Below are 72,089 nucleotides of genomic sequence, written 5' to 3' on the forward strand. Positions count from 1 at the left end.
CTTTAATTAGTGGTTGCACGTCCCAGCAGTGTGGGAAGGCCACTGCAAGTGCCATCAAGAACTCCAGGCTGAGCTTTGTTAAGATGAGAGGGAGACGAGGATTTGGAACTGACCAAAAATGTGTGCACAAAGGCATCTGCTGTGCCACCAGTTCGTGCACCACCCGCGCTGAGCAGAGCATTCAGTGAACATAACCCACGCTGTCAGACCACTGCAGATACTCTGTATGTTGATCCAAATCCCTTTTCCACTTTGGATACCACAGATGCTTCCACCTTCATCAGCATGGGACAATGCCAATGAGCCAAGAGCTGACAGTGCTGCTGGCTGCAGCGGTCTCCCAGCCCCTGGCTTGCCCAACAGGTCTGTCTTGGAAGATGGAGAAGGATCTACTGTTCTTCTTCTTTGAAAGTTAAGAATGCTCAGGTGATCATATATGGCATTACATGGTCATGTCATAAATACAGAGAACCAAAGAAGGCCCAAGGAGTTTAAATTTGTGTATGCTATATACAATGTGCAGAAATTGAGGTTTTACACTGATAAATAGCATTTCCCCTAATGTATGTCACAGTACTAAAGGTAGGAAAGAGTAAGAAGTAAAAAAAAAAACCAAAAAAACATTTGTTGTGAGGCAAATGAGTGGGTTTTTTCTTGTTAAAGTAATCTCCAGTTAATATAATTGTTGATTGCTGGATAGCTAATACAAACAAAACTAGACAAATGTTTTATTTAAACAAATTATGTATCTTGGTAGAATAGCAGAGAAAGAAACAGATGTTTTATATATTGCAGAGGATCTAGCATCTTCCATTCACCAGCAATAATAAGTGTAGCTCGTACTCTATGAGTAAGAGATCCCCTTTCCAGTGTCACCATCTGTTTCATATTTCCACTTTTCCCCTGGGACACCCCATTTTGTCCTAGCAGCTGGACAAAACAGAGCCCCAAAAGACAGCAGTCAGTGCTCTGCTGTGCCTGGCTCTGCAGTGTGTGTGCATTTATTTACAATCTGCTCAGTGTCTACTTACTGGTAGACCAAACTGTACCAAGAACAGCTAACTTCATTAGATGCCTTGTGTCTCTGCAGAGATGCTCATTCGGGTCACTTTCCACCTCCCTATGACTGATCTTCATGGAATATTTGGAAATTTCATATCCTTGAGACTGCTAATTTTACATCCAACCTGCCTGGAGGTTCAGAGATTACTAATGGGAGACAGAGAGTGTGGTCACACACACTAACTTTCTCAGCAAACCAGCCTACAAATAAACCATCTCAATGGAAATCCAAGGTTGCCCATCTTCTGTTGAGTGCTTTTGAAATTCTGTTTGGCTTGTTATTTTCAGATCCTAAACAGAAGCGTGATAAATGTCTCTCTTTATCTAACATGGATATTTACATATTTAGGTAGTAGTATCTCTCCTATCATCAGTCCCTTTCAGGCTGTCATTTACATTTGCCTCTGTTCTTGGATAGCACCTTGTATGTCATTTGTTTCTTCATCACTTCCAAAGTGTATCACTGAAGTCTTCTCCGGCTGGAGTTGAGTATAAAGGGCATCCCTCTGAGGTCCAGACCTGTGTGGGATAGAGCAGCCTATCTTTTTTGGGTCATCCCATAACGTATACCACCACAAATACAAATGAAACATGGAATCAGTAGCCAAATCCTATACAGTCAAATCTAGTTTTGAAATAAGGAAACTTTCTGGCCCCAAAGTTTTATTTCTTTTTTTAATTGTTGATTAATGGACCCAGAACAGACATCTACATAAACACTTTCTGTTGACTTAGAGAAGTATTTTGATCACAAAGTAAAATTGCACCTACATTTATCTGACCTATTCTTCAGCTAATCTGGCAAATTACACAGTCTTATTCCACCTCTAAAATAGTTGTTATCTTGTATCCAGTGACCTGAAAATTTTAGTAGAAAATGTGCATGTTTATACACAATTTACATATACTACTCCCCCTGACCCAGAAGGCCACCAGTGTTCATAAGCCAACTGGAACTGAAGATAATATTTCCCATTAGATCATCTAGTCCTCTTTTTCTGAGCAACCTGCACTCAGACGTTCCTTTGCTTGCTGTGCTCTTAGTTGTCTGCAGCCCTTCAGACTGTTTCTGCCCTGCCTGAGGTGGCCACCTAAGCTCAGCACCAGGTTTATCATTTGTAAGGCACAGGCATCCCTTGTGCTGCCCTAATGCTGCACTTACAAAGCCTTGGCTGAAGCAGTATCCAATGCTGCCACATCTCTGGGACTAAGAGGTAAGATATGGAGACAGGTGAGGAGGAAGCAGGAGAGCATGGCAGAGAGGTCCCACAAACACTCCCAGACAGGAAAGACTGTGAGAAAGACACTTGCTTTGCATAGAGAAAAAGCAGAAGAGGAAGAAAATCCACCATCAGGCAAATGATACAACAAAGACAGCACTGGTCAAGTGCCTTCTTTTTTACCAAAAAAGGACAAAACGAAGTCAACTAAACTTGCAAGAAACAGACTGAACCTAGACTTGAGAGCAAACTTCCCTAGTGAAAATGGGCAACCACAGAGGAAAGACTGGCCAGAGAGAATATTAAATTCCTACCTTTGGAATAGGGATGTTCTGGATGATTTTAGGAATGGGAGAGACAAATATTTACTACGGCTAGCTGAGGCATGATTGACCCTTAGGCATTGCAGAGGATTCAATAGGAGAATCTTTGCCGAGATCCATCCCTTTATTCCCTCGGTTTGTGTTCCTTCATCTTTTCTATTCTGGGGAAGAAACAAATACAGACAGTTGTATGTGCCATAATTTGTGTACAAGTATAGCGTAGTCCTTTCATGCTGAATTTCTAAAGACTGAAAATAAAAGGAAAAGATGGTAATGCAGAGAACAAGAAGAGGCCTGAGAAACGGTGATAAAATCTTTAAGATATGGAATGACAATACAGTCAAAGAATTAAGAGTAAATTGAAAAAAAAAAAAAATGTATGTGAGAACCTTGTTCTTCTGACACTAGATGGCTCTGCAACCCCGCGGAAAGCTTGCCTTGCTGGATAGCCCTCCTTTTACTTCGGAAAAGAAAGGCAGCAAAGGGAAGCGATGGTGGTGACAATGCTCCCTGTATGTCTTTAATAAAGAGGAGCAACATGGCAACTGCAGATCTTCTAGATTAAGGAGTACAATTATGCCAGTCGATTTTGATTGTATATGCTTTGTGCTTCGTAACAGCCTTTAAAACACTTCATTTATGCTTATCGGATGCTGTGTGTGAAAGTGTGTGAAAAGAAACACTGCATTGCTACATAAGCAAAATAAACTTGGATTACTTAAAATATGTGAGAAAATAGGGTTTAACTACTTGGGCTCCTAACATAAAGATATGGACGTGCGGGAGCAATCCCAGAGGAGACCACAAAGATGAACAGAGAACTGAAGCACCTCTCTATTAAGGCAGGCTGAGAGAGTTGGGTTTACTCATCCTGGAGAAGAGACAAAAAGACCCTGTAGCAGCCTTCCAGCACTGAAAGGGAGCCTACAAGAAAAAATGGAAAGGGATATTTGAGAGGAACATGTAGGAATAAGATAAGGGGTAATGGTTTCAGACAGAAAGAGAGTAAGCTTAGATTTGATATTAGAAAGAAATTCACTGTGAGGGTGGTGATTCACTGGCATAGGTTGCCCAGAGAGGATGTGGATGCCCCATCAATGGAAGTGTTCAAGGGCAGGGCAGCCTGATGGAGTGGAAAATGTCCCTTCTCATGGCAAAGGGGTTAGAATCAGATGATTTTTAGTCTCTTCTAATCCAAACCATTCTGTGATTCTATGATGTTATGACCATGTGAATCTTATAGCATGGTTCATTATAGTACTGGCACATTGAAACATTTTAGTAAGAATCAGCAATTTAATATCAGGTATGGGGAGTTTTACAGAAGGACAGTGAGCAAGCAGTGAGGATTACAAGAACACCAGGAGGTCTGAATGCAGTTTGGGTTTAGGGAACTTAATAACCTGTCTTTACAGGTTACAGATACAAAATTTTTAAACAACAAACAATGGAAAAGAACATGTTAATTACAAAAAAATATATGCTTTTTCTTAGTAAGATTTTTACTTATATCAGAGTTGTAGAAGAAGATCCACTAAAGTCAGAGTTTTCTATAATATGTTATAAAGCGTCAGTACCCATGAAAAGCATTAGCAGGAAGGTAATTTAGTTTATGAGGATTTGGTTTCACTTGGCACAGAGTCTGTTCTTCTTATTTTAGCGTGCTATATTAAGCTACTAAAAAAAATCCTTAGATTTTTGTCACTTTGCCCTTATCTTTCTGTATTTTTGTTGGTCTCCTAGTAATGACATCTTTTTCAATCCATCCAAACCACTGTTGCTAGGGAAGGTCACCTTCTTTTTATTCTATTCTTCCTTTATCACTTCACTCTGAAAGCTGTCTCTAGCTTCCTGTCAATTGGTACATCATAAAAATTCTTTATTTCCTAATTTTTAGGGGCTTATCTACTGTTTTCTCTATGCATCCAAGTTATGAAGAGAAATGACGCAACCTTGCATAAATGGCTTATTTTTTAGAAGCTTATTAAAGATCATAATGCAAATATTTGATAATAACATGAATTACATGCATGAGTGGCACCTGAATTTGTTTTTTTACATTGTGATTTACAAATCAAAGTTGTTTCATTGCACTCCTTAGACATCTGGTTGAGAGAGAAACATTTCCTCAGGCTGTGAGGTTTGAAATTTCTATGATAATCATATCCAAGTAGAGTTTTAGTTTTATTCCCATTATCTGTCACATTCTGCAATATCTATTAGTGATGACTTAATTTAAAAAGACTTTTGATGCTGTGCATCAGAGTGAAGAAATGTGAAATAAAAGTCCAGGAGGAATATCTGTGAAGAAGGTGTTTCTGAGAGGGCAGAGGCACTGTAGGCAAGGCAGGAGATTAGTGTTTGCAATGGTATGAGACTGCTCTGACTTCTCCAGAGTATCCTTCGCACAGCTGAATATGTACATTTGAGTACACAAACTCAAAGACTGAAGCCAGTGCCTCTTTTCCATGGGCTGGACACAACCTAACAGACAAGATGAAGGAAAGGCCCTACTTTACTGCCTTGAGTTCAGATGGTTCAGTATCCTGGAATTCCATAGTAATTATTGTGCATGAAAAATAATTCTGATCTGTAGCAACCTCAGAGGTTTAGTGCAATGTCTGGAGGCACATGTGAGGGAGAAGCAGCAGAGACCATTTTTTCCTGTGCAAGGCAGAGATAAGGGTAATGTACAGGTCTGTGTTCACATTTTATGAGACATTGCAGTTCATGAGAAAAGTGCAGAAGAGGGAAGAAGTAAAGGAGGGAGAATGGAAAAATGAAAGATAGTTTGATTATGCTGAATTTACTTTGACAAGGAAAAAAAATTAGGGTCCAGAGACAGAGCAAGAGCTGGCAGCTGGAAGCCAAAGCCACACGTATCTGATCTCAGTGCTTGATCAAGGGCAATTCTCAGGTGAAGTCTCCACCTCTTGTTGACATCATATGAGTGCTGGACCTCTTCCAGAAACTGCTGAGGCAGGAGCACTCTCAGGAGAAGAAATAGTTTTGCAGAAAGAATGGAGGTGGACATGCTCCATGACAGATCTTTGTTTTGTCTGGGCTGTGCGAAGGGATGCTATGGGTGAGAGGGAGAACCCCAGCAGCCCCCAGAGGCAGATGGCACGTCATATTCCACCTGCATGGGTTCATAAGTCCTCACATTGGTTATCCCCTGACTCCACACAAACATCGCTCAGTAAAACCTGAGGTTCTCATACATGTATCAAATCATTATAAAGACCAACCCTCTCTGGCTGGATCGTATAGCCAGGCTGTTTACAAAAGAGCTGTGGAAGGTCCTTGAGGCATTGTAGCCACTGCCTCCCACACTGCAGGCTGGAGAGCCAGCTGGAGGGAGGTGACTTGTCTGACCAAGAACCTGAGCTGGTTTGTGTGGTAGTGGGTTGGCCATCTCCATGCTGGCACATGTGGGAAAGAGCCTGCAGCCTAACGGGAAAGGAGCCTCCCCCATAGTCTGGACCAGCCAGTTTAAATTTTCTTTTGAGTACGTAGCAGCTGTTACTAACTGGGTTTTTTTTTTCCTGTTGGGCTTTTTTTGAATAAAAACTCTCCAGCAACTCTGCATGTGAGAACTGAGCTTGCTGCAGGTCCAGCTGAAGGCCAAACAGCTGGGACAAACCTCATTCTGTGCTGGGAGTTGAGGGAAAAGAAATGCAACAGGTTTGTTCCAAGTCAGCCTGTTCAAATAAAGCTGCATGAACTTTCACACTTTATACTATTTGTTATGATGTTTTTCGAAATGAACCACAGATGTTTTACTTTGTTGGTTTTTTTTTTTTAATCCCTGGTTGAGTCACCTATTATCCAGGCCACATCTGGGCAGCTCAAACACGAGTCTCAACTAAGAAGTCTCAGAAAGAAAGTCAATATTTTATTTGATTTTTAGATAATCCTCTGCACATACCTAAAAACATAATGAAATAAACGTAATTTTTACTAATGACATGGTGTAAAATGTTGGGAAGCAATGGATCCTATTCAAACTGCTGGTGTTTCCCATCACTTAAATTGAATCAACAAGGATGAGTTAGGATTAAATTTTGTCTATAGCTTGCAGCTTTTCTTTAAATTTTCTGCTCTGATCACAACATAAGAGTAGAGGACATTGAAAAGTTTCTGAGAAACCTTTAATCTTAACTGTTTATCTCCAGCTCTCTTGAGCAAATGGGATCTAGTGAAGCAAATCAAACTGGAAATATGTAAAATGTTAATATGTTGGCAAATGACCAAGGACATCTTCTGAAAAATGCCAAGTGTCACTGCAGGGTATGGAAAAAACTCTTACTTCTCCTTTTGAAAAAAAACCCCATATATTCTCTAACAAAATATGTCAACAGGTTATGGCAATATCATTTGGGGTTGATACTGATGTGCAGGAAAAAAAGACAAATTATCTGGCAAGAATTAATGTAATTCTCAGTCAGTAGTCTGCTGAGTCCTTCATAGAAAGGAGAACAGAAACCTGGCTATAGAGAACAGTTTGAGAATAGTAGATGTCAGTCCATTTGAAACAAATGTTCCCATCCAAACGCATCCCCATGATCTTTTACTGAGCACTTCATTTGGTTCATTGTTTTCAAAGAGTTGTGTAATTATACATTCATATCCTCAGAATACATGTTATAGTTTTAACAGAACATTGTCCTTGGAAAGTTTTCAAAGTGGTTCTGATATTTGCAATATCTGTAGTTAGCACACTCAAGTCAGAGTGATTCATTTCCTGCCCAGTGGCCACTTGTTGTTTCATGCTTCTGTTTTGGGTTTGTTGTTTTGTTGGTTTTTTTTTTTTTTTTGGCTGTGTCTTTACAAATATAATAGAAAAATCACTACTTGCAGATAATGAAAGTGAAGGAATTAAAAATTAAGACATACAGCAGAGAATGTCAGCCACAGAAACTCATTTGCAAATGCCAGTGCAGACCAGTATTTTGTATTAAATAGCTGTGGTAAGTGCCTACGTGTTTGCAGTTGGAGAGTCAGTAGTTTGAAATCTGCTAGAGCCTCGGGTTACTTCTACAGTGAAAGTTCCTGAATGGTAAAAAGAAAAAACACAAGTCCATTTTATTGCTTAATAATTTACATTTCAGTGTATTTTTGTTTGGAGTGAATCTGTGTTAATCACGACCCTGAGAGCAACTCAGCTGGTCAGAGCATGGTGCTAATAACACTGAGGTCATAGGTTTGATCTCGGTGCAGGCCATTCACTTAGGAGTTGGACTTGATGTTCCCTGTGGGTCCCTTCCAACTCAGAATATTCTGTGATTCTGTGATTCATGCTTTGCATCTCTAGTCATCAGTAGTTTTTCTTTGAAGGTGCAGTGTCAGAATCAGAATCAGAATCATTAGGTTGGAAGAGACCTCCAGAATCATCAAGTCCAACCCAACCCTCAACTAAACCATGGCACCAAGTGCCACATCTAATCTTTTCTTAAACAGATCCAGAGATGGTGAATCCACCACCTTGCCAGGTAGACCATTCCAGTACTTTATTACCCATTCTCTAAAATACTTTTTCCTGATATCCAGCCCATATTTCCCTTGGCACAGCTTGAGACTGTGTCCTCTCGTTCTGTCAGTTGCTGCCTGAAGGGAGAGAGCACCCCCCACCTGACTACAGCCACCTTTCAGGAAGCTGTAGCTGTATTATTCAAGTAGGTGAGGACTGAGGAGTAGAGCTTTATTTGTAACATCTTTCTTGGATCACCAATCCAGAGTTTCCAAAAACCAGGTCCTTAATAATGAAGTAGATCTTATTATATTGTTAGATTACCTCCCTAAATTTGGTCTATTTTTACTGAAGGAAAACATGAATAAGCCATTCACCTCCTCTAGTTAGTTGGGTCAAAGCAGCTGCTGGCAAAACAGGACTCCAGAGAAGGCTTTAAACAAAGCATTCATGTATTTTTATGGCTCACATCCTATGTTTGTCCTAGAAAGTGACCTGCCAATGCCAAGGGCCATTGGGAGAAAAGGAGCAGAAAGGCAAGAGGTACTAATTAACACTAAAGATACACTAGCAGTAGACAGTGAAGTGTCATTGCCCTCAGAAGGAACTAAGTTGACTGAAAGGGTCATATACTTGCAGAAGGAGTTCTGAGTACAAAGTCTGATCTCTTTTCTATTTGAATTCAGGAAAATCCAGAAAAAAAAGAGGCTATGTATCTCTGAGAGAATCCAAGATCATATCTGATCCCTGATTTTATCCCCTGATTTTATCCTCTTGGGAAGAGCTGATCTGATAACATGAGCTGGTGTCAAGAATTGTGATTGGTTTAATGTGGAAAGAGAACTTTGTGGTCCACCTGAAACATGAACTAACAGAGAGCAGAGGTTCTCGCATCCCTTAAGTTGGTCCATGATGTATGAATTTAAAGAATCTTTTTAGCACAGATTCAAACAGAATTTTAAGGCTTCACAAAATTAACATAACATGAAATGTATTTTGCCTGGGATGCATTTTTTATAAGCATGAATAAAAAGAACCAACACCTAGAGAAATGGGAAGTCCACCTTGCAACACTCAAAGCTTGGAGAAACAAGGACAGCAGCCTGCCTGACATGGAATAGAAGTATGAAAGCACTAGGAAGCCTCTGCCCAGCTTGGCTCTTGCTAGCAGAAAGGAGCTCCTACAAGGACTCAAGAAACAAATACAAATATTTCCCAAAAGAAACCAGACACATTGCAGGATATTGTAGAAGTCATCCACAACAATAAAGGGTCAGATCAGTTTTTCATCATTATTACTGGTTCTTAGTCTATTTCTGACCATGGAAAGGGGAGAGACTGAATCATCCAGCTTCAGATACTGCAAAGATCCAAGAATCACAGGATGGGGAAGGCTGGCCAGAACCTCTGGAGATCACCCAGTCTAACTCTTCTGCTCAGGTTATTTTGTTCACAGCCATGCCCAGTCAGGTTTTGAATATCTCCAAAGATGGAGAGTCCACATTTTCTGTGGGCCACCTGTGCAAGTGCACAGTCACCCTCACAATAAAAAAGTGTTTCCATTGTTACAGTTTGTGTTCTCTCCCCACAGGGTACCGCTGAGAAATGCCTGACTCCCTCTTTTTTACTCCTTCCCCTCAGGTATGTACACACATAGCTAAGATCCCCCCAAGACTTCTCTTCTCCGAGCTGAATGAAGAGTCTCAGCTCCCTCAGCCTTTCTTCATTTGAGAGATGTTCCAGTTCCTTAGTAGTCTTTCCAACCCTGTGGTAGGCTCATTCCAGTATGTCCATGTGCTTTTTGAACTGATGAGCCCAGAACTGGACCTAGCACTCCAGATCTGTCTCACCAGTGATGAATCGAGGGGTAAGATTCCCTCTTCAACCTGCTGGAGATAGTCTTCCTAGTACAGTCCAGGAGGCTGTTGAACATCTAGACTGCAAGAGCTCATATCTATCTCATGTTCAACTTAGTGTCCACTGGGACCCTCAAGGCCACTTCTGCCTGATTTCCAGACCTTAAGTCTCCAGCCTATACTGGTGCCTGGGGTTACTCTTCACAAAGAGAAGGGCTCTGCCTTTCCCCTTGTTCAACTTTATGAAGATCCTGCCAGTCCATTCATCTGGCCTGTCCAGGTCCCGCAGCATGGCAGCACAATGATCTGGTATATCAACCACTCCTCCTGATTAGTACTGCCTTCAAATTTTCTGAGTGTGTGCTCTGTCCTATTATCTAGGTCATTACTGAAGTTGTTAAACTTGCTCTTCTCTAGTCATTGTTGGTTTTGGGAGATTAACAGAAGCAGGGGTGCCTGTTAATGCCCTTGAATGAATGGTGCTTCCCTCACAGTGTCACAGAACAGTCTGAGCCACCTGGATTGTGGAGAGACCATCAGTGAGTGGTTTGGAGACGGCCAGCAGCATGAACAGCCCAGGGAAACAGCTGACAGTGAAGACAAAGGCATGGGGGCTTAGGGCTGGGAGGGAAATGGATGACTCCACCTGAGCTGGAGGACCACCAAAGTCACGTATTCAAAGTGGATAAGAAAGCTACCAAGGATTTCCAGGATAAACTGGCAATGAACCAACTCACAGGTCTTTCAGCTGGTCTTCAGTTTGTGGACCAAGGTCAGTGGAGGGATGCCAGATGACTGTGAATGGCTCTGGAATTTGCCATATTACTTACATTTTTTGTTGTTGTAGTGCATCAGAAAAGGAAGCAGGTGCTAGCAAGGAAGATGGCTGCGGATCATTATGAGCCTAATGACTCCAGCTCTGTGTCTTGCTGAAAGTCAGCAGTTCTGGTGTGACTCATGACAAAGCATGAAGGACCAGAAAACAATTTAACTCAGTTTACAATGGCAACAATTCTGTTTCAAACCTAATGAGATGGTCAGACAGAAGATGGTGCAGCAACACAGATACAGATCACTCTCTGAATTAGACACTGAGGAAGCATCTGAGTATATGAATATCAGATTTATGGTTAAGTCTGGATGCATAAATAACAATTGTAGGCTTTTCAATATTGAGTACACATTGCATAAGATCAACGAGCAGTGTAGTCACAAGACAAAACTTCAATGATTTTCTGGAGACCGAGGGATTCTGACTGGAGCTGAAAACCAGACATACCATTCCTGAGTGAAGAGGTCAGCTCAAAAATCCATTTGGACATCATTACAGCTTCTGAATTTGCAGTGAAGAGCTGTAGTAGTATAACATACAGACAAATCCAAACATGATTATTTTTAAAAGGGGTTTGCACAAAGTTTGGGCATTTTTCAGCAAAAGCAGTTAACAGCTTTCAGAAAGTTATAGGATCCTCTCACTGAGAAAGGTACTTGGCAGAGAAAAATCAGGGAACTATCAAGCTGCATCCTGACACCAGCATCTTGACTGGCTTTACTGACTGAAGTTCTTGTCAAATTAAAACAAGAAATGTGATTTTCTCATAGATACTTACTATCCGGCAAAGGCAGTCAGGTCCATCACTGGATTTTCCTCTTAATTTGCAGGACCTCATATGTTGTCTGACCATCTCTGTGGGTAGCTGCTGTACATGCAGCTGTATATATACATACTTCTCTTTGCTCCCTTGGCACCTCCAGACTGTACTGCAGGTGCCACAGAGACTGTGTAAAATCTGCAGAAGTCTCTCTAACACACCTCACTCTCTGCCTGTTGCAGCAGTCTGGACAAGAATTTGTAAAGGATGTTCTTGCTGTATTAACAAGTTTCACCACCAGAGCAAACCTGGCCTGTGTTTACTCTGCTTTTTGCTGTGTGAAAAAAACATTGTTTATCACTGATCTCAGTTGGAGCCATTTGATGGTTTCTTTTTGAGCTCACTTTGCTTCCAATTCAATAAGAACTAAAAATAATAACATGGATAATCTAATTGCAGATCAGTAGATATCCTGGCTGCTCTCAGTCTCAGAACATGTATCCCACGTACACTGGATGCACACACATTGCACAAGCTTTCTAGCAGCAGTAGCTTTTCACCTAGAACAAGGGTGACATTTGTGAACCATGAAGCCTATCAATGTTACCCTGCCCAGTTGATGTAGTGCAGCAGGTTTCTTAAAATAAATAACAAATGTTGATATCTCTCTGTGATTGCATACCATAGCCAAAGGGAAAAAAATAAGTTTAAACCCTTGAATTTCATACGCTCTGAAGAGATCTTGGACAAAAGAAAACAGGAAATCATTTGTAATATTAAAAATAGATTGCTTCCTGGAAGTAACAACCATGATGTTCTTGTTGACTTTTTTTTCATGTTAAATGCCACATACAGAAGCAGAGCCAGTAAGCTACTGCTTTCATTTCAGATTTGCCTGAAATACAAAATCTGTGTGGTAAACTTTAAACTTTGTTTTGATTTATTTATATTTATTTTTATGCAATACTTTTTTCTTTAAATTATGTTATTATAGGCCGTGACGTGAAAGACTGGCTACAGAGCCCCCAGAGAAGCATCTTAACCTTAAATGTCGTAAGTAAGTAGGATAAATATTCTGGACTGTTACCTCAGTTTTGGTAGGTTTTGTTGTGGGTAAAAACTAAATATCAGAGCAGAAAAATTGTTACAAAGACAAATATTCTGAATAACATTAAAAATTCTACTAAAACTCTTGTCATAGGCATTCTGAGTTTCAGTGGCAACTTGAGGCACATTGTACCTTGCTGCCCTGTTGATCCCTGAAATACAGACTAATCCCCCATGAAATTAATTGTTTATACACAGTTAAGTTGTGTCCCCCTGTTTTGCCTTGGGTAAACAATGGCCAAAGTGGTTTATATGCTATGGTTGTTTTCCTTCTGAAAGGTGATTCCTAAAACAACTTCAATCAAAGATGTGCAAAGATGAATGATGATTTTCTTCTTCCAAGGCTCTTTCAACCCTTGTTTAAGGTGCCTTTCTTCAGTCAGGCTCAGGTTTACTGTGAATGAATCCCTGGTTTCTTACCATTAATTGCAATTTTTATTTGTCAAGGATCCTTACTTTTACTGTGTAAATACTACACCTCAAGATTAGGTCATTGCCAGTCATCTTGTTAACCAGATAAACACAATGCCTTATTTTCAAAGCACGCAGCTTAATTCCAGAGCAGATGAGTGCTGATGACATCAAAACAATGATAGTAAAATTAGTTTATCCATGTGTGACACTTGCCTATAAGTGCTTGGACATGGCTTTCTTTTAGAACCTTGTCCCTCCAAGCACATCTCACTTCACCTCTGTTGTCCCCTGGGGCTTGTCCCTGGGTTAGGATGTAAAGCCCTGGCCAGCCAGAGTGAGCTCCATCCTGGTCACATTTCTCAGGTAATTTGCTACAAGTGCTGTTTGGAAATAGATAATAAAGGCAAAAGCAATCGAGGCTTCTAACTACCCAAACTCACTAGACAACGGAGAGTGCGAAGACTCCCTCTTATACTGTATCTTTTCCCAAGCCTGATCTCTTCCCAAGATATGGCTATAAAATGCAGATTGGCCAAATCAACAAGTCATCCTTCACACCACTTATTTTTCACTTCTTTTTACTGCACTCCTCCAGTGTCTCTGGGTAGCAGGGCCAGTTGGGCAGAAACATATCTGCTACCCTGCCTAGTCATCTTTACCTGTTTTCACTTCATTCAGGAGGTGAAGGGCATCATTTTCCCAGGCCAGTTGTCGTCATCCCTGAGCCCACCACTAATGACTTTTCACCTTACAAGGGAGAGAAAAGGGAATGTTCAAGCATGAATTCAAACTCCATTATACACCTACAAATGTGAGTTGGGGTATTGCAAAATTTCTCTCCTCTTACTCTCCCTTTTAAAGTCTTGAAACCTTTATCAAAATAAATCAGAATTACCCCTAAGAGTAAAAACACCACAGGAACTTGACTTAGAAAAATGGAAACAAAACCAGATGGTCAGATAAATGCAAGCTAATAGGAGCAGAAGGTGAAGAAATTATGTTTTACTTAGTGAGTAGTGCAGTGTTTGGAGATACCTTAAACTGCTTGCAAAGCACATTATCCCCTTCAGGATGGATTCATGGAAAATCAACGGCTGATGCAAAAAAGATCTTATTTCTTTAGAGAAACTCACCAAATGATTTAAAAAGGGGCTGTAGCATAGCCTCTAAACCATGAAGCAGAAAAAGATGCAGGACACCTCATTTCTTCGTAGGTCTTTGTGGAAAGTTCCTGACAGCTCTTTCCTCCACCATCTCAGTATCTTGCTTGAGATGGCCTGAAATGGTATGACCTTCCCCAGCACTTCTGTCCAACACATCCCTCTATGATATATCAAATTCCCTGTGGCACAAGTGCATTTGAATGAAATTGTGAATGATGTGCCCTGTGATTATTTTCAGGCATCCAGAAACTAGGATGTCTTCCCAAAGTCAAAACAGAGAAAAATGCTTATCATTAGAACAGAGGCCATCATTGTTCAAGGTGATGGTGCTGACAGGTGCCCCCCTCTCTCTTATTCCTGCTTGGAATGTTAGCTTTTAATTTTTTTAGCAGATTTAAGTGCATAATCCTAACTTTTCCTTTCCTTTTTTTTTTTTTTTTTTTAAGAAGGAAAATGCTACAATATGTCTTTCAGCACACTTAGTTTGAAATTAAGCTGGTGAAATGACAACACTTCCATTAATTTCAAGGAGCAGAAGCTGACTTCCTGATTGTCCTCACTTGGTATTCATTATGATGGGAAGAAACCTGCTTAACTGATATACTACCTAATGGATGAGCAGGAGGTTATAGAAAAGTAAGCAATAGGAATAATGGTTGTAATGGTAGCAATCAGAAGCCAATAAAACACATCTGATGCTGACCTCAATTAACACCAACATGCTCTCTCATTTTAGCAGCAATATCAAGTGACTGCTACAACATAGTTAAAACCCAGAGCTCTGTTTTCAAGGGAGGCTGGTGACAGTTCTGTTTTCAAAATAAACAATTAGAGGCCACAAATCAGGATACCAAGTTGAAACGTGGTCTCCTGAGGATCTCATGATCCTGAGCTTGAGCTGTCAGATAAACACAGTACTGCTACAGAGAGAGTCACATCACTTCTCTCATTCCAGATGATAAACAGGTGTAACCTGCAATTTTAAAATCCTGCCAGGAGTGGAGCAAATATCTACAGCTGGGATGACACAGGCATTCTTCCAGTTTATAAAGGCAGATAATATGAGATACTCTCTGAGCAGCAGGCTTAACCTTTGAGGTTAGAAAGTTCAAACCAATTTGTTGAGAAAAGCTAAAGGCTTATATTAACAAGTCATAGGAAAGGTCTGGATAAGGAGAGGAACCTGGACTAACAGTGATATGGAAATTCCTACAATCAAGACCAGTATTCAGAGTATACTGACCTTAGCATTTTGTGCCTTTTTGAAGGAACGTATTGGAAGCAAATCTTCCACTCCTGCTCATGGCTGAATTCTTTGATACCATTATAGCATGTGTGAACCGGGATCCCCAAATCTTCCACTCCTGCTCATGGCTGAATTCTTTGATACCATTATAGCATGTGTGAAGCAGGATCCCTTCAGATGATGCCAGGCAAAGGAGTGAGATGGAGAAACACAGCTGACATGCCTCAGCCACTTAAGGGCATTCAGTCTCTGAGTCAGATTAGAAACAGTTCAAAGCAATCTCCTCTCCCCATATACAGTTTGGTCACTGAGTCCTTGGCATCACCTCATGACTCATGCCACAGAGTTACATTGATAATGCTGACATTGTTTTGCTGACAATTCCTGTTGGTCAACAGATCCAAGACTACTTACTTACAAGAAATTACCCAGGTATAATGGCAAAAAAACAAGAGGTATATTCTCCAGGATGGCAAAAGACTTCCCCACCTTCCAATAGATTAAATTTGAGCCTGCACCTTTTTTTATGCTTCACCAGCATTTGCAAGGCAGAATATTCCCCACACAGCAGAATTTTTTCTAACATGCCTCTCCTTCCTAGGATAATATCTCACATGACTGGAAAAGGCTCTCAGAAAAATCTTGAACCAAATAAAACCGAGCATGACTTTTCTATGGATCATAACTGCATGTGGAAGCCCTAGCACTTCTGAAGGTCCAGGCACTTTTTTTGAGCTTTCCAAGGAGCTACATATGAAATGACATGTACTGATCTCCTCCCAGTATCTGAAAGGCAATAGAGTCTCTGTAATGGGATAATGAATGTAAGGATGTAACTGTGTCTCTGGCTGGGCCGGCTGCTGCTTTCTACATTGACTGCAGCAGAAAACTCATAAAGGTCAGTGCAGAGTCCAAACTTTCCAGGCAGAAAATCCAAGAATGAAGCACCCTTAGTACGAGTGAGTGATGAATAATCCAGCATTAATTGCTAAAATGTTACAGTCATCTATAGATGAAAAGAGCAGTTTACCCCCAGGCACATGGTGTGACTCTTTGGGATGGTCCTGCACGTGGCCAGAATTTGGACTCAATGATCCTTGTGGGTCCCTTCCAACTCGGCATAATCTGTGATTCTGTGATAGAGATATTTTACACTTGGGCTGTGAATAGATATATAGCTTCTTCCTTAGGACATCCCAATTGTTTCCCAGTTATTCCTGCTCTAGATATTTAGGCATATGTAAGCATATTTCCTGTTGTGTGGATTGAGGCCTCTAGCTCTTTTTTAGGTTTCAGTATTGAATCCTCTCTTAAAGAAAGGATCATCTCCTTTGAGTCAACATATCACCTGGACAGGAGCAACAGAAACCTAAGAGTCAGGTGTCATCTACAGTTCTATCCTTTAAGCTTGCTGCTTGACATCTATTAATCATCATAGCTAGAGCCTTTATTTCTCACCTAGTATCATATAGACATATTGAATAGAAAATGTAAGAGATTAGACCCCTGTGGTAGCCCCCAGAAGACTTCACAGCACTGACGACCAACTGCCTCAAAATAGTTTCTTAGCTTTCTGGGGTTAAAGGATTGAAGTGGCTCTGGTCCCTCGAGAAGTTGTAGCTACAGTCCACTGAGGTGCAAGGTCCCCTCTGTATGATCTTTGGAAAGTCAGTGAAACTGGTAGAAGCCTCTCTCAAGTGACTGGACAAAAGCAAATGCTATACACACGTGGTCAAAAAAGACCAAAAAGAACAGTTCAGTCTTGCTTTGATCCCTGGGAAAATTTTGGAAAAAGTACTCTTGGAAGGTATTTTTTGGCATATAAAGGAATTAAGGTGATTGGTATCAGTTTGCATGGTCTTAAGACTGGTAAGTCATGCCTGATCAACCTGAATTGTCTCCTGTGATAAAATAACTGGCTTTGCAGGTGCCTTTATTGAGGCTATTGAGGCTGTCACTCACAATGGTCTTGTATCCCACATTAGAGCTCTACAGTCTGGATGAGTGGGGAACTAGAGGGCTGAAAAATTGGTTGGATAATCAGGCTTTGAGGGTTAATGGGTCATCCTCCACCAAGAAGCTGGTAACAAGTGGGGTACCACAGGTGTCCTTCTTGTAAACTCTTGTCTTTAACATCTTTATCAATGTTTAAAAGACGGTAGTGAAGTCCACTTTCATCTAATCTCAGAGCTGGCCATGCTTCTGCAGGAGGCTAGAGGAGAGACCTTATGTAGTCCCTTCCAGCCTCAGTTATCCCAAGATCCTGTGAGAAGACATTAAATGCAATCCCTGCTGTTCTTTCAGAGAACATTAACATTTGAAATGTAGCATACATCAGCATTATTTGCACTTCATTGCTGAAGGCAATTTCCCTTTCTGTTTTTCCTTGTCATGGGTATGTCCATCACAGAAGACCATGATGGGTCAAATGGCTTTGTTGCTTACAGTTCACATGCTGAAGCTGTGACTTGGTTTTCTCTCTGTTTTTACTCACGAAATCAATTTCAGCACTCAGCGCTCACTTCATATATTCTAGCTGTCACTATGGTTTCAAATCAATACAAGGTTTTCCACTTAAAGAGTTAAAAAGAGAAGCAAAATTCCAGCACTAGTGAGTCAAATACTCTAGCTGAAAAAGGGCTGGGTGTCCTGAAATAGATTGGAGAGGATCAGTGCTGTAACCAGGTTTCCGTGTGAACCTCTGACTTTTATAAATACCAGAGACTCTTTCCTTTCAGATCCCAAGTTTGCCTTCCTCATCTGGCTTGTTGCTTCCTTTAGCTGCATTGGGAGGGGATTGCTGTTTTGTAGGGAGAAGCCTGGGTTATTGTTACCTAATTGGCCTTGTTTTTTTCCACAGATACTGTCCCATGGGCTCCAAAAACTGTGAGGCCAGTGAAAAGTGATTTTTCTATGCACAGTTCTTGCCGAGAAAGCAACACTAAAAATATTGTCTGGTTTAAAATCCAAGGTGAAACATTCTTGAGTTTCAATGAGGACAAAGTTTCACACAGTTCTTTCTGCAGGATGATGTTCCTCGCAGGGAGGAGGTTTATGTGAGGGCAAAAATCCTGTGAACTTCAGAGAAAACTGGTTCCCTGGACTCTCTAAAAATTGTATTTGGTCATTGTGTTAAAATATATATGGCATTTAACTTTTTGCGTAACATCACTCTGAAAGTTCTTGCAGACCCTGGGCAGGAAATCGCTTCATTATGATCACACTCTCTGCCTGTCCTCCCTTCCTGCCCCCTGCAGTAACTTCTTAGTCAATAAGTTTGATTCAAACAGTTACTTGAATCTATTCATTTTCCATTTTGTTATTTTATACATAGTCTAGCACTGTGGAAAGAATTCAGATGGAGTTTGTGACTGAATAGGCACTACAAAATCTGACTGCAGGAGCAGGAGTGACAGCTAGTTCAGCTTCACTGATTCTAGGCTTAGAGGGCATATCTGTCTGCTTTCCCCTCTTATTTCGGTCTCAGGTAATATTAGCATATTCTTCCTCAAATGAGTTTTATTTTAACATGCCCTTGTCTGCAAAGAGCTGAGTTGGGAGAAAACTTGAGTAACTTGGGTTTTCCCTGCTACTTCACTAGCAGAACAGCAAATATTTGTTCCCAGCAGCTGATTAGTTCCTGCTTGGACAATGCAAATCACAGCCTTGCTTGCATCTCCATCTATTCCCAGAAATAACTAAGGAAAGCTATATCAGGTTTCTAGAGTCTTGCTCTAAAGGTAGCTGGGAGGATGCCTGAAATGTTAAGGTTCCAGTGTATGTGTGAAATAAGGCAATAAGGAAGAAAAAAACCTATTTGATTAGTTAACACCTAGGGTCTAATCTTAACATTTTAAGGTAGAGTATTTTTAAGAGAGAGTAAAATAAGTTGTGTCTGAAATTTCCTGTGGCCCCACCCCAGATTTACAGTGATATTTGCGGAAGAAACTTATTTACAAGCTCATATCATACCTCTCATGTGGTAGAAAACTTTAAGTGAGCCTGTGACTTGCTGGAAAAGGACACAGATGGTAGTAAGGTGTCAGCTGAAACAGGGAACTGGGTTTCCCAGAGGGCAGCTTTATCAGGCTGTCTGCTCTGTTTCTTCAGCCTTACGGGAAAGGCTTGAGAGAAGTCAGACAGGTTAACTGCTGTGTTGCAGTCTTGTGAAGGCCTCTTACCTGTACTGCATCACATATGGTTTGGACAACCCTCGGATCCACATCTCTCACATACCTGCTGTGCATGGGCCGACAGAGCTGTAGCAGCACTGCCAGGGACTCGGTGCTTTTCTGCACCAAATACCAAGTTGCAAATCTGACAGGGTGTTTCTGCCCAGGGTCATATTCAGGGCAGTTATTCATTTGTTTGCAGAGCAGCTGTGGATGCACGAGTCCCACCAGCTGTTGGACTGAGCTGTGTATCTAGCTATGTTTTGTCACTGGGGATTTTCCCAGAATATTGACTATCTCTTACAAACTGATGCCACAGGGCAACATCCAAAGACACCAAAGTAAACAGCCTTTACCTGTCATGAGTTTTCAGCAGTTGTTTGGAATTTCCATGCTTTAGCCTCGAGGAATTTTTTTTCCTTGTAAAATTACTAGCTAGACAGGCATCCCAATGGTGTCAATGAGCTTTCCCTCTCCGTGCATTGATGAGCGTGATTTCGTGTTGTGTTCAGTGAACTTTGGGCTGGAAGCATGGAGTGATAAGAAAAATGTGATTTAGTTTTTAGTTTTTACTTTATGAATTTCCTTTATGGATTCCTGTATGAATTTACATTCACCTTTTGTTTTTTTCCATCTTAAAATAATTGTAAACAGGTTGACTTCTTCACCAAGATTGTGTGGAAATACAGGATATATATATTTAGCACCAGTCAATCTGTTGAGAATGAGTAGGAAACCCATCAGTTCCTGAGGCTGTAATAGATTTCCTCTGCACAACATGTCAGCAGCCTGATGGAGCTGAGGGTATTCTGCCTGTGTACTTGAAATGTCAGGAATGCAGTGTTTATTTGCAGCAAAAAGGCTGAAAATCAGGGCCTAAAGTCTCTCACCCAGAGGTTACATGACTCTTCAATAAGCTGCTGAGAGAGATACAAGCTGGGCAGCTGATACTTGGTGGCAATGAGGCATCACTGAAATCAAACTGCAGGCTGCAGCCGCCCGTGTGAAGTGTCTGTGACAGTGTCTGGTCCACTGCCCTTCACCCTCTCTTTGGAATCACACTCATTTTCCAAGGGCTTAGAACCACTTAGAGCAATTTTGGCAGAATTTGTTTTATCAATGTACACAGTGCTCTTTGCAGAGCACCTTAAGCGTGTGTTGGAAAACACACATTTATCATCTTTTACGTTCAGCCCAAAAACTGTAACTCTTGCAGAGAATTAGTGTCAAGATAATGTTTTAGTTAACAATAAGGGCTTACAAGTTCACTTATAAAAGCTTCAGGGGGATGCAGTACACCAAAGCACCCTTCTAGGAGCTTTAGCAGTCAATAGTGGAAGCCGAAGTAACAGTAAATCAGCAGGATAAGCACATAGAAAACTTCTCCCAAACACCCTGTCTCAGTTTCCCATGATTTGCTGCTCAGAGATTTCCTGAACTTGTGATGTGTTTTATATATTTAGTACCTCTGAATGCTTTTTTCTTCCATTAATTTGCTCAACAGTTTGCTCAACTGATGTAAATTTTATGACCTGTGGAAAAGAATTTCACAAGTTTACTGAGCATAGATGAAAGCTATATTAATGTATTTGCAGCTGATGCTCACTAGTTCTTATGCTGGAAGCAACAGAAAAACAGCTTTTCTCTACAACTCTGTTTCTGTAAAACACAACCTAAGTGAGCAGTGAGCAAAGTATTATCTATTCTCTGTATTATCTTATTCTCTGTAACACAAGTAAAAGGAATGCAGAGAACTCTTTTGATGAAGACTTTTACACATCTGAAGGAATATCCCCAAGTTTACTTGAAGTTCCTTCAGCTACTGAAGACAAAACAAGAACATAGTGGAGAGAGGAAAATGTCTTTCTTACCGTTTCAGAAAATGCCCCAGATGGGAGCAGTGGGTGACTCTCCCCCATTTGCAGCTCACAGCCACATAAACACATTGTGCTATATCTGAAAAAGGTTGCAGTGGTTTTAGTTTCACAAGCAGTGTTACCTGGACTCTCCACTCCTGCTAGCATCCACAGCTTTCCCTCCCTGTAGCTGCCATGTCCTTTTGTATAGCTGTGATGCTCAGTAAACCATGTCCTGGGAGATGAGTTCAAAATAACCTGAGCAAACCAATCAATCAACCAAATAACTCCACCCCCATTTGTTTTCAGTCAGCTCTGTCCTTTGCTGGCGCATAAAACCCCACAGAAGATGGGTAAGGGTTAAGCCCAAGAGTCCTAAGCCAAGAAACTGCCCAACTCTAATACTGAATGTCAGAGTAAGTGTCAGAGAAATGCTGGGCTGAGCTATACTGAAAGTATATATACTGTAAGTACAGCTTGTGAAATAAGAGCTGCCTGAGATGTACCTTACGTTTTTTACCACTATATTCAAGCTCTGATGAATTGTAATATGCCCAAACCCAGGAATATGTTCTTAAAAAAGAAAAAGCATCATATAATGAAAAATAAAAAGCACTTCATCAATTCAGAGAAGAAATCTGTCATAGACACTTCTGTGGCAAAGAATTCTTCACCTTAGGCTAGTGAATTTTTGGAGTAACTGACAAACATGTTTATGGCATGGTGATTTGAACATACATATTTATATGAATATATTGATTTGCTTTAAAGCTATGTAGTGGTCAGGAATTTTAATGATGCCTAGGAGTCAGAAGGGGGGAGAAAATTTTAAATATACAGCAATGATTTTCTAACAGTCTACTTGTAAAACTGTTAATTGAATGCAAAGATTTAAGACTGTGGACAGATTTTACCAACTTTTCTTCAATGTCTAAAACATTTATCTCATCATGCAAAGCCCAGTTTCAGCAGAATTATAAAGATTCCTCCTTATTTGATTTCAAAGCTGGCCCCATAACAGACTCAAACAACTATAGCTATTAAGGGACTCTACATGATAAAATATTGATTTCTCTAATAGCTATATAATTATACTGAGAAGCAAATTGCTAATAAAACTCAATAATCCCCCTGAAAAATTAGCAACATTAGCCTGGGAGCAGGCTTGAAATTACTAAAGCCATTGTTCTGATAGCATTACCAAACATACACTAATAATTGTATTGCTTTAGCTGCACACTCCCTGCTGTTTTAGTACTTAACTATACTGAAATGCTAAATAGTTGTTGCCAGTTTAAGAAGTTTATCAGACAATACAAAGATGTCTTTGTGATTGTAATACAAAATTGCACATAAGTGCACCAAAAAAGTTCTGCTGGTGAAGTTATCTCCTAAGAGCTCCGTTTATGGGTATTACCCAGAGTTTAAAGAGAGCTTTTATGCCCCGAGTCTTAACTCAGAAAGTAACTGATAAGATAGGCCTGGCTTTCCCTCTGTTCGGCCGGTTCGTGGTGGTAATGGTGCTCCTGTTTGTGCTGCATTTCAGTCACCCAGCCCCTGCCTTCTGCCTCTTATCCCTCCCTGCAGCCAGCCAGGAGCCAGCACGAACAGCCTGGGAGCAGGGTGACGCTGCACACAGGAGACAAGCCCAGCCCAGCCCCTGGAAACCTTTCACCAGCCAAAAATAGCAGCGCTGAGAAGATGCCGGCAAAGTCGAATCTTGACATTGACTGATGCTGGCCAATGCCGCGGGACATCCGTCACGCCAACCCTTGACAAAACACGGCCCTCTGCAAGTGTCCCACACCCTCCTTCCTCCCGACGGAAGCCGGGTATCTCATGGAGACCTGCTTGGGAATCAGGCCAGACAGATGTCACCTTCTCACCAAGGGGCCCTATTTACAGGTTTGGGGAGAGGCAAACAGAATGTACAGGAATACTCTGACTTGAAAGGGAAAGACTGGGGGGATAACTGTCCATAAAATCCTGAATAACACAATGAAAGTGAGTAGAGAAAACTTGATCACTGTACTGGAAAATAGCTTGGGCCATCAAGTGAAAATCTGCATGCAAACAGCTCCTGCTGCGGGGTGTTGCAAATGTTAAGGGTTACACACAAGTTCAAAAAGTGGAAAATCCATCAAAGGATATTGAACATAAGGGTCCATTGCTGGTTCAGATGCCTTGCCCAACTGATCAGCTCTTAAACCAGAGCCTGAACATGGCGAACAGAGAAATAAATGGATCGATTCTACAAGTGAAACCCTAGAAAACTTCAGGAATTATCCTTACCAGGAACAAAGGGGCCCTACTTCTGCATGAAATATGCACTATAAAGTGGCCTCTACACAACTAGCAGCAAGCAGTGCTGGTCTTCCAATAAGACAGTGCAACCTGAAGGTCTGTAACAAGCAAAACCCCTTTGTTCTTCCTCAGTGCTAAAGCACAACTCTCCAGGACCCATGCATATTTGAAAAGGATGTACAAAATTATTAAAACTTACTTTCAGGCTTTGGGTCCTCTCCCCTGGTCCATGCAATGCAGCACTGCCAAGCCTAGGCAGAGTGTCAGTCCCAAAACCAAGGCCACTGCTGCCTGCTGGCACCCATCAGCTGCAGGGTTAACCAGGGTCTGGTACCCTGGGAATAAGTGGGGGAAAACAATCTGCCATCTTCAGCCTCAAATGGATCTGATAGAGGTGAAACACGGCTGATAACCTTTGCTGCTGCAGTACCTGACACAATGGAGGAGTGGAATACACCGACAAGTGCAAGAAACTCCAGCAACAAGACAAGACTTGCATTCCTCTGGTTATTCCCAAATGGGGAGATGCTGCAGCTGAAGGTGTGACCTCAGCACATACAGAGGTTACCCTGTGGCTGGCTTCCTGCTAGTGAGCTTGGTGCCAGCAGCACAGACTTTCCTGAGTACCCCACTATCACGGGGCCATCACTATAATGGGTGGTGCTGGGCCAAGCAGAAGTCCAGGCTGCCAAAAGCCTCACTGGTACTGCTGCTTAGCTGGGCAGGATGAAAACTACCTTATGTCTCATTACAGTGAGTGACAATCATGCTTCTGACTGTAGTGTGAAAACAAACCAAGAGAAATAAAACTGAAAACTCTTTGTGAAACCATTGCTAGTCACACCACTTAGCATGACTATACTGAAAGAGTGTGGAGCCCAGGGAAACAGCTTTGCAGGATGGTGAACAGATTGAGCTCTCCTTGGAAAAGATAATTTAATTTAATTTCATATGTTCCACCTTTTGAGAAAGTCTTTTTTTTTTTTTTGATCAGGACTTAGGAAAACCCATAGCACTGGAGTTTTACCTGGCACCAGAGGCTGTGTCTGACATTACAGATGGGTCTGGAAATTGAATTAATTTCCCCCCCACTCTATCCCAAAACTTACAGAGCAGTAATCATTCACCATAACAAGTCATCCTAACAAGCTGCAGGGCAGAGATACTTCACATTTGTACCAACCAGTGGCAGCCAGTGAACAATGTCTAGGTAACCAGAACACCCTTCATCATGAATCTGATATGTTTAACAGCTAATTAAACCTGTGTAGGGATTAGGCTTTACATTGTACAGTTTTATGGCAACAAAACCTGAGCTTCCTAAGATTACACTGAGCAGCTCCTTATCTCTGATGCCGAGATGTTTATCAGCACCATATGTTACAAGCTCCTGCTATGTTTCTCAATGACCTTCTGGGACTTAATCAGCCTGAATGTCAGGGGTTGAGGAGCTGAGGACATATATTACAACACAGAATGCAACACTCAGCCAGGCAGAATAAAAATGCAGGGCTGAAGTCCAAAGGAAAGGTCTTTGTTGGTTAACTTCTGTCCCTAATAAATTTGTCAATTAGAAAGAACAAACGTTAACTTTGTTTTCCTTGCCCTTGCTGTTGCTTTGAGAGGTCCCATACTGCAAGGTAACACGGTGTGTACTCAAGTATCAGTAATGAGGGGAAACCTCAGATGATTCATGGTTTGGGAATGTTTTGCATAAAAATAGCAAATTCCAGCTATCTGGAGGCTGTCCACACTGCCTAGTTATGTTTTCCAGCCTTGGAACCAGAAAAAGAGATGCCATGAAGAGGAAATTTTTGTCCCTAATGTCAGCAGCTCTGTGATTGTAGCGATTTTAGTCACATACTGCTTTTAAAATTAATTAGCAGTCTGTCCCAAAAGACTCCAGGCATGGTCTTTCAGGACAACCCACATCAGAAAACATGGAGTATCATGCTGACACTTTTATTCTCATGTGAAATGCACTTGCTTGCAATTGGAGATGCATTAATAAGAAAAGCTTAGGCAAGGACTGGATTTGCCAAGACATTTCCATGCAAATGATGAGATACATTTTACAGTATCTTTTGCAGGGAGAAGGACCTACCTACCATGCTTGAACACCCCTGCATACTTCAGGTGAGCTGTGTTTACAATGATAAGAGCTGACATGAGCCACCTCCAAACCCTGAAACTGCCTGTTTCTGCCATGGCTGTGCAGATGGCACGTCCTAACCCACCAGCAAATACAGTTCACTGTGGCAGTTCCTCTGAACAAGTCAATCCCATCACTTGGTCTCCTCACTCCAACCCAGGTGCTCACAGTGATATGTTTGGATACATAATTTCCTATGTGTCCCTTCTATTTATTGTAGCTCACTGGGCTCAGATCCAGGATGAATTTCATGGATAAGGATGCTGATCCAAATGTTGACACTTTGCAGCATGGCTGCAGGATGGAGATAAAGCTGGGACTGGTTTGCAAGGCATTTGCAAATCTGTGCATTATTTGTCTGTTGTTTCATTGAAAATACCCTTTTTGGAATTTAAAGCATCTCAAAGACAGATGTGGCATGACTAGCATTTAGCTGAATGTACTGTATACAGAATACAACAAAAAGTCCAGGTGTTTTAAAGGATGTAATGGCCATGGTTTAAAAAAAGAATTGTGTTACAGCATGCCAAATATATGAACACATTGATAGAACTTATTCTTGCTTCTGACAGTGAATATGTAGTTTGGGTTGATTTTTTTTTTTAGAAACTAATTTCCTTTCCTAAAGCGGGTGTGTGCTAGTTGCCACATTTCCCAGGTATATTTAAAACTGTTTGGACCCAGAAGAGAGTTTAATTGGCTGACAAGGATTTTAAGTGTGAACTTAGTAACTGACATGGCTATGTCTTGAAACTTCATTAGTTTGCATTGTGGTGGGAGGCTGTTGTAGAGGTACCGTGAAGACACAGGGAAGCATCTGTGTGTATGTGGCACATACAGTGTGTTACACCAAGCTGGAGAGGAAAAAAAACCCTTCAAAATGAGATGTCTAAATTGAACATCCCAAAGCTTGAGGAATGCAGGTCTAGGGCAGATGGATATCAATGTCACATCTCCATCTTCACCTCAGTGTCAGGACTCTCCAACACACGGCCTATCAAGGTCCTGCCACTGTTAATATTTTATGTCCATTGTGTAAAAATACATAGAAGAGTGCTTTCATTAAAGATATTGAAAAACATTGCAGAGAAGGGATGTTAAAGGATGTAGCATTGTCTGTTGAGCATACTCTGCTGGCTGGACTCTTGCCTGGGAAGCAAGACAAATGTTCAAATACATATGTGAAAATACAAGTACATCCTAGAAGCCCTTGTGCATGATCTAGGAAGCCTCTCCCTTTTTTTCTGTCTGACCTCCCTGCTCCTGATTTCCTGGCTATAAAATGCTTTAGATTTAAGATGACCAATGGAGAAACATTTCCAGCTTGACATCCCATAGCCTTGCATATGGGTAATGTAAGTAATGTGCAGAAGGCATGAGTACCATGTTCCGCTTGAGAAGAATTTAGCAGTGAGAGCTCACACTTCCTAGACAAATGTTCTCACTATGCAGTAACCTGTCTCATTTCAAAATGCAATAAAGAGAAGCTGAATCAAAGTCTGCCATTTGTGGCTTAACGTCCCTTGCTCTGTTTTTTAACATAAGCTGTTGTGACCCTAGCAGTGGACAGCCTTGCCCTGAGAATGAAGGCCTATGCAGTGCAGAAGAGAAAGTCAAAAATTGAACAAAGGGAAAAAGTAGGAACTTTAAGTACAGATTTAAAATAAAGGAAGACTTCATTGCACAAGAGCAAGGACAACATTAAGTCTGTGAGAAGTGAGCTAGGAGAAACAAAAGTGGGAAAAGATTAACAAGGCTTTAAAGGAAAATGCCACTCCCCAGGCAAAAGCCACAATACAATTAGATCAACCACCCGCAAATGAACATAAACTCTTTCAGAGCAGATTCAGTTTGTACAAGCAGTCTTTTCCTCTGGCCATTTCTCTAAAGGTATTTATTGCCAACTGCTAAAAATCACTGAAGTTTCTTACTACAAATGCCTACTACACGTTTGTAGACCTGAAAAAAGTAGTACTTTAGAATCTTCCCTGCCAACAGAAAGAATATAACAAAAGAAAACAAACCTACTTGTAGCCCCCAGCTCTAAATTTCCAGTCCCTTCTAAAGAAGTGAAAAGTTTTAGCTATTAAAAAATTCTGTGACCAGTGCAATGCTACAGAACACTGATACAAAATGTGAATAGTACAATACCTGTTATATAATATATATTTATATTTTAATATATTACATTTATTTCTACATAAAGAGGCTATAAATACTGTATATGCCTTATATTTATGGCTCCCAGCATTTGACATTATAGTAAGTACAAACAAAAAAATACTTATAAAAATACAAAAAGAACTCCGTAGAAATAGCTTTACATTTTAAAATCTTGTAGTCCTCATTGTGTCTATCAATAGAGTTCTGAGACTACAAGAGCACAGGTAAGAAGTTGTCCAACAATTAGGCACAATTTCATCACTCGGAGATCAGAGCTGCCATGAAACCAGACACGGATTCCCAAGGCTACATAAACTGAGATCTCTGCCACTGCAAACAGACTTTGAGTTTTCAAAATGAAAGAGTCAGGCCTAAATCTGAGGGAGGGGGAATGAGATGAGAATGTAGGGTGCCCTTAGGATGCCCCACCAGAACCACAGTGCTTCCTGTGGTCCTAGGGTAAATGACATTGCCTTTTCTACCTGTTGCAGAGGCTGCCCAAGTGGTGATCTGAGGGGAGGGGAGTATTTTCTGCAGCAGCTTCAGGCAGCTCGGAGGCAGGTAGGCATCTGGCCTGAGGGAGGGTGCTGGGCAGAAAAGTGGAGCAGAGCAATCCTCAGGCATGGCCCTGCTATTCGAGTCCCATCACTTGGGTCAATGTCTGCCTTCTCCCTACTAACCAACTTCACTGAGAAAAAGCAACTCACGAAGACTTGTACAGCAGCTTTTTTCCTCTGCCAAGGACAGAGACCATCACCCCCACCTATATTTAGCCCAGCCTATGTTTAGTCTCAGGCCGTCAGAGTGCCAGAGCCTTGAGCTGGAGGTTCCTTTTTTTGTTTGTGAAGGTACAAGCAAGGAATAACTCTGAGAAACAAGAAGCCAGTGCTGTGCTGTTTCCTTCCTGGAGTCCAGCCACAAGGGGAAAAACAAACAAGTAGAAAAAAACCACAAAAGCAGGGATGTGCCATTTTTTCGTACAAGTAGAAACAGTAAGTCGAATGCCATGATGCTGCCTGCATCAGGCAGATGCTCGACATCACCAGGCTCAGCCTCTGCCATGGGGCTGGCACAGCCCGCACACCACAGCCAGGGCTGTGCACCCTCAGCCACTAGCGTCTCTTGAGGAAAGAACTCCAGCCTGGTACGGCGCACTTCTGCTGCCAGATGCTTCTGCATCATCTTCAGGAAAAATAAATGTCTTTCCTTAGTCCCACGGATGCCATCTTTCAATACATCAAACCTGAATACCACCAGCCCAGGCAATGAAGGCACATCCCAGGGGGAGCTGGAGCTGCCAGCTTTCCCCTAGAGCGGCGCGGGGCTCTCGTAGGGGAGCCCATGAGCGCGGCAGAGCGGGGGCGAAGCCTCCTGGGCACACAAGAGTTCAGTTTCCTCACTGGAGTAGACAGTGGTGTCCATGTCATCCGAGTGGTATCCTGACTGGTACCCACTTGTCTGGTTGGAGGCTTCGGACATGACAGATTCGTTACTCTTGCTGGGCACCAGGGTGCTGCAAAAAACAATCAGAAACAGGGCTGAGAGCTGTGGAGACTGTCTTCTGGAGGGCAGGTGGACGTTCTGGATAGCAGCTGCTTTCCATCACAGCAACAACCAAAGCAAAAGGCTGTGCTCAAACCTGGCTACAAGCCTTTTTAAACATGCATTTGATTACAAGGAGAGAGCTTTTCTCTACTTGCCCCAACTTCACTAATGCACGAAAAAGATGTTTAATTTTATGACGATACAAGGAGTCAGATTGCGCCCGCAGATGAAACAGAGAGAAAGCTTTTAGAGGCTTAACTTCAGCTGTGGTGCAATTATAACTGCAGTATACCTTCATCTGCACTGAAGTTGTCCTGCAAAAAAAAATTCCTGAGAAGCTCTCAGAGAGCATACGTGAGGTTTCAGCTCCATGAATGCCACTGTGCTTCCTGTGAACTGCACAATGAAACCCCTGTACAATGCTCTGAAAATACACCCAGGGACATCCTGAAAACTTGAGTGTCAGTCATTAAAAAAAATAAAAAAGGCAAGGAAAAACCCCAAAGCTGTTCACTGGTTCAGACAGGTCCCCATGTGCTCAATTTTGTGCACCAGCTCAGTACCTTTGGGAGGTGGTTGATGCTATTGCAGCTGATAAATACAAGTCCTTTCTGGGTGCTGACTGAGGGTTCCAAAAGCTGCATTACCTCCCTTTTCCTAATAACAAATGCAGATGACCAGGCACACGGGGCACAATTTTGCTTTCTGCTTTTGAAAATACTTTAAGAAAAGATTTTGTCTTCCAAACAATTTCACAAACCAATCACTCTTCTGACATACTGCAGTAAAAGGTGATATTCAATCCTATGTGTAGCCTAAGCCTTACCTAAAGGGTATTTTCACTTGTTTTTCACTTTCTTCCAATGCCTTCAGCTCTTCAGATGCAAGAACCATCCCACTATCTGTCTGGTTTTCCTGCAAAGGTGTTGGAAATGCATTAAATGGAAAATGATTAAAAACACACACAAAAAAGTATCAACAGAAGGAAAGTATGCATAAATAGACAAACTCACCTCCTGAACAACTTTTACAGTGGTTACCAATGGGACATCTTCAAATGTTTTCACACTCGCGGGGCGGCTTTTTCTCTTGCTACCTTGTCGGTACTGACTGCAAAGAAAACAAAACAATTTTGTTTCCACTATCCACAACTTGGCTGCAAACAGCACAATGATATCAGAATCCTTTTATCTCTCTTCAGAGAAGTTAATCCTTTTGTCAAAACATATTATGCAAACTCCAAAATATCTATTTATTGAAAGGGATGAACAGCCTAGAAAGTGGCATATTTCTGACCTTTTGCTCCTGACAATATTGATCTCTGAGCAAATTCTAAGAAATGGCTTTGAGAAAACAGCTTCTTTCCTCAGTTACACTGGAGGGCTTCACTTCCTGCAAGCCTTGCTTAGAACTATAATAAACAGAGAAGCCTGGAGCACGGACATGTGTCGCTTCCTTTGAACTGCACTTCTGAGACCCCTGGCTGGACCTAGGACAACAACAGCAGAGTCAGCACACTGCTGCCCTTAAGCTGTGAGGATCAGGTCAGGGAGTGCTAAATCTCTCTTGAAGGCTCTTCTCCAAAAGAAGCCCTCTGGTTCAGGATGACATCCACAAAAAATATTGGACAAAAAAATAAAATTGACTTTCATGAAGATACTAATACAGCAAACAAAACAGCACCCTCAGCTTTCTGCCTAAGTGAATATGGAATGAAATGGATGGTGTCCCAGTTAAACACCAAATTTATGTTCTTAACAGCTAATGAAGGAAAAACCATGGAGTTAGAAGAGTAACTTGCATCCACTTGAAGTGCAAAGCTGGAGACTATTGAGAGCATCATTCACGCCTTTTACCAGCTTTGAGTCTAGCTATGCTGAATCCTGCTTATCTCCAACAGACATTTATTTAAATTGGTGGGGATTTTACAAGTTCCTTGAGTAGCCTGCTCAGGTGCTCAATCACACTTCAGAATGTTTTTCAAATAGTAAACCTACGTATTTGCTCAAATAAAATTTTTCCTAATGGTGGGGACACAGAACAATTATTTAACATTCTCTTTGGAGCAAATTTTCATATTCTGAAAACTCTTACTATGTTCCCTCTCCATCTTCTCTTTGTAAACTTAACAAAACCAGTTCTTTCAAGCTCTCTGCACTGGCCATGTCTTCTGCTCCTCTGCAGTGGTATCTAATTTATTTCCCATCCCACACTTCCAGGACCAAAACCGTCAAATGGACAATCTAGTCCATGCACCCTCCTGGACAACCTGATCTTGTACAACTAGAAGTTCATTCCACAGCTTGCCTTCTAAGTTTGGAAGCCCCCTGTGTGGCTGCATTAAATGTACACATAGGCATAGAACTGCATGGCCAGGACTACAGTTTTCTAGGGTGGTGAGGGCTAAGAAGCTCAGCCTCTTGATCTGAATGACCTCACAAGTATAGGAGACCTGCCTCTGCTGAGCCCAGACAAGAGCAAGCCTACAGGGGTTGTTGTAGATGCATCAAAATACATCTTCTCTGCTATCATCCAGGTCAACTATTCAGCCTAAAAATGAAACTTAGATCATTTTGACTTGATCTGTTATTGACAAATCCATGCTGGCTGTTTGTAGTTACCATTTAGGCATTTACCATTATTTATCTGAATGTTTATTCCAGGACTGGTCCTGGAATTCAAATTAAACTGATTGCAGGATTACACTTTTTCTGTTCTATCTAAGAGTAGGTATTATCTTTACACTTTACGCTAACTCTTCTGTACCTCACCTGTCTGTTTTTAATGACAATCTTTCAAGGTTCAGGAATTGCATATCTATTTCCTTAGCCAAATATGGCAGATGTTAGGAGGTCCCGCTGATTTTAGTTTATATCAGCAATCTAAACATTCTTTAATATTCTCCATGTTTTTCCTGTGCTTTCTATCCTCCTCCAGCTTTGATTTAGAGATTCTACTTTTTTCATAGTACATTTGTGAAGATTGAAAAAGACAGCTTTGAACAGATCAATCTTTTCCACTACCTCTATAGCAAGATCCACGCCTTGGATCATTTTCAGCTACCAGAATAAAAGAATAAAGCCCCTAAGCATGACTTTACCTCCTCACTTTGCCTCTCCTAGCATGGTTGCCACAAGTGTTTTCACAATCCTGCCACAATATAAGGCAAGAGAAAAGAGATTCAAAGTCTCCTTAAAATGTCAGCTGAGTGCTTCTGTCATAACAGGAAATGGGGACAAAGAAAAGCCATATAGGAAGTATTAAAAGTGGAAAAATAAGTGTTAAATCATGCTTTTTTGTCTTTTAAACATTTATCATTTGAACTGCCCCACTACTAAAACATGGGGTTGAAAGCTGAACTGCAGGATCATAAGCTCAACTGGAGTGTAAAATGCATTCTGCCTATGTAGTCTTTTCTAGGACCACATAAAAATGTTGTCCTGCTGTTCCCCAAATCATTGGGAGCTCTGTCTGTGGTGGATATGATACAAGCAGTGAGGCAGAGGACTCTTTCCTTCATGGAAACCACATGAAATCTGCCAACAGAGTCCGTCTCCACCCTGATGGTCACATCCATCTCTTTTTACCCTCCTTCTTCTGAGACTGCATTGAACAATCCAGGGCTCCCAGCATCTCAGTGGCTGCACTGGATGAGAAAATGCCTTTCTCCCTTACATCCCATGCCAGAGGTCCTCAAAGGGTCCAACATAAGCCCCTGAAGTGCATTGGTACAAACTCCTTCCTGGAAAGTCACTCTTGCCATGATACCAAACAGCATCTACCTTTGTGAATGCCCTAGGAGTCCACCAGAAGCAAGCAGTGGACAAAAAACAGTGACAAAACTATTTATGTCATGTTCCTCTTGGCTATCAATTCATGAGCTACTTTCCAATGTTTCACTTTAGGAGGAGAAATGCCAGAGAGGTTATTAATGATAGATCTTTCATCATTAATATTCTTGGCAGCTGCAACACAAGAACACTGCAAACACAACTGAACTGGACCACTAAAACCTTCTATATGTTCTGGTTCAACAAATAACAGTTATTTTCATGGGTTTTGCTATTTTGTTTGCTTGTTTTTGAATGGGAATACCAAGTCTTGAAAGGACAGCAACATTAAAAATAAATCTAAAAATCACTAAGTGGGAAAGTAAGAAACTAGCTTTTGCCTACAAAAGCTTTACAAATTCCTTCTTATCCCTACGGAGAAGGTTAAATATGGACCAGGCAGCTGAAGTCTCTTCCTTTCATTTTCCCTTCCCCCAGCATGAACAAAACCTTCCCATAGGCCCCAGTAGGATGTCCACCATATAATATACCTAATTCCTGCTGTGTTGTCATAATGGAATTTAGGATCACAGACTTCCTCTTCCTCCCTACAGGAAGCAGGTGAAGTTGGGAGAGAGAGACCTGAATCCTCTTCCATATTCAATGATACTGACAAAGGAAGGACAACGTAGTCTTTACCATCCTGTAGAATGCAGTGAAAAAAACCACAAAAATTAAACAGGCTACAGAGACACACAGACATAAACATATACATGCACGTACATGGAGAATGCATCAGTCCAACAGTGTGGATATTTTATTAAACTATGAACTGGATACCACCTTTGCAGGAGCAGCTACATTAAAAGAAGGAAGATTAATAAGAACCACTTCCAAGTAGTTTTAAATTTTTTTAAAAATAGGTTTTTATCTGATATACTGTAACATAATGTATAAACTGGACTTCTGTTGATGTCTTTGAAAAAATAAAAGTAGATTTTAGTAATATTTGAATCCCAATGCCACAAAGAAAATGAACCTGATAGTTTAGAAGGGCAGTGTAATTCCCATCATCACTGAGAGGTTAGAAAGGGAAAGCCTGTCTAATAGGGAGCACACAGCCAAATCCATCCTCCTTCAATCAGGGGGCTCAAATCTATGGCCCTGGCCTTGTCCACTTCTGTAGTAACTGAAGAGGAAGCTACAAGACGGAGAGCACGGAAGGGAGGCCCATGTCCCCACCTGGTCACAGTGGGCTCTCTTACTGCAGTGCCTGCACACAGATCATGCCTTAATACACTCATTTGCATGGAGCTGCTCACAGGCAATTAAGGTCTTGTATCCTTGTTTTCCAGGACAGCTGTTAAAAGCACGGCAGCCCACACCCTCACACACACACTAAGATAACCATCTTTGGCACAGTAAGATCAACAGGAGCTACCTGCTGGAATGCATCTACAGTGTGCAGAGAAATCCGCAGCAGAGCAGGGAACTGAGTCCCGTGCTAACAACTCCCCAGGAAAGACAGCAGTAGTGTCATGGGAAGCTTTGCTGGAAGGGCAGAGTGGCTTTTGGTTACCACAACATGACCTCTAGGATCTTTACACCACACATCACTCTCTGCTAGTCAGAGACCCAACTGCTGGTTAGTAATGGGAGCTGTAGAAGAAGCCCAGGCTCCCTGACAGCTCCAGCAGACATCACCCAACTATGGAATGCTGTGATGACTGGCAGGACAGGACAGATTCAGACAGTGGCTTTAGCAGCCAGAGAATACAGTTCACGTACCTGACGGACGTTGGCTTGCAGTAAATTCCCCAGGTGCTCCACCAGCTCTGAAAAAGTTGGTCTCTGCTTAGGGTCTCCATGCCAGCAATCCAACATTGTTTGGTACCTGGAATGACAAAAACAATTAAAATACCAGTGTAAAGAAATCAGCACCTATTGCTTGCTCCTGCACCTGCTAGTAGTGTAGGGTAAATGTGTGTGGATGGAAGAACAGTTTCTCACATTTCTGGTGTTGTATAGTCTGGTGCTCGCATTCTCGTTCCTTCTTTCAGTCTTCTGCAAAATTCCTCATCAATTTTCACTCCAGGATACGGTGACGCGCCTAAAATGAAAGCAACAGTAAGTTTAATGCATTAGACTCTTAAATTTTGGGATTAATTTTCAAGCAAATAACTTGCTATGGTTTGTGTTAATAAGACAATTTGATATATTTGGATGTGTAAACAATTTGTATGTATGATGGAAACAGCAACTGACTGAGTAAATGAGGCTCATCATCACATACTGAAATTGTGTGAAGAAGCATTTCAAGTCTATGTTCCTACATTTGCATTTTAAAGAAAATTTGAGTACTTTATTTTGATGGAGAAAATATACAGGAATTTTTCAAGAAGTAAAAAGAATATGGTACAGAGGATACAAGAATACTTCAACTGTTTTCTGCAGACTCTTTTGTTTAGAGATGGCTCAGTGAAATGAAAGTGACTCACCTAATGAAAATATTTCCCACAGCAGAACTCCAAAGGACCATACATCACTCTGAATGGTATATACTCTATCAAAAATGGTTTCCGGTGCCATCCATTTTAGGGGTAGTCTGGCCTAAAAGCATTTTCATAAACAAAATGGTATCACAGTTTAGCAAAACACTGAGGTTCCAAAAATATCTTTAAGAGAAAAAAGAAAAAAAATTGTGATTTCATATTAATTCTCTATCAAACAGATAATCTGAAACTTACATCTCCTTTCCTGACGTAATCTGGGTCTTTGTAGATGTCTCGAGCCAAGCCAAAATCACAGATTTTGACCACATTATTGTCTGACAAGAGGATATTACGAGCAGCCAGGTCCCTGTGGATGCACTGCAAAGAGAAGTAAACAACTTCATATGCTGCCTGTCGTCACAGCTCTGTCCACAGGGCTGATCTCTTTCACATATGTGCTCTTCTACCCTCAAAGGCCAGATAATTCTTAAAACCTTTTAAGAAAAAGAAACCTCAGCATCAACAGTTGCTGATTTTAAGTGCTTTTTTGATGGTCACAACTGATTTGGCTCAGGGAGACTTGTGTTCCCAAGTCCAAACATACATCTGTTTATCCACTGTGCAGAGAGAGCCTTTGAAGTTAGCTGATTAATTATCCTAAGAAGCTGACACAAAACAGGTTCAGATCTGATTACCTTTAGATTTACTTAGGTTCACTTCAATCTCTGTACTCCACTATTCCTCTGAAAAACATCACACTACAATTCTGACTCGATTCCAACACAAACTAATATTTACTACAGAAAAAGGAGTCCACATCTCTACCTATGCAGAGCAACAGCTTAGTTAACAACCCAACACTTCAAAATTCAAGCCTCAATAGCCTAAAGTAAAAAAAAACAGGCTCTGAAAGTGCATACAGATTTATTTCTACTATGAATTGAAACTGCAGATTCTTTAAGTAGGTATTTTTACATTTTTTTACATCAATTGGGATGTATATGAAAGGCAGACAAAAGCATGTTTTTTAGAAAAAGACACTGAAGTCTGCTCTTGAACACCTAGCCTGCACTCTAAAGCAGTTGTATTTCCTGCTTATATTTTCTTTTCCCATTTCGAAGTAGTTTTTGTTTCTATACAGCTGCAGACAATTCCTCCCTCTTGCTGGAATTGTCATCCTTTGAAATACCTGCTCTACATATTTACGCTCAAAACACAGAAAAGTACTTCTAGAAGGCCAAAATGCAGGTGAGGTGCTGTTGACTGCCAGGGTGCCCTTGGCAAGAGATTCTCCAAGGAGTAATCCATGAAGTTTCATGGCTAAGTATTGTCTCTCCTCACACTGCCCTTCCAATCCCAGTGCGCAATGTACAAGCAATGTCCTCAGAGCAAAATCCTTTTACTCTCATTTAGATCCTGTTCCCAGGGATTTGCCCCTAATTCCTTTAATTGTCCTTATAAGTAAGTTCCCCTCCTCCAACCACTTAACCATTCCTCTATGAACTGGTGGCCCATAAACCTCAGAAAGATCATTAACATTTGTGTCAATAAATGCATGGGCTGTTTCACTCTGTAGTATTAACGATTTGGGTATGTCTTAGAGCAAAAAGAAAATGTTGCGGATGACTGCCAGTCCAAAGATGAACATGCTGTTTCCTTCTATAGACCTACAGCACTACTTCCTGAAGTCAAATAAATAACATGCCACTCTTCCTGAGAAGTTCCTTACTTTGCGTGAAGCCAAGAACTCCATTCCTCTCGCCACCTGGAAGCTATAACAGATGAGGTCCTCCATGGTCAAAGGGTTCTTGGAAAGGTCTTCAGGACCAGCTGCAAAGAATCAGATGACAGTCAAACATGTCCTTTGTCACTGATTTCACCAATAACTGCTTGTTAGGTAAAAATCCATCTGAACCTTATGCCACTCTGGACTGGAAGAGCAAACCAAGCACTCTTTTTAGCTATATAATTATCATTAACAACCCATTTTACATCAAACTAGTCTTGTGCAAAATAAACTTTGAGACGATGGGTTATACCCTAGGCCTCCTTGCTTATTTCTAGAGGAAAGATTTGTGAGACAATCCCAAAAGAAAAACAACTAAAATTCATTTCACAAGTTCCTAGGACAGTAAAGCTTTCTGTGGTTTCAGCAGATGAATTTAGAAACCAAGGAGAGGGAGGCCCCACCTAGTCTTTATAAAGAAAGAATATGTGGTAGGGAGAAAGACTTTGATTTGGCAAAAAGCCCTGCTAATTTAATGTGGAAGAACCCTAACCACATCATCTAGTGACCTGGGGGGGATAATGTACTCAAATACCCAAAGATACATAGGCATTTAGATTCTGCTGAAATAAACAACTCTATGACTTTGTTCAGCTTTTGATTTTAGGCAGACAGCTACCAAGAACTACAACACTGGTGACTAAAACCTTCACCATAAGGGCTGCTTCAGGTCTACATACTTCTTTTAACATCCCAGCTCAGAGCGTCAATGTTTACACCAGGGAGTACTGGAAAGGGACTAAGATGGTGTGGAAATCCATGAAGCGCATGCATGACATTACCTATTAGATTGCATTGAAACTGCAAGATCATTCCCACTGTTCACATACTGATGTTTTCTTTGCATTAAATGATTTTTAGTAGCAGTAGAGGTACAGGCAGTATCTCTATGGCTTTCCTCCCAACTAGTCTGATCTAGGAGAAATAGCAGTCCTAGGAGAAATTAGCAGTCTCTGAAATGGCAGCACTGAGCATTTTGTGCTGCATCTGCCAAAGGAGAACATGGCAAATGCATCAGTGAAATCACTGCCGAGGATATGTGCATCCTGGGGAGGCTTTGAATGAGTGGATAATTCAGGCTTCCTGTTCCTGACAGACCACCTGGGCAGAGGGAAGGCAATGCAAGCTCTCTGCTAATAAGCAGTGAATCAAATAGCATTTCACAGTATTTAACTTCTGGGTAAACACTACAGAAATTCAGTTAGCATGCTGGTTCATCCCTCTCTGCACTACCTTCAGAGTTTGTACTCTGCAATTTTCTTTGAAATATTGGAGCATTAAACAGACATATCTCCAAAAGGCTTCACTCTAAAAACAGACCCTTTTCAAATAGGACATTATCTGGGATTGTGCTGAGGGGTTTAGCATGCTGATCTAGATGCTGATCTATCTAATCCACAGCTCAGGAACTTTGGTCATCCAGAGAATACTCCATGCACAGTTTTGAGGGAGTTTCAGAAATCAGTCAGTCCCCAATGTCCCTCATCAGCCCCACCAATGACACATTCTCCAACACCAGAAGAACATGTATCCTACCATCCTCCTCTTCCACATCACTCAGGGACCGCTCCTCCACAAAGCCAGAGCTTGCTGAGCTCTGGCTGCTCGTGATGCTGTCCAACCGTTGCTTCAGGTCAGAAGAGACATCACCAACGTAGTTCTCCTTCCCCTGCCGAAATCTGGCACATTTGGTCTAGAAATATGAGGGAAGGGTGTGAAAAATCAGAAGGCAAAAGCTTCTGCTGTAGAGGCAGTGATGCTCCCTATGGTCTGTGCCAAGGTGACCAGGGGAGGCAGGGAGAGCAATCCAGTGAAGGCATGCTCAATCAGCAGCTCTGCTCCAAGCCAGCTCTGGTTGGGGCACCGGCCTGGTGCCAGTACCGACAGTACCAGAAAAGTCCAAGCCATGGCTATGCAGGTTCACCAGCTGGAGAACCCTCTGCCACTCCACAGCACAACTTTCTCCTGCTTTCACAATCTCCCAGCCAAACCCTAGCAACATCTCCACATGCCAGGGACTAAATGCACACTGAGGAGCCGGTGTCCTCAGCTCCCGGTGCCCCTCACTGGTGAAACACACGAGGATGGATGCTGCCAAACCCTCTCATACACTCCAGCCTCTGTACCGCTATGGTTTACCTCCTGCTGCTGCAAAGGCCCGTGTGCTAAACCTCTACCTTGGCCAAAACTCTAACAGCCATCAAAATCTGACTTAATTCCTTCTTCCCCTGAGCCACGGCATGCCTCTAGGGAGTAATCCAGCCCCACAGGTGTCATCCAAAACATTTCCATTTTCGCCTGCTTTGGTTTGGTGATTTTTTTCCCCAGCAGGGTTGCTTTCTGACACTGCCAAATCCCACTCCCACTGCTTGTGTAAGCAAGGGTCAGCATCCTCATGAAACCCTGTCTCTTCCTTCAAGGCCTCTCAGATATTTGTTTATCTTTTTACCTCACAAGAAGATGCAGCGAGTTGCCTTTGCCAATATAAAATAGTAAACAATGTCTCCAAGGATAAAGACAAATAACCCCCTGGAGAACTAACAAGCAGTGGGAAGAAACTGGTCGAAACACAGCAGCTGCAGGAAAACTCAAGTCTACCAACATGGGTGAGTACAGCTCAGGGGCCTCCTCTTGGCTGTGGACAGAAAAGGGTGGGGTCCTCAGGATGACCCTGAGTGCTGGCTACACACAGCCGAGTTCTTCATACAGCAATCTGACCCTCAGAGGGCATGGATCCTCCAGATGGAGGCTCTCCAGAAATAAGACTCCTCTCGGAGGTACCCAGAAATGAATTTGAAAATGCCAGTCTCCATCTTCCCACTTCTTTCAAATGAGGGTGCAGAAGGGGTGCTGTGATCAAGCTCCTTTTTGCAAAGGAATCAGGAGGTGAAAAGCTGAATGTAAATTCATGAGCTACATCAATCATACAAAACTATTAACAGCAGAAGAAATGTATAGCCTCGTTCAGCAATGAGCCAAGGGGACAGTAGGACAGATAATCATGTGACAGATACCTATGGTTATCTGGCAGATATATACACTAAGAAAGGAGTGCAGTTATTTAAGGTGGTCTGGAGCTTAACTAAGAAAGGAAAAAATTCAGGCTGATTATCAGAAAAAACTTCCTGAAAGATACAGCCAAGTGTAGAATAGTCTGCCAAAGGAAATAGTGGAAGCCCAGTTCCTTTGCACATTTTAAGCTAACAATAACAAAACAGTTACATTGCAGGGGCCAGGGGAAAGACTAAATGACCTCTGATGTCTTTGCCATCTCTCATTCCCATGAGAAGTACTAAGACATTCAGTGTCCCCAGGGATTGCTGCTTCAGTCTGCACTAGAAAAAGAAACATTGTGCGTGGAAAAAACCCACCAGACCAAACATTTCACTGTTAACCTTGACTCCTTACCTTGTATGGGACAAATTCACTCCTCTTGCTCCGTAGGTAAGCTGACAGATTTCCAAACTTGCAATATTCCACAATCACCATGAGTGGGCCTGTACAACACGTAAAGCAATTCATTAGACCATTTATATCCCACCTTATCTCACAGCACAAATTCTGGCTAGAAATACATACAGTTCAAAGAGCATTCCAATAGCCAAAGGTTTTTAAAAATATCAGTATTAAAAATAAAAATCTAATCAAAGCACCAAAATGATTTATTTTTCTGTTGTTAAAAGGGTAAAAACAAAGCACATATATTTGAAAATCACAGGCTTAATTTCATGTCAAAAAGTATAGTGGTGTGCTTATATTTGAAGTGCCACTAACAGCCCAAGTTAATTGACATTGTAAGGATGCAACATAAATATTTGAATGAACTTCAGTGCAATTAACCTCAGCAATAAAATACACATGCTTTATCCATGAATTTTTCTACAGGTGGTTAAAGTACTAAAAATTTAAAACAGGAATCTTGTTTTCAGGCATAGATGCCCTAATGTATAATCTTAATAGGTCATTTCATGTTCAAATTTACTTCATATAGGCATATGTTATTGTGACAAATTTCCATCCTACGTTCCACATACTGGCCATCTCTATTTTATTATGGAATAAACAAGGAAATAAATATTTATGGATTATGTTTCCTTCAACTACTCACTTCTGTCATGGAACTTTACAAATTAAATTTTCATCCCACAGTAAGCCAACAAATCAGCTTCCTTGAAAAATTATTACTGAGTTACTTTACATTGAATTTCTTCCAAATTAGTTTGTAGTACTGGATTCACTAAACAAAACATCTGTCTCTGATTATAAAGTGAAATAGGTTCATCCATCCAGAGCTGGACTCCAAATTGCAATCTCCCCTCCTACACACACACACACACACACACACACACACACACACACACACACACACACACACAGAGGCACCAGCAGCCCATCCAAAGACAGAGAGGGGAAGTCTCACCTTGCTGTCACCCTGTAGCTGGTGACAAGAGTAACTTCTTAAATCTTGTATTAGACTCAGCTCTGAAGTCTGCTGCACATGGGCTGTCCACTATACAGGTGGATCTCAAGTACAGAAAAGCAAAGTGATAGAACGACTAAGAGACGGACCTGCACGGTCCTTATTCCACCCTTATTCTGCCTTTATTCCACCTCTGGACCTGCTCACTCTTTCCAGATTTTTGTTGTTGTTGTTGCTGTTAGAAAGAACTACTGTTTCCAATCCTTAATTTTGAATTTCAATTGTCTATGCAGCAGAAATTAAAGAAATGGGATTGTCATTAGCACCTTCTCATCCACTAAGAAGTTACTCACCTCCGGGCTTTGTGCAGGCTCCAAGTAAATTGACAACATTGAGATGATGGCCAATATGAATGAGTATCTTCAGCTCTGACATGAGTGCTCTGTGCTCACTATGGGTTGCCCCTTCTGCAGAGGTAAAGCAATACAGGTCAGGAGCATCACAGACAGAAAGGTTTTGCCCTCCTCTCCATTCTCTTCTGTTATTTATCTAGCCCATCAAGTGAGGAGCCCTGTTGGCTGGTAGGCTGTCAGCCATGCCAGTACAGCATGCTGTGGAATACAGCCCCCAGCTGCTGGCAGCCCCATTTTGCTGCCCCATTACGTCTTCTTTAGGAACAATATGTCTGGGAAGCACACATTTCAACTTTCCTGTGGCAAATGTGAGGCTGTATAATATGATTTAAAGTGAGGAGAAGGCTATTCCAAACTACGGCTCAGTTTGGAGCATGCCTAAGCCATTGTCTTGAGACTTGCAGAAAGCTTCCAACAAGGATGCATAAAGCAAAAAATGAACACATCCAAATTGATTGCAGGAGCACCTTACATTGCTGAACCTAAGCAGAATTATAAAGCAGAATTATTATTATGTGGCTAGGAAACCACAGCTGCGTTGCTCCAGTTGTCAATGAAGGAAAGACATGTACTTTCTTTAATTATTGCTTCATGATAACAGCCATTAAGGTAAACTTTTACAACAATGGGTACAATGGTTATAGTGTTGACAAATATCCTTATATTGTATATTCAAGTTGAAGTTCTAGTCATTATTTTTACCTTTAAGCATTTTGACTGCCACTGTTTTGCAGGTAGCAGTTTTGTCAATCCCAAATGCATCTGCTTCTATGACCTGGCCAAAAGCTCCACGTCCAAGAGGTTTACCTTGAAGTGAGAATACAAATATATTCGTTTGGCACAGCAGGAAAAGTTGTAGAATAAAAAAGCTACTCCAAAATGAGTTCATGAAGCAGAAATTAACAGAGGAGTTAAAATGTAGATAGGATCCATCATATCCAATGGGAACACAGAGCCCACCCAGGGATCATGCAGCAGAGCAGTCCCATGGAGAGCCAGGACCCGAAGCACCCTCCAGCACGGTGCTGGCTGCAGTATCACTAAATGGCTCATGCAATGAAAACTCACCTAGCTTTAGCCGGTCTCTGGGAAACTCCCACTTGCTGGCATCATATGGGAGCCGTTCACAGTGCTCGTCTATTGGGACTTCATCAGGATCCATGATGATTGACAAGTAGCCAGTCTTCATGTCCCCTCCGTTGGCCTGGAAAATGGTATTAGTTGCAGTTGCACAGTTTTTTGCTGTCAATGTGCAGGCAAAATGCCATTTTCTCTCTTTAGAGTATTTCATTAGTTCCCAGAAATGCCAAGCTACCATTTTGCTACACTATGTCATCATGAGTGTGACCATTGTAAATTACTTGCACTTTTCTGTCTCTCTCTCTCTTTTTTTTTTTTTTTTTTTTTTTTTTTTTTTAATAAACAGAACCAGATGAAACATTTTTCTCTTGCAAGGGCTTGTTCAATTAAAAACAAATTTCTGCACCCCTGGTTCCAGGCAAGAATGTTATGGCATGGAGAGAAAAAATGTGTCTGTTGATTTAAGAACAATGGAAAGAAGCAACACAAAAGGCCTCAAGTCAGCTCTCATTTGTCATGCAAGACCAGTGCTGATAGGACAGTATGAGAATTTTTTCATTACCCGCTTAACAGTCCGGAGGATGATTACAAGAAGCAACCAGAAGAACATGGCAATCACTGCAGTGCCAACGAGGATAATGAGCTCCAGATTTGTTTTCTCTTCAGCGCCTGGGAAGAAATAAATGAATATTTGAATGATAGTTGGAAGCGTATTTGTTTTGTTCATTCATTAAAGTAAAGAATGGACGTCCTTGTTCTGAAGGTTCGTTTTAAAACTGCAACATGGAGTAAGGAAACGAAAGCAAAACAAAACAAAAAGCTTGGGGGTTTATGTTGGAATATCACAGTTTCATGCTGTTTTACACACCATCCCATTTCTCAGCATCAACTTTGTTCCAAGGACAGTGCCCAGACCTTTGGCAAATATAAAAAAGTAAAATTCACATTTTGGAAAGAAATAACTGTTTTAGAGTACCAAAAACTAATTACTCTTTCTTTAGAAACCATAAAACCACCTCCATCATATAGAAAATAAAGAGCTGTGAGATTGACCTAGAGAACAATCTCTCTCTTGTCTCCTGACATCATTCAGCTGGGGCATGAAAAATGTGGTTCTGCAAGAACACATGATAATAAGGTCTTGTTTACAATGTTCCTTTTCCCATAAAGTAGTGGCCAGCAGATACCATTTGTACACCTTTTAGTGCACAGATGCAGCTCTCTTCTTCAGCCCATTTGCCACATCATGCTCCTACATTTCATCCCTTGCACCACAGAGATGTTCCTACACAGCAGCACACTCCATCACATGACCCCCACGAGCTGTGCTATAAATTTCTTGGAGTGAAACAGTATGTCCTACACAAATTTCAAACTTCTACAGATGTGCCCCAGCCATATTTACCACATCAGCTGAAATCTACATCGATGTCATCTGCAGATAATTTCCACCTCATGTAAAGATTTTGCCCAACATCTAACTATCCTAAAGGGACGTATGAGAATAACATGATATTGCTTTAATTTTCCTAATGGTATGGATCAGACAGCCTTCCTGACTTGAAAGACAGAGGTTTGTGAAGAGCTCAGTGACTAAAGTATGCAAATGTACTAATATCAAGAGCAAGGAGATTTTAGTTTAAGGCTTGTTGTAACTCTTAGTGGAAAGTCCATCATGGTCCCAGCTACCCACACTGCAGACTAACCTCTTGCTACCATTTATTGTTTGTCGTTGCAATTTGCATTTCAGTGTGCCACGATAAGACTGGAACAAGTGAAAGATGAGTCTCACAAATGCTGCTTTCAGAGTGTGGTGGACCAAGGCTGGAGTCCCCTAACTCAAAATCACTACCTGTTTCACTGAAAAGGGACAGCAATCACAACAGACTGCAAAAAGTCTTCACTATGTTTTCCTTAGATACTGTGAAGGCAATCACATAATTTAAAAAGGTACAACACACTATGCTAAAAAACACAGTATGACAATTACGTTACCTACACAACAGAGATGTCCCAGGATATCTGCATGTTTACATAGTTCTGTTGTATGGGTTTGCATGTAGTACATATTGGCCGAGTTTTCTTTGCAACCACAAGTAAGATAGATGCAGTTTTTGTTGAAAAGCTCTAAGCAGCATAGCAGAGAAGAAAGCATCAACCTCAACAGCTGGGGTATGACAGCTATGACAGCACCCAATTTGAGCTTGATAGGAATGGTCAGGACTTTTCACAAATTTCATAGTATATTTTCAGATCTCCTATCAGGATAGCCAGTAGGTTTTCCTCTAGTTATTCTAAAGATTTTATGTACAATCTGGAAAGAAGCTAACACCAACCTTCCACTGAAAAAAAAGCCACTGTTTTACTGCACCCGAGGACATTGCATGCAAGGCAGGTGTATAATCCTCCATCTTCTTTCCTCACTCGACGTATGGTTAATGTTTTGTTCCCATCTTTCAAAACAATACCTGGAAAAAATTATGAGTCTTAATTTTGCTATTTTTATGTCTCTTTTTGTTAAGAATTCAAAATAAAACTTTTCATGGTGAAAATCAGCAGTCAGTCCCGTGAAAGAAAGCCTTTTAATGATAATAGCAAGGGAGCAATCCTCACCTGAATCTTCCACAAGGGTCTCATTATTTTTAAACCACATAATGCTTGGAGGAGGAATGCCATTCACTGCACATGACACTTCTATAGTTTCACCAATGTTTGTTGTTTGATTTTCCAGATTTCCAACAAGTGTGGGTGCCATGGGCTCTGTTAGTTTGAAAATACAGTAAAATCACTGATTATTAAGAAAAAGATAATTTTTTTCAGTAGTATCAGTGTATGTCTCAGTTACCAAGTCTCAAATCCTTTTATTACACCAAGACCCACAGTGTTCATGCTAAGATCATAGTTCAACTTCCACATGATGAAAAATTATAATAGCCAAGAAAATTTCAACAGTATTGACATAAACTGCTTTAGCTGATTTCATTTGTAACTGCTCAGGCTGCTGAGGGAAGAGAGAGTAATTGAGAAGCTGCTTCCCTCTCATTTCTCTGTCAAGGGTCCTTATGAGAGGCTTGACACTCTTGGTCCATTAAGCGTCCATTCAGGACAGGCCATGAACATGTGTAAGTATTTTCCTGAATCTGCCTAATCAACCTAGACATCTAGGTCCCAAAGCAAAGTCATCACTATTTGTGATGTGTGAAAAGCTGACTGGCTATCAGCTTGCATTGCTTGTGCCTGAATACCAGTATCACTCATGGTAGCTTTAAATTATAGGCACTACTCCAAACTCGAGAGTCAGTCACACAAAGCAACAGCATTAAAGCTATGAATGCACACTTTCATATACAGCTACAGAGAAAAATGTGTTCTGAAAAGTAAGGTTGAGAAGTTACTGAGCTAAACACATTACTTCATCAGAAATCAAACACATCTCCTTGCACAGTACAGTGGCTCAGTCAGTGTTTCCTCACTGGTATTAATGAAGCTGTCCCTGCTGCCTGGACAAGCCCCAGAAGTGTGTATTAGAACAACTGGTTCAAATCTATTTAACAAAGTGAGCACACCATTAACCAAACACATGCAAAGCCTAATGTACCAAAAACCGCCACTACTGCAATTGTTTTCCTACACAACCACGCGTTTTGCTTCAGAGTAAGAGATCTGCACCTTGAACAGTGAGGTGCTTCACCAGGCAGTGCTGTGTTTTAGCCTTTTTGTCCTGAGCAATGCAAACATAGTCCCCTCCATCTTGGAGGGAGATGTTACGAAGGATGAGCTCTAAGGTGACGTTTTCACCATTGGTATTTGAAACTGTCTCGTTCAGCTTCTGGAGAGCATTGAGGTTCTTGCAAACAGGCATGGGCAGCCCTCCAAAGGGAGTCTGTGCAACGTGAGCACTGAGTTTGTACCACGATAGCTTCTCAAAGGTGAACTTGTCTGCTGTGCATCGCAAGGACATGTTATCCTTCTCTGTCACTTGATTCTGAGGCTGGACATTAATTTCAAGACCCCCTGTAAGTTAAAAAAATTAAAATAAAATCCTATTTGATTGTGCATTTTGTGGCTAACATTAATAAATTACTCTTCCTGTAGAAATTCACAGCAACCTAAGATGATTCTCAGCACTATCTTAGGGTTCACTTTCAGATTTGGATTGAAATAAAGTTTTGGCATGTGAATATGGGGACTGATTGTTAAGGAGACAGAGGTACTTTGCCACTGGTTTGGAAAATTTTAGCCTTAACTCTTACAGTAGGTCTTTAATCACTTTGTGACACTACCATAATTTTTCTGTTGCTCTTTTAAGTACCTGCAAATGCTCAACAGTAGTCACTCTTGGGACAACAGTGCCTATCTTCCATCTGATGCTACCATTCCACTGATGCTAGCAGAACTAATCATTTGGCTGAAATTAGTGGCAACTTTAAAGGCTGCCTAAAGAAAGCCTTAAGTAAACCTAAAATCTCAAAGAACTGAAGGATTTCATAAAGCACAGGAATCAGGTAACATCACTGAAGTGCCTTTCAATAGCAAACAGACAAAATAATGTTAATTTAACATGGCTGTCCTTGGCAGGGTGCACTTACTGGTCACATGGAAGGAGATCACTCTCTCACTTGACCCAGCCCTGTTTGTAGCCATACATCTGTACAAAGCAGATACATTTGCTGCTTGAATCACAAGGGTGCTTGCAGTCTAGAAAAAAACAATTAAGCAATTTCATACCACATCAGTGCTAAAGTAATGCCCAACCACCTCAGCAGCTCAGCAAAGGGCTCTGCAGATATCCGTACAACCAAAAATCTCTCCAAAGCAAAAACCCATGGCATGGCAGAAGCACAGTCCCCTTCTGAAGTTTAGATTTTTGTCCTTAAGTGTGTAAAAATCAGGTAAAAGGAAACGAGAAGAAGCAGAAGGTGGACTTTGGTATATGTGTAAAAAAATGCTGCACCCACAATTTTTTCTGCTTTTCAGTCTCTCCAACTTCTATTACAGTTAATTGGCAAGATTAACTTATCTACCTTTAGACCACTAAGAGGCAGTTATTGAAGTCTAAGTCAGTTATATTCCTCAGTGGAGATTCACTTTGGATCAGTGTTCAAAGGACCTGAAAGTGTGTATCTCTGCCTCTTGGCTTCAGCAGGAGATTGCCCACCTAACTGAGAGTAGACAATAAGTCTAACAATAGACAATAAGTTTAACAATAGGTGAAAAGAGTCTCATCTCCAATGATGTGTTTCCAGACATGGGGACTGCTGAACAGGGTTAATCACCCCCAGCCAAGAGAAAAGAAAATGTGCTCACCTTTGTTTTCCCAGCAATAGTAACAACCCGGTGCTTAATTTCAACCTGATTCCCACCCTTTCTCTCTGAGATCAGTTTCCATTTCTTGCATGCATATGGATTGGCTCCTGAGCGAACTTTCCTGAAATGTAAGCAAGGACATGTGCATTAGATAAGAGGAATGAATATTTGCCCTTCAAGAGAGGTATTTTGGGTTCTCCTTATAATATGCAGATATTTACAAGTCAGATGCATCACTCGCCGCAGCATGCATCTGTGAGGGAAGCGTACGCTTCTGGAAATATTTCTGTTAACTTTCACCCTATAACCTCCTGAGACCTTCATGCTCTTCAAAGTAAAGGACCCCAAGCCTAAAGGTGAATTTCCTAATTAATCTTACTGTGTCAGCTCAGTTGGGATGGTTGGACGAAAGCAGCTATTCTGGGAACAAACCTCCATTCATAAATGGATGATTCAAATTGATTTAGTTCAAAGGAAGGCAGAGAGACATAAAAATCACTGAACTCCCTACAAAAACTTCTTGAGGACAGTAGCCATTGTGTAGGAAGCAACCAGGCACCAAAGGAAGAAACTAGTGGGATCATTTTAAAAACAACAACAGGAAAGAAGAATGCTTCTTTTTTTTTTTAATCCTGGCCTTTTTTTTTAAAGGAAATCTGGGCTTATGGCAGGCCCAGATAAGGGAAGCTGAGTGAATCTCAGTCAGGCACTCTCTCTATCATTCCCCAACATCAATCAGTGCACTTCCTCTGAGATACACTTTCACACAGATAAAGAGCACCATCACACTCAGCATTTGAGCACAAGAAAAAAAAACACCACAAGGACGCATAATTAGCATAAACAGTAAATTTCCTCTGTTTGGGATGGAGTTTTGAGCCCGCAGCCCATAGGGGGATCTGAGGGAAGGGCATGCAAACAGCTGCATTTAGGACCCCGTGCAAGTCGAGATGCCCTTCAAGAGTGCATGACAGCAACATGCCAGCACTGCTGGATCCTCTCAGCGGGTGGCCCTCGCTTCTGCCAGCAACAATGACCTTGGCAGAGCCTGCCTGCAGGAATCTGCAAATTAAGTACAACAATCTTTTTCTTCATTGGCCATTGGGTTTGCACTCAGTAACAAGCCTGGATGAGGGAGGAACCAAACAAACCCCAACCCAACACAAATATTGCTCCGGACATACATAAGCTGCAGAAGACAGCAAGGACTTGGAACTCACTGGGGGCTGAAGGTGCACTCCTCCTCCAGCTGCCAGTGCCAGAGCACGGTGGTGGGTGGTGGGACGGCGTAGACGGTGCAGGTGAGTGCTTGTGTTGAGCCGTACTTGTAGGAGTCCACAGGGGCCATCAGAGCATTCTCACCGATCTGGGGGGGCACTGCAGGAGAGGGCAGCAAGTCACAGCTCCTGCTGAAGGCTCCCTAGTGTGCATGCATTAGACCCACGGTGGCCAATTCACACATGCCCCAACACGAGTGCAACACAGAGCATCTTCAAGGACATGTGAGGAAGCAGTGAACCTGGCCAACACTTTGAGGATCAGGATACTTAAGTACTCCTAAGTACTTCCCCTTCAGTACTCCGTGGTTTAAAATGCAGCTCCTGGACTCGCACCCGCATTCCCAGACATTAAATGCACATTATACCCCAGGCCTGATCCCACTGCACGTAGCCTTGCTGCCCTTTCCAAGACCTGCTGTCTTCAAAGCACAGGCTGTTTCCTGGGGAGCAGAAAGGAGGAGGTAGGGGAGGAGGAGGAGGGTTGCAGAGGGCAGGGCAGAAGAGGAGGGATAGCCTGTGTGGGGCAGGAAGGATGGGTGAGGCGGGACAGGGCCAGGATGGAGTGGGGTGGAGGGGGACTCCAGCAACACAGACAGCAAGAAGGGCAGGAAAAGAGCAGGACACAGAGGCAAAGAATAATATACAGAAAAAAAACCCCAAAACAAAACAAAAAACCCCAGCCCACACAAAGTATCATCACAACACCAACACCCAGTCTGCAGCCTCTTGACTGACACATCCTAGAGCCAGGGGAAACCAGTTAGCTCTGCCCTCCCAGGGCTGAGGTTCAAGGGCTGTTCTTCTTCAGTACTTGAATTTTCATAGGTATGGGATGAATTCAGTGTAAGGAAGGTAATATACCACATCCACACATGAAACAAAGGCACTTCTGTTACCCCACTTACCATTTACCAGCAGGGTAAATGTATGTCTTTTCTGCATCTTGTTAATGGGGTTTGTAAGGACAACTGTGTAATTCCCTGCGTCCTTTTCAGTTGCTTCAGTGATCACTAATGCATAGCCAAGTTTAACTGTATGATTTGCACTGATGGCTTTTCCATTTTTATACCTGAAGAAAATACAGAGCGCTTAGAATATTTAATGATTTGCTTTAACTAAGAATAGCTCATTTTTTCAAACACATTATATCCCAGTTCTTACCATTTAGCCTCTGGTGAAGGATATCCTTTAAACTTGACAGGAATTTTGACTGTGTCACCTAGCCTTGTCTCAACTACATTCTCCATTTTCTCCAGGTGAATAAAAGGACTTTCTGGGGGGGGAAAAAAAGGAAGTAAACTAAATGTTATTTTCTCATGGACCAAAGCAAAAGTGCTTTCCATTTGGGTTGGCACCTAGCAAGATGACAAATTGAAGTTAGTGACAGGGTCATTGGTAAAGCACAGCTGGCTCCAAACTGGGCTCTGGAGTGATGCCACCATGAAAACCTAGTCCTTTCCTTCACACAGAGGAACAGACCATTTCCCTCACTGAGGAGCCCTGGAAAGCAGAGACAAGACTCAGCTCTCAGGATAGTGTGCCAACTGTCAGACCTGTATATACACATATATATATATACATTGCGTAAAACTCTCTCAATATATTCATTCCAGGAAATTAGACTATTCAAAACTACAGTGTGATAAAGTTAGATATTCTCAGGCTATTCTCAAGTATGGATTTGAACCACTGCAGTAACAGAGTACTTTGGAATTATTTACATTACTTCTTGTAAGTTATAAACTTGCATTCAGACATAAGACAGTGATTAGCCTTTTGACTAAGATTTAGGATGGTTTAGACTTAGCATCTGGTATACTCAGTATAGCAGATGATTTAATTTTGGCTCCTGAAGAGCAGAACAGAAAGAACACAGGAGAAAATTCAGTATATCTTGAATCACTATGCCCACAATAAGTTTGAAAGATTTTTGTTTCATTTTAAAAGTGCCATTAATATTCTGGCCCCTGAAATCAGGTCTCAGGAAAACCAGTCTTCCTCAAAATATAAACCTCTTTGTCTGACTTGGTGATTAAAAATGAGCCATTCTCATGCTGGTAATTTTTTTCTGTAAGTAAGTTAGTGAAGCTGGGGCTGTGCCCAAGAGGGGGTTGAGAAAAGGCTGTAGGATGTGGCCTCGTACTTGTCTATTCACTTAGCCAAAGCTGTTTCCCTTGCATCATTTCCATACGACCAAAACTCCATTTGATTCATCTATTCATAATGCAAAGGCTGAAAGTTTTATTTTCTCAGCTTCATTCATGCTGATCCCAGACTCTTGTGTCCCAGAGCCACCAAGATCTAGCTTAAGTTCACCAAGAGCGAGAACAGGCAGCCCATGCACAAAGGCACCTACGCAAATTGAGTTTTACAGGACCTTAAGGAGGTCCATGCAGAAGAGGGTCAGAGGCTTACATCAGTTTATTTTACTGCCCACTTTCTGGTGGGATTCTACAGCTTTCAGTAAAATACAGCATCGTTTAAAATCTTACTATTAACTAAGGCTGGGGTATAAAAATAATCCCATACTGTTTGTAAGAGAAATACTGTAGCTGCAGTTTGGTTCATTTCTGTCATTTGATTCATCATCGAGCTGCCTTCTGCATCCCAGTAATTAATCCCAAATCTGAAACAACCAACGAAACTGAAGTGGAAAATGTCATACCATGGATAACGAAGTAACTGCTGTTTTTCATGTTCATACGACCACTGGATGCTGCACAAGTATATCGGCCCTTGTCGCCTAAGGACACACTGTCAATGGTAAGGGTGCTCACAAACTTCTTGATTTCTCCTGCAGTGGTTTTTACATCCCTAATAGTGGCACGTTTTTCCTGTAATAGACAAAATACAGAGATGTTTGCAAATGATATTGTTATTCCTTCTGTCACCCTTTGCACACTTGCATACACCAGAGATTTCATTGTGTATTATCATCTTCTTTCTTACTGTTTTAAAGGGGGAAGTGACATTATACCTAAATAAATCAAATTGCTTTGTGATGAAGGCACTTGTAAGTTCATACAACTTTACCTTGATGGAAGGGTAATCCCATTTAAAATCGATTCCCACATTCAGCTCTGTCCTCACAGTGCAATTGAGAACAAGTTTTTCTCCCACTGCCAGCTCTACTTCATCGTGTGGGTTCATCGTCAGGTCATAAATTCGGTACCCTAGAGAAAGACAAAGGCACACATGAAACATAGGGGTAAGAAGAGGTTTGTTTACAGTACTCAGAATCAAATTTCCCAGGTGAATTCATCAAAACCCCAGCTACAAAAAAGCCCCGGGATGCCCCAGGGCAGCATGATAATGGGTGTACAAAGGAGCCTGGAGAGAAGTGATGTGCCTGCCCTGAGCACTTCCCAGCTGAGACCCATGTCAGACAGTGACACAGCAGGATGTGTGCACTTGATCAGAGCCCCTCCACCAGTGGAACCAAGCAAGAGACAGTGACTCACACAGTTCCTCTGCCTTAGACACCTCCTTCTTATCCTTGTGAGACCTAAAACTAAGGGAGATCTATATCCATTCCCAACAGTAAGCAGGAATTTTATAGAGAATAACAGTGGGGCATTAGCAAAATTATCCAAAGTTTACTTTGTGCAGTAAAATATTTCAAAACAGAATATTCTGAATGCAGAAATTCTACAGATATGTTGAAATTCCTCCAAATCAGAGTGAGGACTTGTGAATTTGGTGGAGAATCAAAAGTCTCTTGCACAGAGCAAAGAAAGAAGGGCTGCTATGCCTTCCTAACAAGCCAGGAGAGATTGCCTTGGTGCCATTTGGATACTTGAAATAGTCACTGTGTCCTCAGCTGAAAGAGAAATAGCTGCTGAATTTCATCTCAGGCTTAAGCCTCCACAGAATTACCACAGTATTTCTGGGATTTGATGAACATCTGACAAAATATACCAGGAAAGCATAAAACCCTGTGAGAGTCGAGACACAGATCTTTGGGGAGACAAGACAACCCAGCTTGTAGTGAGACCTTCAGATCCACCCTTCCCTTGGTATCCCCTCAGCGCAATTTCTTTTCATCTGCTGCTGATGGATGTTTGCCTCTCATTTCCTTCAGCTGTAACTGACATTGTGGATAAGTGATTTTAGGAAAAAGGTTTGCATTGTCAGAAAAAAAAAATTACATCCCTGGCATCAGTGTGAAACGCTAAAAATAGAAGCACTTATCCCAGCAATCAACCAGAAAGAACACAATACATTGCATTTAAAAGAAAAGTGATATAAATCGCAACATCCATTTTGCATTAGCTGTATTGTCAGTATTGAATAACCTAGTGTCCAACCAAATGTAATTGGTTCAGTATGCTGTAGAAAGCAAAAGAACATTGGTTATAGAGAAATGAAAACCTTTGGCTTACCTACAACTGCAACTATGTATATCACAGACTGGTAGCTTTCATCGTCTATTTTAGCTTCGCAGAAGACCATGCCTGCATAGTTGATTAAATGACTGGGTATAGTGAAGCCTTTTTTATTATTCCACGAAATGGATTTACCATCAGGAACAAATATCTTTTCTGGATATTTCTGTTTGGAATATTGATAAAACATATAGTCAGATTTCAAAAATCAAACAACCCTGAATTGTCATCTCCAGCGTTTTCCACAACTGCAGGGCCCCCATTTTAACAGCCTAGCTTAGGGAATTAATACATGCTTTGAGAGTGCAATGCCATAGATGAGTACAGGTACAGCACTCATCTTGTAATCACAGACCATAAAACTCACAACAATGGAAAGAAATTTTTAAGAAATCTATTTATACTTCAAATAATATATTTATGCCACAGTGATTTCAACTAACTCTTGAAAAAGTAACAGGCTTTTTCCTTACCGCATGTAGAGATACATTGAGATTTGATACGGTTCCAAGGCACGGCACTACCACAGTTTTATTCTTAGTGATGTATACAATGCCAAGCTGATCACTCACTGAAGTCACAAATGGCGATCTGTAATCTAGAATAATATTCAATTGATATGTGTCTATTATTCATCACATGATTATGGAGAAAACTTTTCCAGTTTTCTTCTTTCCCTGTATATTTTTCCACAAGTCAGTTTTATTATTTTCCATGTCCCAAAGCACTGAAATAATGAGACTAAATAGGGGAGGTACATGTTTTTATAGACACCCAAACCCCCCAGATTCAGAATATTATTATTCTCAAAACAGTTATCAGCAGCAGAGTGCACTTTGGAGAATGGCTTCCTGCTACAGCAGTCCTTTTGCTGACAAAAACTGATTTAGCCCAGTGTGACTTTCCTTGCAGAAGTGTTACAGGAAATATCACTTAAAAGTTGTGACATGTTACACAGACTTCCCTGATGGAAGCATCCTTTTCAAAGTCAGAAAAAATACAAAAAAATAGGTCCATGATATTATAAAACAAACTACATACTTAATTACATCTCATTTCTCAAAATGGTAACTACAAGCTAACAATAAAGAGGAAACAGGATGCATATGGAAACGAGGGTGAAGCCACCAGTGCAAAAAGGCAAATGCCTCAATGAATGCACTTATTGAAGCTGAATGCACAACTGGAGGCTTTGCAGTGTCTGCGACACTCAGCTGCTCTGCTGCCAACACCACTGACAGCCCAAGTTTGAAAACTGAGCTCTTACAGCCTACATAAATTTTACCACCAGAGTCAGCAAATGTATGGAAGTTTATGCTTTGGGGTTTGGTTGGTTTGGGGTTTTTTTAATGGTATCAGTACAAATCGTACATGGGATTGGATCTGAAATTTTTAACAAATATAAAATCTCTCTAATGCTCTCTCATATGAAACTCCTGCTGAGGTCAGTAATAGCTCTGCATTCACGAGGACAGGCTAAGACTCAGCAGAGATATGTATGCTAAATTCTGGGTGGAGAACAGCAGACCATGTACTCCATATGGCAGGTCAGTTCAGAATTATAGGTACAAAGGCTTTTGTGTTGATGGCAACTAGCATACCTGAATTTAATTACTCAACATGAAAACATGAAAAATGTTTCATAGGATCAAAAATTCTAAGATTAATAAATTCCTTTTTTCACTTGACACTGGGGAAAGAGACACCTGAGAGCTGTGTAAGCACTTACCTTGAACATAAACATAAATGGTTGTAGCTGCCTGGTTGTCCCTGTAAAGGCACTTGTAGTCTCCTGTGTCATTGCCAACGACTTTGCTCAAAGTGAGTGTCTTGCAGTAGGGGCCATCACTGCAGTCTGTCACGGAGATACGCCTCTCAGCATTGCTCTGCTTGCTTGGCCACGACCACTCCAGCGGTCTCTGACCACTGGGAAAGCAAATGTTAGAGGAGCAGACACTTGTGATATGATCCCCAGCTCCACCAGTCTCTGTGGCTAGGGACAGGGATGGGCTTTGCCCCCTGAAACCATGCAGGACAAATTCACACACGCAGCCTACTGGTAACAGTTACAAGGAAGCTATCTGAGATTTACATTCTGCTGAATCTAAGTGACAAAGCACCCAAAAGAGAGCATTGAGAGTATGGCTCACCAGCAGGATCCACAAGGACACAGCTGATGCTTCCTCCTCCCAGTCACCTTACACTCCCCAGCTCTCTCTTGCTCCAACCCTCCCACATAATTTCTAAAACTTCTCAGGGAAAAGTGAAGCAGTAGGCACAAAGGGAGTGGAGAGAAAACAGGAGAGAGATCACATCATGTGTGATTCTGTACAAAAGCTCACTACATAAATTACCAGTCAACAAAATCATGCTGAACAGGCTCATCCTTACCTGCAAGTAATATTTAGTGTGTTGTTTGCCATTATTGTGAGGACATCTTTTTGGATGCTAAGGGTTGGCTGATCCAGAGACATAAATAAACCTGCAAAAACATGTATGAAACCCCTCAAATAAAACCAATAAACAAAGCAAATGCTACTCAACCATATGCATATACAGGAATATGCAGCAGGTTTTAAGTGGACACTTTCACATCACCTATTCAGCAGTGAAGGGTAAATCATGATTTTTCACACATCCCAAAAAGTTCAAAAATCCTGTCATAACAGGAAGCAAAGGCAGATGGTCAGGAGCTAGCTGCAGAGCACTACAATTCAGCCAGCCAGGGTGGAGTTCCTGTTTTCTCGCATTGCCAACTTCAAGGTCTAACAAAAGGATGTGGGACATTGAAATGAAGTGAACCTTCATCTGATGATCTCACTCCCTTGGGGATTACGAACTTTTCTTATAATAAATTGAATATACTTCTGTGAGACTACTGATCAATGCATTATGCAAAAAAAACCCCTACTTTATATTTTGTCACAAATTTGAGATCCCATGAACTTATTTTGTGCCATGATTTTCTAGCTTTATCTCTTTCCTCCTAAGCAGTTCGGCAAAACTGTATTACTACCGGATTATCGGCACCACGGCTTCCATCGCACCCACCCGGAGACACTGGAGCTTGAGATCTGGGTGCCAGGGCTTGCTCTGAGGCACCAGCCCAGCTCGGAGAGATTTTCAGTCCGCCCTAGCTGCTGTCATCACCTTCAGGAATCCCGCCTCACCGGCCCGGGCCGCAGCCCCAACCGCGACAGCTCGACCGGCTTCAGCGGGCAACAAAAAAGCGTGGCCAGACCGGGACATTCCCTGTTTCGCTAGCATTTCCCGGTGCTTTAATCACTTGCATTCCGAGCAGGTTCTTCGCTGATGACAGGTTTCCCGCGTTTGGCTCCAGGGACATTTTGCTCTCGGAAACGACAGCTGATGCTGTAGCCAAGAGAGCAGGACACTATGCCAATGGCAGGCAGCCCTCTCCGACGGGCCAGCACCAGCCGGCCGGACAGGAGAGGCCAACAGGACAGGACAGGAGGGGCCAGCAAGCCCGCAGCCACAGGCGTCCCGTCCCACTCGGGGACTCGCACTGTCTCATCCGCTCAAGCATCCCCGACTAACCCATAGGAAAGCCGCACCCGCGCCCTTCGCGGCACCCGGGCATCTCCGCGCCCCCTCTCCTCGGGATCCCGCGGGGCGGCCGGACCCCGGCGGCTTCCCGACAGACCGGACCCGGGGCACGCGGGGCTCCCCGAGGGCTTACCGGGAGTCAGGCACAGCAGGACCGCCAGCAGCCGCGCCGCGCCGAGCTCCATCCCGCGGCCGCCGGGGCTGCGGGGCGCGCAGCGAACCCTCTGCCCGACGGCAGCCGCGCCTCGTCCAGCCGAGCGAAGCCAAGCCGAACCGAGCCAGGCCGGGCCGGGCCGAGCCGAGCCGAGCCGAGCCGAGCCGAGCCGAGCCGAGCCGAGCCGAGCCGAGCCGAGCCGAGCCGACGCACTCCGCACGCCCCGCACCGCCCGGCGGGGATGCGGGACCCCGGCGAGCGGCGCCGCCCCTGTTGTGCCCGGGGCGGGCCCCGGGCCGAGCCCCCGCCCTCCCCTGCACGATCCCGCCCCCCGCCACGGCCCCAGGGCCCCCCCGGGATGCTCCCCTTCGGGAGCTCTCCTTCTTCCCTGCTCGGCGGCAGGAGGGTCTCAGCAGTAAAATTCAGTCATTTGGCGCTTCATCGTGCTTTTTTGGGGTTTCTTAAAATCTCCCCAAGAGAAAAGATGTAAAGGCCGGCCATAGGAGACACTGTCAGTGAGACTTGGCCACGTTCCTGCTGGCAGCGACTGTGCCCCCGGGCTGGAAGTGCCTAGCAGCATCAGTGCTGAGTTCACAACGTGGACCATGTAGCATGTACCCAAACACCCTAACTGGCCACATCCCAGCTAATGGGATCCAACAAATGCCTGTCACAGCTGCCCTTCCCACCTGTCGGCATTCACGTCCTGCTCTCTCTGGGATGCTCCCCATGGCAGTAGCCATTGCTCTCTCACACCAAGTGTTGGGTTTTTTAAACAAATGAACCTCCCCATCGGAACTATACCTTTTAATCAATGTTATTAACTAGTGACTGTTGAAGAGAAGTAGTGAGGTCTTTTGGGAAAAATAAACAGAGGTGGTCATTAATGTGCTATCCATACACACAGTATAAAGCATCTGGGGGAGACAGATCAGTAAAGAGAAGCATGTAGATAAAGAAGTAGATAACCAGGTAGACAGAAACACACAGCTGTGTATGTAACTATGCATGCATATACATATGTGTGCCTCTACATGCTACCTTTTCCTCTTTCCCTGCAAGTCTGCATGGGAGCTTGTCCACAAATGACTAAGTTAATGAAGCAATGATTTTATTTTGCATGCAATGCAATTCCAGCTGTTTTACTGTACTGGGGAAGGAGTGTAATTTCCTTTGAAATTACAGTCCTGTTGCTCACAGAAAGACACAGGGAATAGGAGAAGCCAAAGTTTTCCTAGAGATCAAATAAAATCCATGAAAAATCAAATAAAACTCATGTGATTCAAGTGGCAGCAAGTCAGCACCATGCAAATAAAAACTGCACTTGCTATTGTTATGAATATTTGCAGCCCTTATTCATACCCCCACATCCATCATACTGTAGGTCAGGTCATTGGTGTTGCTGAGGGATTTGGGGAACTTGGGCAGTGAGTTCAACTACTAACCTTGCTGAAATGGCTAGCTAGGCTGCATGTAAGGTTTTTGTGCTAGTGACAGATACTTAGTGAAAACCAAAGGTACCTAGTGCTAAAAAAGCGAGTTTTGGTAACTTTATTTGTGGTTATGCTGGTTTTGTTGGGTTTGACTACAAAGAGAAAAAAAAATTGATAAGAATTGGATGACCTGCAGGAAGTAATTGCCTCAAAAGCAGTTTAGGTAGCCAACAAAGAAAATTAAATTGTAGGGGTAAGTTATAAACTATTTACATGAAATCGTTACAGGATCCACAGAAAGCAGTAAAATCACTGGCAGCTCTCTTAATGATTTCTGCATTCTTATGTGAGCTTCCAAAATGCAGCTGTAGAAAATATGCCCCTATATTGATTTTGACAAGTAACTTTTCAAAAATTTAGACAGATGATGTGCAGCTACAGCTTACTGCAATGCCACTTGGGCTCTGTTTTCATGAACAGCCATTGCTATTAAATGAGTGGTTTGGAAGGCTGCTTTCATTGTTGAAAATGATTGTGGTGCCTGAGCTTTATGGAAACAAATACCTACTGTTTTCCCTAGGCACATCTAAGCCAAGATAGAGGAATGCTAGCCCTCTACAGGCCCTTTGGCATTTGCCATGTCCCCTGCCTCCCTTCTCCCCTGCAGCGTCCTGAGGAAGGGGGAAGTAAAGAGAGGGGCTGACCCTTTAAACACACAAACCCGGTGAGTGCACACATCAAACTGAGCAGCTGGCAGCAAGGAGGTTGCATGTTGTGACTGTAGTTCAACCACAGGGAACTCTACATTTCAAAAGCACAAACTGGTTTTTATCTCCCTGAGTGATCCCAGTGAGATCTCAGTTTTTACACTGCGCTTCCTAAATGGGACACAATCCTTCAGCACTTTGCCTGGCTCCCAGTATATTCTTGGTAACTAGAATAATTCTGCAGGAACTGCTGCTTCAGTGCATGAACTACCATCCCTGTAGTACCAGGGACATTTGTGGTACCAGTGAGAACAAGAAGGAAACTTCTTTGAATGGGGCCCTAACCCTGTTAACATTTAAGCACAAAAGTAACTTTATTCTGAAGAGTCATTCAACAGATGCAGGACCTTTCATCGATTCAAATCACTTATATGGTGTTGGTGAGACTAATCCTCTAATTCAAATAACTTATATGGTGTTGGTGAGACTAATCCTCTAGGAGGATCAAATAAAAACTAGATCCAAGTATCATTGAAAATGGTAGATGTTTGGGGAAAGTGAGAATTGGGAAAGATGTGAGATGACTTTACCAATACATGATGTATGATGTCATATGTACTTTGCTAAACTGATTTTTCTATTTTGAGCTTCAGTGGGGCTTTTGCAAGTGGATTTTCATTGGAAGATGCTATGGGAAATCTCGGAGAGAAAAATCAACCAGAAAACAGAAGAAAGACTATGCTAAAATCCTAAAATCCAACCTTCACCTAAAATCCAAGTGAAAGATTCGTGTAAATATATTGCTGCTGTGATAGCTATGGGACACAGATGTCTGGCTACAAAATCAAAACCCCAGTGGTTTAAGGGATGGCAGTTTTCTCATCCAGCCTTTTAGGCTGTGATCTCTGCACAGCCTTTGTGTCATCCTTCAGACTTGTAGAGTATCTAGCATAGTCCAGATTGCTCCAGAGACTAGCAGTGCTGAACCACAGGGATCTAGTGAGAGAAGCCGAACATAATAATGGAGTTCAATGAGTAGTGGATGGGATTTCCTCCCTCTCCAGGGACAGTGTGAATGTGGAAAACTTCCTGGGATCTAAATCCAGCCTGAAATGGCTTCTAAAGATATTCTACCCTCTGAGTCAGCATTCTCACTGGCCTCGAATAACAGGAAAACACATCAAGACTTTTTAAATCTGTCTTACTTCTAAAAAGCGCCTCTGCTCGGCCAGACAATAACAGTGAAGAACGTGGGGCTAGAAGGAGCTCTATGAAACTTCAGTTGTCCTGGCACACTGAGCAGATCTCATCTCAGCATGACACCAGAGTTGTGGAAGAACTGGTGGCTGACTGACAGAACGCAATCAAGCCCTGTGCATCGCTCCATGCTTCATCAGATTAACTCCCAGTTTACACAGCATCTCCCGGAGTCCGTGGGAGAGCAGCTTCCATTCTGAAATCAGTGAGTTCCCAGTCCCTGGGCTCATCTTCCTCCTTCTCTGCAGCCTCTTTCTGTGGCAGCCTGCACGCAGGGGAAACTCCGTGTCCATGAGCGGTGGCTGGGAATGGTCTGAACGATGGGAGAGGGGCACCAAGCCTTGCCTTGGCCAAACAGGGCTGGCCAGCCTTTGTTTGTGCATCTGCTCCTCTGACCGCCAAAAGCTCATTAAAAACAAGACACAAAGAAGCAGCAGAGGAACTGGACAAACCCCCTCCCGTCTCCTCCCCGCGCTGTCACGACTCCCCCAGGCTCTCTGGCTCTTTCAGGACTTCCCGGGCAGCCCCGCCGAGGAGTCCGACTAGAGGCCAGAGCAGCAGCAGCCAAGCGGCCCTTTGTTTGCTTAATTATTCAAATAACAACCTGGGGGGAGATAAGGAGTGGCCCTGGCAACACTGATTATGTGCTTTCCTGCTCCTGTAGCTCAACAAGTTTGCAAGGGTTCAGCATCCCACGCAGAATACATCTGGAATGCGGCAGCCAGCAGCTGTGCTGCCTCCTGGTCACACCTCTGTGCCGCAGCCACAGCTGCAAGCACCTCAGCATCTGATGCATCCGTGGATGCTCCCTTCAGCTCTGTCTACATTGCAGACTGCACCACTGCAGCAGCCTGCAGCCTTGGCCCTAGTGTGGCTCTCATCAGGCATGCAGCCCCTGCACACTGATAAACTTCGGTGAGGCAGACATGGAAGAACATGCAAGATGCCACTTCAAGAAAATGAGATGGCATTAATGTAAATGGCATGCAAGGTCAGAAATACATTTACCACAACATATACTTCATGTGTAGACCACACAAAACATTCTGGTTTGCAAGGGGCATTGCAAAGGACAAAATCTAGCCTTCCAGTTAGAAATGAAATAATAATTTTCTCAGGTGAGAACAGATGTGAAAGTAGGAATGAGATGGCATAAACCCACTAATTTTCAGACAGAGTTGCCTAAAGGTAGAGGTTTGAATGCTTCTATTTTCAGAGTATGCCAAAAACATTGATACCTTTGCTGGAATCTAGGGATATGTGCTTTGTATTTGGTTTTGTCCATCTATGAACAGGAGGTGTGAGTTCGGTGTGCATGGATATCCCCAAAGCAGCTTTATTCTAGCTTGGCTGGATGCTGATGGTAACAAAACTGGAGGAGCAGGTTCATTGCTGTCAGGGCCCAGACTGGTCTAAAGTGACTTGAATACCTCTCTCCACTCCTAGCCATGTAATTGTGGTTTGAGGCATGTGGAGTTTTAGGGAAACACCTTTGAAAAACTCATTTTATCTCATTGTCTATTTACTTATCCCTTTTGTGTCCTAAAACTCTACATAATTACTCCTGCCAGGACAACAAGGTCCTAAACACACTTCATTCAAGAAGTTCCTTTTTTTACCCTATCTTGTTTTCATTTTCCCCACCAAACTCTTTGTGAGGCAATGGCTTCGTGAAGAAGGGACAAATGCCTTTGTTGTTTATGCGGCTGAAGACTATGGATTCTCTATTGCTTGCAGCAGGAAGCAGATCTGAAGCATCACTTTCTGAGCAGGAAGCAGAGGGTGTCTGGGGCCCCTGGTCAGTTTTGCTAATGGATGGGCAACTGGTGACAGGGACAAGCTACAGACTCTTACACAGAAGTGGCATGCAAAATTTTTTTCCTTGGGATTTTTGGGGGGTTTGTTTGTTTGTTTGTTTGGTTTTGGTTTTTGTTTTGGTTTCCCTTGAATTTTCTTTTTCCTTTTTGGGGCTCAAAGTTGAAAGTCTCTGAAAAAAGTCTCAAAGCCTAGGTTGAAAAAACTACTGGAGAAGGACAAAATCCTTTTTTTCTATTAGCTGCCTGGTGCAGCATGTTTTCACTGCATTCCCTCCTGTGAAGAGATTTGCATTCACAGGAATATCCTCACCTCCATGCTGAAGGAATGGAAAGCAGCATCGTTAGGCACTTTGTGCAAATGGCTGTGTTTTTACATGAATTCCCTTAATATTCACTGAAGGAAAACAAGGGAGCAAGTATCACACTACTCACAGAGAAGGTCCTAGAGCAAAGACCTGGATTTGCATGTACCTGCAAATATGGAAGGAGTTTGTTTGATGTGGAACAGCACCATCAGGGAACCTGAAATGGCCACTTGTTATGGCATGGTGTCTGAGGCTTTCCAGTGACACAAAGACAGGCCTCCTACAGCTGAATTTCCAGGGCAGTAGAAGTCTAACTTTGGGAAACAGTCTGCCACAGGTATATGTTACTATTTTTTATGAAATAAAAGTTATGAATGTATCTGACAGGGAGCCAGCCCAATCCAACATATTCTTACAAGTCATCCTTGCATTAGGGATACAAGCAATGTACCCCAGCTCCCAGGGTGTTTGTGTGTCCCATACTGCATTAGGAAAAATCTGAAGGGTTTTGTGCTGTTTGTAGCACTTTTCTGCTAAGGAGGTGCCTCAGTGTCTGCTGAGGATTTTGTCATGTTGCAGCCTTTCACTGGTGAGAACTCTAATCAGGTGTCTCTCCTCCACCTGACCACTTCTTAAATGAAATAAATACGGACCTAATATAGAGATATTTAACCACTGTCACATTTGTTTAAACTGGCAGAGGAGTTTAAAAAAGTTATGAGTCAACTAGATAGAAAAGTAAACAGACAGACATAAAATGTGACTAGTAAGTCCTATTTCCCTAGGGAACCAGCCTAAAATTTACTGGTCACAACTGGAAAAAAACTGCCAGCACTTCACAGAACAGCATTAAGAGTTGAAACGGGAGGAAACTCAAAGGTGAGCAAAAGGCTGTCAGGAATTGTGAAAACCCAGCCTACAAGGAAAGGCTGACAGGTCTGAGACTGTTCAATCTTGAAGAAAAGGAGACCAGACAGACAGGCATGATAACAACCTTCCAGTGGGGACAGGCTGGAGGTCCCTGATCAATTATCCTTATAGTCACCAAAGGTAAAAGAGGAAATAATCAGTCTAATTTTCTGGACAGGAGATTTATCTCAGATAATGGGGTACATTTTCTGATTTGCAGGGCAGTTAAGCACTGAATAAAGTTGTCTGGGGAGTCTGGAACTGACATCAGTTGAGATATTTCATATCAGGTCTGTCAGATCTTTGTAAGGAATGAAATTTAATTCTCATTTGCAACAGAAGTTGATATTAGAGAGTCTTCTCAGGTTTACTCCAGTCACATGTATTCATAATTAATAGGAATACAATTTGTGGTTTCCCATTCTTTAATAAAACAGCCCAAAATTAAGGACTTCTTTACTGGGTCAAGTGTAACATTTCATCCAGCCTACAACAACATTTCAGGATTCATTTTCAGCTGGAAGAACTTATGTGGTCAGTTTGAGTTGGTACCTCTTCTACACCTTTTTCTTGGAAGGTATCTTGAAGTGACTGGATTTCCTGTCATTTTTTGTGTGTTTGGCAACACAATTGAAAAAAAATCCAAAACCACCCAACCTCCAAACTACCACCCAACCTCCAAACCTTTATTCACATTGCCCTACTTCCAGCTAGGAACTCCTGGGAGATGCCTGAGGGCAAAAATTGGTGAGGACTTCTGAAATGTGTCACCAGTTGCCAAAGTTCAAGCAGAGTTTTATAGTGATGGCTCAAAATTACATCAAATAACTCTCCCAGATCAGAGCCAGTGGCACAGAGGGTGACATCTCTTTCCCAACTAATGCTTGCTAGTAAACTTAAACTACATTTGAGAAAACTTCCAAATTGGTTCCTTCCAGGTAATTATTTTTCTTCCCAAATATTTTCACAGCCAGGATAACTAAATAGTAACTGTAATATGGGACATAATGTAGGGACTTTGGAACACGAAGAACTTTGAGATCCACAAAAGACACAGCAAGGGCTCCTATAGATATAGAAGGGATCTCTGTCACTCTACCATTCTTCTGAAGGCTTTTTCTGGTACTAGCACACCTGGCTCTCACAGTCCCTCTGAAGAACTATTTTTAGCTCAACAGCGAGGAACCCATGTTTTTATGGTAAAATTTACTTGCACAGCAGATATTTAAAATGCGATTAGACCCATTGAAGTTGTAATACGGGAGTTGATTTTTAACGCCTGCGGCTCCAAAGCCTTTTCTTACAAAGTGTAAAAGTTCATCACAACTAATTGTGTCTTTTCATGTTAGTATTTTTCTTTGTTTTACTTCATACCCATTTTCATGAGATAATGGCCATCTTTTGTTCCAGAGAAAAGAAATGTTCCACTAAGGACAATTTCAGCTTCTCTTCAGACTTCCCTTCCAGGACACAAATCACTCAGGTTTGAAAAGGAACAGGGAGAATATCACCGCTTCTTAGCTGTTCAAAGTACTCTCTTTACAGGGGAACAAATCATGTTTCAACAGTCTGTGGAACCAGACTACCTCAATTCTCACAATCAAATTCTTTACCCCAAAGCCAGAAACCCTAACCCAAAGCTCTGTTTTCTATGTATTTTACCTTTGTGAACAAGTTGACTGATTGATTACACTATTTTTAATCATTTGACTATCTTCTCATATCTCTCATCCAAGAAGAAAAATCATAGCAAATATTGTACCACCTTCTCATTGTTTTCTGCTCTGGCTGTAGCTGAATGAATCCTCTGAACATTTAGTAGCTGATGTGTGGCAATGTGGAACCAGAAGAAAAGCATCAACAGGAAAGGAAAGGAAGTGACCAGGCACTGACTGTATTCTTCACTGGGTTTGTCTCACCAAAGGTTGTCACCAACCAAAGGTTAAAAAATACATTCCACATTGTTTTCTGGAGGGGGACGCCCAAACAAGTCATGCACAAAATTCATAGAATAATCATTAAGGACAAAAGGAAATATTAGGACATGTATTCTGACCTTTGAAAACCACAGGCAGCAAAGGGAGCCCACTGGGATGCGATGCTTCATTATTGAAGTACAAATTCTACTAGAAGAGAAGAGGAATATTTACTAGAAGCTTGAGCCTGGCTGAAGCTAGAGCCAGACAATTAATAGCAGATGAAGGGCTCAGAGCCTGCACGTTATTCAGGTGGATTTTAGGATCATATATTATAGCAACCTTAGCACTGTGATGAGACTATTCTAAAAAGACAACCTGTGTAATCATATACATGGAGGCTCTAGTACATACATTTATATTTATTCATGTATTTTTCTGTACTTTGTGAGAGGTCAGGAATATTTTCAGAATTCTCCTGGTATAACATTTATTAACTACATAGAAAACATAGCTGATGAGTATTTTGAAATTATTTCATTTCACTGAATTGCTGACTCAGTGGTTGCAATATATTACCATTCCCACCCTTTCAGTTGTGGGAGTCACCAAGGGTGACCCTTCCTTGTAATATTCATAGCAAGCAATGAGGACACTTTTTTTCTCCTGCCCAGACTCAGGAGATGATTAAGGCTCACAATGCCAAGGAAACAATAAGGAAAGCACAGAAACTTGGGAGGGGCTGGAGGGTTTCCTAGAGAACCATCCTGCAGCTGAGGGAGCAGTCAGAGAAGGAGCCCAGCTGTGTTCCTTTCCACAGTCAGCATCACATTTTCCAGGCAAGCCCTGGATAGAGAACACTACAGACTGGGAGAACTGATCCAATGAGACTGCATGGTGGAGTCTGTCCAGACTGTCCTTGCGGCATTGTTTTCTCTGCAGAGGTTATAATTCAGTGGTAGCATTTTCAACTGAGACCAGCAGTGAAATGGCAGGCAATGGAAAAGAGGTGAGATGGGAATTGTGAGTCCGAGAATGACAGGGTGCAAACTACACAGGTGCAGGTGCGGATAGGGATGCCAAATCTCCAGGTTTAAAGTGGTAGGAAGGACTTTCTATCAGCATTAGAAAAGAGTGGTGAAAGCAACAATTTGGGTGAAACGCGCAAAAACCTTATGAAAGTGACATGGACCTCAGTTTATCTGGTTTTGGACTTTTGTCCATAAAATGCCACAGGATGTGAGTCATCAGGATTTCTCCATAAGCCCGAAATTAGACCTTTATTGAAGGAAATACTATGCCAACACTGAAGTGTTGGCACCACACACGACACACCTCCTTATTCTCTGCAGACTGTCATGTGCCAAGAAAAAGGTAACTGAGCAGTTCAAGGAAGGAAGACATTGAGATCAGGGTCAATGATACTGCCAAGAAGACTTCTTTTATTTCAGACTTAGAAATACAAGAATATTTGATTTATAAAGGGTGAGAATCTAAGCATAGAATTATAATTTCTAAATTCTTAAAAATCACAATTATTTTAACCCAGAAAATATAGCAACAGGTGTCAGTGAAGAACAAATCTGTCTAATGTCCACAGATGCATGAACAGTCACTATGTAGAATAAAGCTCTGTCTCTTCATTCCTTTCCCTCTGCTTCACATATAATGTCATTTACTGTATTCACATAGTTTAACTGTGAATTTTTCTATCCTCTTTTTATCATTTCAGTCCCTAGATTTTTGTGTGTGTGTGAACCTGTGAAAATATTTTGATTGAACTGGTGCAAAAATATTTCAGGCAAATCCAAGGAATGGATGTCAAAACATGCTAGGAGAATAACACACCTACTGGTATATAATAACATTATCCAGTTATTAAAGGAAGCAAGTGGGAAAATATAGGTATATGGTTTCTAGCTAGTAGGAAAAAAAAAAAAAAAAGGAAAAGGCAGACCCTGGTTAAAAGTTGTTAAATGATTTTGAATACTGCTCCCCTTCCTTAATCCATTTGGCCTACAAAGCATGGCCCCAGCTGGCCAGGAGAACACACATAAGTAGGCAGCTTTACCACACTCACCTGGTGTAGTCAGCGAAAGTGACTTTCCGTAGCCTCCAGCCTTCCTCTTGGATATGCGTGTCATCAGGAAAACTAAGCCCAGGCTCCCTACTTTCTCTTCCGCCCCTTTAGCTCCACATGTTTCCTGACCCTTGGCTCCTCTGCTTCGAGGCCTTGCCACCTGCACGCCGGCTCTGCTAGCCACATCCTGTACCTTCCTGTGGCCAGGGCTCAGTATTGTCATCAACCCATAGGATAGCTGTGTGAGGGGAATGTATTTGGGTTCAAACTACCCTTATGAAGGAAAACAAACCAGTGTTTCCATTGCAGGGTGCAGCAGCAAGAGCTGAGTAGTTAAAAAGGAACCAAAGACCGTGTAGCATCAGGCTGGTTGCCTGTTTGGGCAGGACGATGAATGCCTCGTGGGGATGGAGACCTGGGCCTTTGCAAAATGGCATACAGACGTTACAGTGCGTGTGAAAAAGCTGAGCTCTGTTTCTCCAAATATGTCTGTCCTCTTCTCCCAAGGGAGACGCTTCTATGAGTGACAGGGAAAAAAAGTCATTTGCACTTTCTCCTACATTTCCAATCCCATTTCTGGCCCACACCTCCCCATTTTTTCCTCTGGTAATTTTCCCAAGATAAGAATCTCTCCATATGAGATGCTATTTCTGAGGAAACAAGAGAATAGCCACATCTGAAGGGTGAGCAGGAGACATCATAAGGGAGGTAACTTAATTGAGAAAAAAACAAGCCTAAAAAGGCAGAGCCAGGAGGAGAAACATATCTGTCTCCATATGTTCAGGCATGGAAGATAAAAATTCTCCTCATTCCAGTTAGAGTTCAGCATGGACTTTTTTCTACCTTTGTTGATCCACCTCCCCAGATGGCTGCTGTTCTGGTGCTACAGCAAACAAAATTACTGCCCACTTGCAGTTATCAGGTTGTATCATTGAAGGACAGTGACTGAGCAGTGGAAACAGGACCTCCCACATGAGTCCCCAGTGCTGTGTTTTCCAAGAGGACAAGGCAGGCCAGGGAGTAGCTCAACACTCTCTGGCTGTGTGGTGACTTTGGAAAGCCATGGAACCCCAGAACATGCTAAGGAGGGCTACAACAAAATCCAGTGTGTTAATCTGTTACCGTGTTCAAATGTACTTCAGGTGCCAAATTCCAAAGTGCCTTGGATTTAATAATTGCAAATCATAGAAAAATGGAAGGCCAGTGCCTTCCTAAAAAGAAACCATAGTGTTTCCAAAAGAAGTCCCGTTCTGACCTCCTGTGCACTGATGCAGACCAGAAAACTCTGCATGAACATTCTTCACTGGTTAATGTAAGTTATCTAAAATGCCACTTAAAACTAACTCGCCTTGAGAGTGCCAAAAGACAGAGGAAAAAATCCCCAGCATTTCTGATAGGATTATTCAACTTAATAATCCTTTTGACAGTGACCCAAATTCAATAGCCCTAAATTTCTCTGAAGTTGATAATGACTCCAGCTCAGTGTGATGAAAGAATAAATGACAAGTAGTTCTCCATCTGAAATATGATCTTCCGATTGCAGTGTAAAGAGTCCTCACACAGGACCATAACTTCCACCAGTGAGTAAAAAATAATTTTACCCATGAGCTGATATCAAATCTATCTTCTTAAAAACAATGGTCAGTGTTCCATGTGAGAAAGAACCTACACAAAGAAGAGCACCAACTTTCATTCATCAGGAAGATTTTGCACAGCCCATAGACATCTGTTGGCTTTATAAAAAACCCACAACTGCAAAAGTTATGTACTCGGGGCACATCTTTGGAATTCAGCTACAATTGGTTTGAATAAATGGTAAGGCTATTTCCACCAGTAAAGTTAACCTAGATTTTTTTCAGTATGAACAGCTTAGATAGCTTAGATTTAATTCTTAATGTTTGGATTTTACCAATTATCTACCTGAAGTAATTACTTTTAAAACTGTAATAGAGAAAGATATAATCCTCTACCGTGAGAGTGGTGGGGCTTTTTATGCAGTAGGAACAGAGACATCGTTTTCTGCAAAATGAACATCAACACACAGTGATAGACAATGAATTCCAATACAGGGAAAAACTTGTGTCAAATTTTGGAAGTGATATTTGGGGACAACCTTAACCTGGATAATATTTACTCTGGGAGGTGACACAACAACCAACCTCCACACTTTATCCATCACACTGAAGGGTCTGTACATTGTCCTCTTCCAGAGGTGAATGAAGCTGTCCCTTATCTTTGGATCAACTTTAGTAATAGCTGTATAGCACTTTGGAATAGCAGGCTTTATTCCCTGGAGGACTTGTAATGGACTGGATAAAGAAGAACTTCCATTTGATGTCAAATGCCAGGAAAGGCTCTGCAAAATGAATTTTTATGAAGGCTGGAAGTGTCTGGGTTTGGTATGTTTAATAGTATAAAAATGCTCTAGTTGTGAGAGAGGATGTTGTAGTGGGAAAATAACACAGTATCTGAAGAGACAATCTTCTGAATATGTAAGTGAGAAAAGTATCTCAAGAGCTCTCAGCCAGTTGATAAAGGTCTTATAGGCACAGAAATTTTTCCTTCTATGAAATACTTCTCAAAATTACCATTGTCAATCCAGAGGTCACAGTCTGTAAATATTTAGGTTTTTCTTAGGTTTTGTTAGAGTCTGACAGTCTTAATCCAGTGTTAGCAACTACAGTTTTGAGTTACCATTAACAAGAAAGGGCATAAAACCCAACCCACCCTTTCTTGCCTATGCAAGTTGACTACTGTGTTGTGTAACAAATGGGCTACCATGGTGGGCTTTCCTAAAATAAAGGCCCTATAGTCATATTATAGTGCAGTGAGGCCAGCATAGGAACAGAGGCCACTTTACCTAGTTTCTGAATCACAGTGGAGGAGAGGGAACTGCAGCAGCCAGCATCACTCTGGCTAAGGAGGCAGCACAGCAAGCAGATACAATTTCCGGGCCCAACAGGGACATCCAGACCAGCTCAGAGGCTAGACTGGAGTGGTTGATCAATGGGAGTACTTTTAAATCTTTGGATGGAGAGTCCATGTAAAACCTGTTTGAGGTGAATAAGTCCTTTTTTGGGCTCCTGGTCCTTTGATGCACAAAGGATTTAAAGACCAGCAGTGTATTTATTTTACAACGCATTCAGCATGTATACTTCTGAATGATAAGATGGTTTATCTGTTGTTTGCTTAATCTTTTCCTGTCATTCATGGAGATTAAGCACCATTTTCATTGTAAACATTCTCTCTGCTCCCCTCATAATTCCCTAAGGATGCACTACTTCAGATATCCCTTCAAATAATGAACAGGCAAGGACTAATAAATATTTCACACATAAAAGGAATCTTGTAGCAAAAAGCTCTAAT

The 72,089-nt window shown here is 42.0% G+C and overlaps 1 protein-coding gene across 2 annotated transcripts; it reads right to left on the minus strand.

The window, feature by feature from the left end:
• Window positions 1–28,087: 28,087 nt before the first annotated feature.
• Window positions 28,088–58,370, minus strand: KDR (kinase insert domain receptor). Of its 2 annotated transcripts, XM_066185751.1 has the most exons (30): window positions 58,279–58,370; window positions 56,970–57,060; window positions 56,308–56,504; window positions 55,052–55,176; window positions 54,576–54,744; window positions 53,227–53,366; window positions 52,859–53,027; window positions 51,355–51,466; window positions 51,099–51,262; window positions 50,134–50,290; window positions 48,914–49,034; window positions 48,196–48,304; window positions 47,276–47,620; window positions 46,220–46,366; window positions 45,943–46,074; window positions 44,169–44,275; window positions 43,595–43,730; window positions 43,229–43,333; window positions 42,467–42,580; window positions 41,102–41,190; window positions 39,230–39,386; window positions 37,637–37,737; window positions 36,163–36,285; window positions 35,914–36,025; window positions 35,426–35,525; window positions 35,204–35,309; window positions 33,967–34,118; window positions 30,659–30,755; window positions 30,472–30,560; window positions 28,088–29,613 (listed from the first exon to the last, which is right to left on the minus strand). In XM_066185751.1, exons 1-30 carry the CDS (start codon window positions 58,328–58,330, stop codon window positions 29,409–29,411), a joined length of 4,023 nt encoding a protein of 1,340 aa, XP_066041848.1. In that variant the 5' UTR covers window positions 58,331–58,370; the 3' UTR covers window positions 28,088–29,408. The 2 variants fall into 2 exon arrangements, with proteins under 2 accessions (XP_066041848.1, XP_066041849.1); XM_066185752.1 differs by lacking the exons at window positions 56,970–57,060; window positions 58,279–58,370 and adding an exon at window positions 56,729–56,791.
• Window positions 58,371–72,089: the final 13,719 nt, after the last annotated feature.

Source organism: Chamaea fasciata, unplaced genomic scaffold, assembly GCF_029207755.1.
Source record: "Chamaea fasciata isolate MVZ Bird 193981 ecotype frontalis unplaced genomic scaffold, bChaFas1.0.hap1 SCAF_6, whole genome shotgun sequence".
In the NCBI taxonomy this organism is placed as follows: Eukaryota; Metazoa; Chordata; class Aves; order Passeriformes; family Sylviidae; genus Chamaea; species Chamaea fasciata.

Bases quoted from the DNA above. Each gene is read 5' to 3' on its own strand.
- KDR (XM_066185751.1), bottom strand. From the start codon at position 58,330: ATGGAGCTCGGCGCGGCGCGGCTGCTGGCGGTCCTGCTGTGCCTGACT. The intron at 46,367-47,275 runs GTGCAGATCTCT...TCAAACTAACAG, and splicing joins GAAGCACCTCACTGTTCAAG to AGCCCATGGCACCCACACTT. The intron at 43,334-43,594 runs GTGAGTTTTCAT...TCTCACTTCAAG, and splicing joins CAGAGACCGGCTAAAGCTAG to GTAAACCTCTTGGACGTGGA.